This window comes from Colias eurytheme, chromosome 7, assembly GCF_061535395.1.
Source record: "Colias eurytheme isolate Ceu_HAF_F1 chromosome 7, ilColEury1 Martin Lab GWU primary, whole genome shotgun sequence".
Taxonomy (NCBI): Eukaryota; Metazoa; Arthropoda; class Insecta; order Lepidoptera; family Pieridae; genus Colias; species Colias eurytheme.
In genome coordinates this window covers 2,260,247-2,321,194 of record NC_142986.1, presented here as the reverse complement: position 1 = coordinate 2,321,194, position 60,948 = coordinate 2,260,247, and the positions used below count along the sequence as shown (strand labels likewise).

The following is a 60,948-nucleotide window of genomic DNA, read 5'->3' as shown; positions in this document are numbered from 1 at the left end:
ATAATGGACAGAGAACGAAGAAGACTTAGAAGAAGAAAAGAAAATGGGCATCCGAACGAATAGAATTAGGTGAAATCATACTGGAATATTCAGAAGATGTGATCACATTTCACTAACCATTTAGACATAGTCGAAACAAAGTAAATACCAAAATAATAGTGTGTTCTTTATTCATTTTAGTACTCATAGAATATAATATTGTATTGACGCACTGTGGACACCTTCTACCCCACATAGAGGTCATAGGACCTTAAGTCATAATATGCATTGTGAAGTAATTTAAATTATCAAATTTCATAAAATATATTTAAGAACAATTTAAGAACCATAAACATTCAAGAAAAACAAGAGTTGATTTTTTTTAATACTTCTAAAAGACACGTACTTAATCTAATTTATTTCACAATATAATTATGAATATATCCGCAATCTATTGTCTATGGATATTATATGTCAATTGTCAATTTGTCAAATCATCGCTGTTCTGCTAAAAATTGTTTCTGAAAATAAATTCAAGATCGAAGAAGAAATATTCAATAATGGCTTGCATTAAAGACGCTGCTACATTATATCAAAATTTGAAAACTGAATGGGCGAAGAAGCCACGTAAACTGGACAAATGCGGTGAACTTCTAAATAAAATTAAGGTGATGACTCTGCGATTCCGAATTGTTTACAGTGCATTGTTAAGGTTTTAAGACATTAAAATTCATCAATTATAAATATTATTTATTTATTTCAGATTGCGCTTACAAATCTCACATTTCTACCCAGTAACAACACAGCAGCAAATCAAAAGGAACTAATACTGGCCAGAGATGTTTTAGAAATCGGGGCCCAGTGGGCTGTAGCTGCTAAAGATGTCAAAGCTTTTGAGCGATTCATGTCTCAGTTGAAGTGCTATTATTTTGATTACAAGTAAGTAATGTAACTTGCATCATGGTTGCTATTGTTGTTGCATTCTTCACATGCTTTCTTTGTTTGCTTCTTACTGGGATATATAGGTTTGTATTTATTGTGCCCTTTACATATCATTTGGCTAATAAAAATGCAATTATAATATAAGACTGCAATCCCATTGATTTTCAAACTTAAGTTTCATACTTTAAAGTAGAATTGTCATATATCTAATATTATAATAAGAAGCTTTACAATTTACATATTTTTATTAGACAAAACACCTTTACATTAAAACATATTGTTGCAGAGATCATCTCCCAGAATCAGCCTTTATGTACCAGCTTCTTGGCTTGAACCTTCTGTTCTTATTGGCACAAAATCGCGTAGCGGAATTCCACACAGAGCTTGAGCGTCTCCCCGTTGATGTGATCAGAGCTGATCCATATGTGAAACATCCGCTAGCATTGGAGCAATATCTAATGGAAGGAAGCTATAATAAAATCTTTTTGGCTAAGGTTTGTTACATATTATGCAGTGTGTACTGATTTGATAGAATGTAAAATGTAACTGCATAATATGATATAATCTACCATAGAATAGGCCAAACTGATTTGAAGACTAAAATAGGTTTAAAAGTTTTTCTAGTTAATAATTATTATCTGAATACTTTCTAGATTCAATCAGTTTTACAATAAACCGATCATGTTTTTTCAACATTAAAATCTCACATCCACCTCTGTATATTTAGACTTATTCATTTCAATAATCTATTTAATCCTGATTCTCAATAAAATAACATTACTAAAGTCAAATCAGCCAACGTCTGAGCGACATACACGGACTGCTCGAGTGGTCGGTTGTTGACTGCTCAAGCTGTCACTACAAACCGCGCAGTTGACTGCTTGAAGCAGTCACGACGGCTTGAGCAGTCTGTGTACGGCAGTGAATGAATGTCCATAGTTCAGTGAGTGGTCGCGACTTCAACTGTTGTCTCAACTCGGTCTCAACTGATTGAAGCGGTCCATGTGTGGCCGCCCTTACATACACATTGCTAAAGCTTAAGTCTTTATTATTCTACTAGCTTTCCGCCCGCGGCTTGGCCCGCGTTTTCAGAGAAAAACCCGTTCCCGTAGGATTTTCGGGATAAAACCTATCCTATGTCCTTTCTCGGGTATCAAAATATCTCTATACCAAATTTCATGCAAATTGGTTCAGTAGTTCAGGCGTGATTGAGTAACAGACAGAGTTACTTTCGCATTTATAATATTAGTATGGATTCACAGGATAATGTACCAGCAGAGAGCTACACACTCTTCATGGACACACTCCTAGACACTGTTAGAGGTGAAATAGCAGCATGTATCGAGAAGGCCTATCAGAAGATACCCTGTGCGGAGGCTGCAAGGAGGTTGAACTTGTCTTCACAGCAGGCTGTGCTTGAATATGGCAAGAAGGTAAATTGAAGTAGGATTCAGAATTGAAATAAGAAACTATTCATTTTTATTTCAAAATAAATCATTCTGTAGAGTATTTTACTTTTGTTAATAATGCATTTTATTAATTTATATATTATATTGTAGTCTTGTCTGCCTTCCATTATATTGTAGGTTAAAGGCCGATTTTTCAATGCTTGGATAAAACTTATCCGTCCAATAATGTATAAAACTACCATTTTAAAAACGTATTCTAATTGCCCGTATTTGACAGTTTACGTGACATTTTAATATTACCGTGTAATACTTTATTGGACGGATAAGTCTTACCCAAGCATTGAAAAATCGGCCCTAAATAATACAATTAAAATATCCTATAATAAAAGTGCAAAATCTTAATTTTTAGCTAATCAATGTTTAAAAAAAATACATTGTTAACAACTTTTTCATTTTCAGCGTAACTGGGTGCTTGGTCCAGACAACAGTTACCACTTCAACACAATTGAAGAAACCTGTGCAGCGGCAGCTGGAGTGTTCCCATCGTCAGAACTTGCAGAACAAACCATTGAATATGCCAGACATCTTGAAATGATTGTGTAATCGAAATTATTAGTAATAAATTTGCTTTCTTTAAGAATGCTGTTTTATTTCTGAATTTTAGACCCCAAAAATACATATTTGTATGATGTATGTTAATAAACTAATTAAAAATAATGATATGCAAAGATTATGCCATGGAGGTTCATCGCCATTAAATATAACTTTTGATCATTGCTACTTTTGTGCTTTATTGTTTTAAATAATGTTGTACAAGCAAAAATTTTAATATTATCCAGTAACTTTATGAGTATTATTTTGACAGAATAGTGAGACTTTTAAATGGTTTAAAAATAAAATAACATAGGTAATCATTATATAATTTTAATTGGGTAAATGTTTTAAGACTAATTTACGGATAAATGTAACTTATATTATTATAGTTTTAAAAGTGCGATATTATCTAGCTTCAATAGCTTCATGAAGTAATCTAAAGCATTCTTTAAATCCCAATTCTTTTCTTCTAAGCACCTGAAAAAAAAATCACTATTAATGAGCAAATCATATTTTTGCTGTAAATAAGTTAATGAAAATAAATAACATCTTACCTTTTACTAGGTTTCCATTCTAACTCAGTTAATTTCATGAAAATATTAATAAGACTCTCTTTGGTTTCGTCATCAATGGGAGTATCAAAATTTAAACTAATTTTGTTTTGTACGGTCTGTAAAAATAATTAAGAATTAATACAATGTATAAATATTAATTCTGTAATAACTAAACTGGTATCATCCATTTTGTATCTGTAAGTTACGTAACTGTCACCCGCGTGAGTGACAACACGCTGTCAATTTGTCAAATTGTCAAACATTAATTCGCGACTAAAACGGCGTGGGGTTCATTAATATACCGTTTTAATTATATCTAAAAGGAACTAGCTTGTTATGATGAAGAAACATCAAACTAGACAAAAGACGTTCAGCGACCCTGTGATTGTTTCACGTGTTAAGAATTACCTAGCTGAAAATGTAGACAAAACATTTGTCGATGTAAGTCAAATGGCGCGTTCTCTGAAAGAGCGCTATCGTGAATACAATAATAGGAGTGACAACGCTTTCTGTCAGATGGTCGAAAGTGCTTACAAAGTAGTGTTACAAAGTTATGGATTAGATGGAGCATCGACGTCCGAGGGTTCCGAAGAAGAATCAGACTTAGAGTTATTAGACGAGAATAACAGCGCCTTGAACGATCGTTTGATGGTAATGTACGGAATGGATAAAAAGCGGCCGGCGGCCTCCCGCCGAGCGACAGACAAGTCCGGTGAGCCTATAGACATTATAAGTAGTGATGAAGAGGGCAGCGCCGCGCCAAAACTTCCAAAAATTAGTGATCAAATCACTATAACCCCACATATTCCGATTCGAAATACGAATAATTCAAATGATAACCCACCAAAACCTGCGCCCGTACAAAATGCGACAGATAAAAAGCGCAAACCAGATGTGAAAAGTGCACCTGGTAAGAAGAAATATGAGGTAGGGCCCAAAAATGTTAAAGTCAGTTTTGAAGATGTTGGTGGCATATCTGATATGATTACACAAATTTGCGACTTAATTCTACATATGAAACACCCAGAAGTGTATGAAAAATTAGGAATAAAAAGTCCCAGAGGTGCCTTATTACATGGTCCGCCAGGAACAGGGAAGACTTTGTTAGCACATGCCATTGCAGGGAAATTACAGCTGCCTTTTATAGCAGTTAGTGGTACTGAACTTGTAGGTGGTGTGTCTGGAGAATCAGAAGAGAGGATCAGAGAGCTCTTTGAAAGAGCAGTTATGGAAGCGCCATGTATTTTGTTCATAGATGAAATTGATGCTGTCTGTGGTAACCGAATACATGCTCAAAAAGATATGGAAAAGAGAATGGTCGCTCAGCTATTAGCAAGTTTAGACAGTTTAAGCGAGGAAAGTGCAACAGTTCTGGTTCTTGCAGCTACAAACAATCCTGATGCTTTAGATCCTGCTCTAAGACGGGCAGGCCGCCTTGAACAAGAAATTACTTTAGGCATTCCATCATTAAAAGCTAGAAAGGAAATTCTTTCTATTTTATGTAAAAAATTGTCTCTCAGTGAAGATATAGATATGAATGTGTTAGCTCAAATAACTCCAGGTTTTGTCGGAGCAGATTTACAGGCGTTAGTAAATAAAGCAAGTACTTATGCAGTCAAAAGAATATTCCGAGAAATTCGTAATATGGAAAAGGAACAGACAATTAAAGCTATTGAAAGTATTAAGCCACCAGAAGATACGGTTGCGATAATTCCAAATGGAGACAAAGAGAGTGAAGAACCGGTCAAAGAGACAGAAAATGATGCAGATACTGTTGCAGTTCAAACACAACCTGCAGAAAATCCTGAGGTACCTGAACCAGAAGTTACCACAGAAAATGTTATTGAAGCAACCAATGATACTATCACTCCTGAACTTTTAGAAGTAGATCCAATCATGGAAGTTATGGAATTGCTTGAGAACAGTACTGCTTATTCATTTGAGAAGGTACAAGGGCTTGCCATTCGACAAGAAGATTTTGTGAAAGCACTCAAAACAACAAAGCCTTGTTCAGTCAGGGAGGGTATTGTTACAGTTCCTGATGTTACATGGGATGACGTTGGCTCTTTAAGTCAAGTCAGGAAAGACTTGCAGTTAGCTGTATTAGCCCCTGTCAAGTACCCTGAGTTGATGAAAAAGTTGGGTTTAGCAGCACCAAGTGGTGTATTGCTCTGTGGACCACCAGGTTGCGGTAAAACCTTACTAGCTAAAGCAGTTGCAAATGAAGCTGGAGTGAACTTCATCTCAGTGAAGGGTCCAGAGTTGCTCAACATGTATGTCGGTGAGAGCGAAAGAGCAGTCCGTACATGTTTCCGACGGGCGCGTAATTCAGCGCCATGCGTTATATTCTTCGATGAATTTGATGCCTTGTGTCCGCGGCGTAGCTCACAAGATAACAACGGCGCAGCTAGAGTAGTCAATCAATTGTTGACTGAGATGGATGGTATTGAAAGTCGTGAAGGTGTGTTTGTACTGGCAGCGTCAAATCGACCGGATATAATAGATCCAGCTGTATTACGACCGGGTCGATTAGATCGCATTATGTACGTTGGCATGCCAGCGAGAGAAGACCGATACGACATATTACAGAAACTAACAAAAGGTGGCACAAGCCCTCAGCTGGGACCTGATGTGGATTTACAAGTTATTGCAGAATTAACACAAGGATACACGGGTGCTGATTTGTCTGGCTTAGTGCGATCCGCCGCTACAAATGCCTTAACTACACACATATCAAATGGGTCTATGGAAGGCGAGATATTCGTCACATTTGACGACTTTAGAGCAGCATTAGGAAAATGTAAGCCCTCTGTGTCATCCAAAGAGCAAGCGCATTATGAAAAGTTACGAGTTAAGTATGCAGGAGGTGTCGATGAGAAAGAAATGGAAATGGAAACTGAACCCATGAATGAGGAATCTATGGATACTGTTTAGCAGAGTGATCTGGTTTCATACATGCGCTACGTCCTGTATTTTTAATGATTAGATTTATAGTGCCAATATGTTATTTTTTAAGCTAAAAAAAGCATTACGGCGTCAATGTTTTACCTTAAGATTAAAGTTCAATAAAATTTGCCTTATATTGTACCAAAAGAAATATTGTTTCTATGCAGAATAAACAAATGCAGTGATTGTGTACACATGTAGGTTTAATGGTAATTTTAATTTGCATTATGAATAAACTATTTTAAATAACTATATTTTTAGTTTAACTCCCATTAACCCAAATAAGCTTTTCAAATGATATTTAATAACAGAATTCCGTAAGATTAAAATTAAAAATGTGATAGAAATCAGCAATAGTTTAATGGCTATTTTCTTTTTGTAATACATAGTATAGAAGTGTTTTATCTTATAAAAGAAACATGAAAATTATAAAACTTTATATAACAAGAATTAAGAAAGTAACTATTTAAAACTCAATCATGGATAACTATAAGAATATGCCTTGATAATATATGAAACTAGCGGTCCGCCCCGGCTTCGCCCGTGGTACATATTTCGCAATAAAAGGTAGCCTATGTTCTTTCTCAGGGTCTAAAGATTATCTGTGCCAAATTTCATCAAAATCGGTCCAGTAGTTTATGCGTGAAAACCATACATACATACATACATACAAACCGTTCCTCTTTATAATATTAGTATAGAAGTATAGATAAGTTATTTCTGAAGTCCAATTAACCAGGATAAGAAATACTAGGTATGTATAATATAATTATTATCTATTTAACTTCTGTGACAGAATAACACTTTTTGTAGAATATGTCATGACAATTTTTAAAGAAGTTACACTATATTTTAAATTCAGTTAAATGTAAGTTAATGTATTATGTAACAACATTTATCCAGGAAATAATTTAACCAGTTTAAATTTAATTTATATTAAAAGAGGAATAATAATACAATGAATGAAAATTATAAATGGATATTTTCAGGCACTTAATTTAAGACTTTTTCAAAAACAATGCAGCATCAAGAAGGATTTAATTAATTTTTTTTAGCTATTTATTTTTATTTTTTCACTGATATTGATAGGTCTGTGGTGTTGAAACTGACTTATTTGTTTAATTATATTTTTTCCATAGAATGTTATAACGCGAACGTTACAAATTGTTGGAATGTATGTATGTAAGCATGTATTTGATGTTTATTGTAGAGTCTATGACAAATTCCTGGATTCGCATTCATGCCCATTATTACATTTTAGAATTCATTACTACCTACTATATTCCTACTTTTTTTGCATATAAAGGTGGTATTTTTTTAAGTAAGTGTACTTATACAATTTATAAGTAGAATAATTTGTACATAACAAACATTTTTTCATTATAAAAATATAACTATAAAATAAACTATCAGAACGACGAAGTTATAAAAATATTGGATAAGAAAGTAAACACGCTGTACACATATTTAAATACCTAAATAAATAAAACAGTTTGTATTGACATAAAAAATTCCATTTATAAAGTTTTTAGGATAATTAATAAGAATGCTTAAATTAAGTCAATATTCACAAATTACATAAATAATATTATTTTTCTAAGAAATGTCATCTGTCTTTCAATCCAGTCTGTTATCATTATCACTTAAATTACAATAAAAATAACAAAAGGTATACTCACCAAAGCTTTCTTAAAAGCAGATCTTGCATATTCTTTAGTTGGCTCATCCCAATATACCATTTCGTGACCAATCTTATATTCTACATTATTTTTAACTAAAAGAACAGTTCTAGTGAACGCTATGAGATGTTCATCATCCGCCAACGAGGTAGATATTAATTTCAAAATACCCCCAATTTTTAGAAGAGTTGTGTTTTCCTAAAAAGTTATATAAGTAGATAGAAAGACTTTCTTTCAAAGAGAATGATAGCTAGCAAATGTATTTTTTAGTAGGTAGGTGCTATTAACAAGTTAATAAAAAAAAAATTGAGATAAGTATAATAAACAAATAACACAATTTACAGAAACATACAGCCAGTTCCACAACTATAATATGATAATAGGTTCTCTTTACCTTACTACTCAGTTAAATGACAAATAATGTTTGAAAAATAACGTCAAAATGTTTCAATAACGCTATCAGGAACATTATCAGCAGTAAAAACGGGTCTAAATATGATAATAATAATTCATTAAATACGTACATCATGTTGCAATACATCCAATGTAAATGACCTCGGGTCGTGCTGTATTTTGGGCCACTTCTTGTACAGTTTCACGATTTTATCCGGTCCCTCGATAATGTCTATTTTATCCTCTTCAAAAATACTTACTCTTAAGAATAGGTTGCGTATATCTTTGTAGTCTTGGTCGTAACCTGTTTTTAAATAAAATATAATTTTAATTTAATGCAAAGAAGATTTTATTTTATATTGGGTAGTTAAATAAATACAAAACTGATGATTTTTTTGAAGTTCTTGAGTATAGATTTTTCTTGCAAATGAAATACCTACCTATGTAGCTTTTTTAATTTCCTACAAATAAAAAAATGCTAGGTATTCTATTTCAAAAAAATATACTCACGTAATTTTCGCTTGCAAGTAATACTCAAAGCTGCATTTTTGTGATACAAATTCAGCAACTCCACTCTTTCTTCAGGATCTTTGTCCAATAATCTAAAGAAAACGTCTAGAAATCTTTCGGCTATTGGTTTCGCATCTTTTAGACAATAATTCTGCTTGAACTTAGGCATGTCGCCTTTTAGTGTTAACGGCACGCCGTCCTTTATAGATAATGATGAAAAATAAAATAATTAACTATGTATATCACTAACTATAAAGGAAAATACACCTAACATTATTTTAAACATTATTTTTGTGTGCAAAAAAATTTATACAATAGTTAATAATATGTATTTCGAAAAACGAAAATCTACTCCATATTTAGAAAATTGTGTCATCAATAAAAAATTAATCATGGTCTCAAACTAATGTAGAAAATTAGTTTATGAACAACACATGATTAAAATATTGAATTTGATAATATTAATTTTGATTTGGCAGCTTTGCCTATGAAATACTCGATTAAATATACTCAAAAATCGAACTCGATTTTTAAATCTATAAAAATAAGCATATAAATTACCAATTCCCTCAAACTCGGGAACATAGTCCTGGCGACTTTTATATAATAATCTCCGTCAATATAGTTCATACACAGAGGGTTTCCCTCCAAAACTAGAGATCGTAACATCAAACCACGACATGGCATTAAATCTTTTATGTTTTCAAAATAGTTAAAAGATAAATCTAGGTATTTAAGTCGAGGCGTGTTTTTTAGGAGATCGAAGCCTTCTATAGATCTGTAAAATGAAATAAAATGTTTTAAAAAGTTCACAAGCTATTTTTAGTTTTGTTATTTTAATCATTTGCAATAATTATTACGCTATTTTATGTGAATGGTGATGATCTATTCTTACGCGAAATTTAACAAATAGAAATTGCTTTAGTTATTCTTGATATGACATAGGTCCATAGTCTCATAGTACTCAAATTATCACAAATATATTTTAGACTATTGATATTCAAATAGTACAATTATTTGTGTGTTCTTTAATTAATTATATTCAAATTTACCTATAGAAATCACATAGGTATTATATTAGGACACGGTAAAAAATAAAATTAACAATACTCACGTTAATCGATTATACGAGAGGTCCAATTCTTGAAGATTATTCCAATCGTTATTCTGTAATAGCTCCATTAGTTCTCTTTGATTCGAAACACGGTTCAGCGGAAAATAAATAAAGTGGCTTACATCTGAAATTTAGTTTATAATTTAATTAATTTAATTCTATATCTTAAAATGAAATAACTGGTGTAACTGTTTTAAATATTTACAAATAATCTTGATTCTAGATACATTAATAAAATTTCCAGTAGTCTGGACTTCACAACGAGATATTTACTTATTTTATCACTAGATGGCGCTGTTGTAATCGTCTATGAATATATATTATCTATGCTTAAAATTAAAAAAAAAAAACTCTTACCATCACCCATAGTGAATTCTGACAGATTGGCTTTCTGCCCTTCAATGCACAAATCCAGTCTATTCCTCAAAACCAATCTAGGTATGAATCCCAATTGTTTAGTATTCAACATAGTCACAGTTATTCTGATCAAGAGTTCTACATCTCCTTTACGTATGGAAAAACCTAAATAGTGTAACGCGAGTAATGCCGGGCGACATCTGTTTACTAGAAATTTGCATTCTTCATGTGTGAACTGTGGAAACAGAAGGAATATTTATTAGAATTCAGTAATATAATGTTTCTAGGTATTTTTCCAACGTCCCGATATTCCAAAATTTCTTTTTACAATACGCAATTTTCATATTGTAAAAAGGCATGCCATATATGAAAAAAAAAAAAAAACAAATGAATATATTATATGAGGGTACTTAAATTATTATTCCTAATTCGATTCACGATTAAGTTTTTGTATAAACAATTTTACAAGAATTGATCAGACAACGAGCTAGAAAAAGGAGTGACTTGAGTATTGACCCCCATCCATTTTATTTTAGAATAAGACAATTTAAAGTAATGCAGTAAAGAAGTGAACAAGAAGCTATCTGCCCACTATTTAAAATTTTTAATTATTGAGATTTTCTTAAAAATACATACCTCTATAAAACATGGAATGAAACTGGATCCTTTTATGTTTTCTAGTAATGTGTCAATTACAGTTTCCTTTGTCCATGTTTGGGGGAATCCTGTTACCTATAAAATAAATAATAAGGTTGTATATTTTTTTAATTGCCAATAAAAAGAAAGTCATGTAAAATTTTATGTTGCCTATTAGTTCATAATATTAGTTGGTAAATTCGGCTTAAATAACTTAACTTTATTAAACTGATACAATTTTGAAAAACACAAATAAATTCAGTGTTAATATACTGTAAAATATGTTAACTATTCAGCGATTATTTATCTGTTATAGATAAAAAAACACTTACCGACACTATAAAAAAGTTGACATTGCTGCTATACTCCTCCTCTATCTGTTCCTTTTCCATCATCATTACAGTCTGAAATCAAGTAAAATTTAAAATCAATATTTTTTTTTAATTTCAATAACCACTAGAAACAAAACTTAACGTCCATAGACAAGTATAAAAAAGAGCGTGTGTGCCGAGCACACGTGTCAGAAGTGAAACTTCTTTCGCAAGATTCAAAGATACCAAAATCGTCGCCTTATTACATGATGTGACGGTATTGTCATGACGTGACCTTGAAATTTGACTCTCAACGCACGTAAGGAAGTTTAACTTCAAAAATCATCAAGTGCGAGTCAGACTCGTGACAATAAGGGTTCTGTACAAATAAACCTAAGAGTATCTGAAAAAATTGGTCACCCACACAATTTTTGACTGTATCAATCTTTACTTTAACTATATTTTTTTCACTATTTGTTGTTTATGTTAGGTAGGGAACCATAAAATGTTTTTTTAGGATTTTTTGAAGTGAAAACTTCTTTAGCGGCGTTGAGCACTTTTGCTGTCATTACAGCAGGTATAAAATCTTAAACTCGCGTCAGGACACTTGGCCTGATCGAAAAAGCGTAAGACGGATGTTTTTTTTTAGCCCTTATATTCCATGCGTAAGACGGATACCATTCCAAAATATCAAACATGCTGAACGTTAATAATCAAGTTTTCACTTCTGCCGGCACTCCCGGAGTGCAACCCGTCTTTTTTTTTACCTTAGAAGATCTAGCGGTGACACTCCGTTTTGTATGTACCACATTCTTCCAAGGCCACTGTGATCGAAACTTGACTACTGTAGCATCTGTACTATTAATAACTTCCTCTCTCTCATACACTGGTATGGACATGGTTTCTATAACCTCTCTGAAAGAACAAATATACCTTTTTATGTATAGTAAGTTTGTATTATAGACAAAGTGATATTAGATATAAGTATCTTGAATTATTATGGAAATGCAGATTTCCAGTGTGAAAAATTCTGTTGAGTTTTGTAAAATACAGTATACCGAATTTCTGCATTCTGGGTAATTCCTATAGGACATTATTAGTATTACACACTAGGGGGGCATTCTGGGCTAAAGGGAATTAAAAAAGACGTATGTTTAGATGATTTTTTATACTTAGTTCTACTCTATTATTTTTCACGTGAATCATATTATGTGTACCAATATGATTGCGCAGGGTAAAGTGTAATATAACATGACATATGTTTATTAAGCAGTATTTTGATATAAGTTGAAGATTATTATTAAAGAAAATGTTATAATTTTTTTATAAGCATAATTATAGCAGACACGTTTTTATCACAGCAAATAAGGAAGGAATGATTATTTAAAATAAAACAGAATTAAACCTATTATAATAAGCTAATTATTGTTATTGCAAAAATACGCTTACTATTAAAGTTATTAAAGCATATATTTTTTTTGTTTCATATGCAGTAAAAACAAAACTATAAATTTTGCATAACATTTTAACTACCTATTTGGACTAAAAACTGGTTCATTTTCCCTGATATCATACTTGTGTTATTTTACTAATAGTTTTTTATGTATATGCGAAGTGTAGTCAGTTTTATGAAAATAAATGTATGCGTACATAATTTTTACTTGTAGAATCAAGTATTGATTGTATTTTATAATTTTACGAAATAAACATTTGTCTATTATTAAATAGTTTATTAATGTGTATAACTTTGGATCCAGCTCGAAGGACCAATTATACCAGCAACAAATACTTTACCTTGTATCCTGATCCTTATTTAGAGATAAATTTATGGTCAATTTCGGTTTCTTCGGGTGCGTGTGTGGTCCCAACCTTTGAAATGCGCTCAAACGTTTTTGTTTGTTATCTAATGCATCTGGAGATTCTGAAGCCGGGTGCATTTCTGAAATGAAAATTTTTGTTACTATGTAGAGATAATTTGCTTTGCAAAAAGTGCAATATGCAAGAAAAATTGGGTAATTTGATTAGGTACCTCGCTTTTATGTATACTAACACGAATTGAGACATTTTATTTTCTCACTTACAGGCTTTTTGATAAGAAAAAAAAAAAGATTTATATAATTATCTACTACCACCACTACTACATTTTATGCATACCTTCATTCGCTTCATACGCTTCAGTTGGTGAATATCGCTCCGTTGGCGCATTGGTCTCATTCACATTTGCAAACATTTGGCCACTTTGATCATATGGAAATGGCTTCGATGGTGCACCTTGGTCATATACGTTGGTCATTGGATTGTATGGATTTTGATTCGGGATTTGCGGCATATAATGTGGCATTTCATTTTCTACTATAAATAAAAGTATTACAACAATTTTTGCACTATTTTTTGTTTTTTTTACTTGCGATATTGTTCTTTTGGGTTAGTAATCGGAATTTTTTTTAATAATAGTATAAGTAAAATGATGTACAGATAGGTTTTTAGCGCTCAGGCGAAATGTGGCTATGCATTTACTGACTCCAGTGGGTCATTAGTCTTTTTTCGCTCACTATAGTTCAATCACGCCATCTTACTTTCACGACTAATCGTGTGTGCATGAGCCGTTTTTAAATATCGAATTTTGTGTTGTTAACCTAGTTATCTATCTCACTAATATCTTTAATTAATAATAATAGCTGTGGCTTGATATGACTCTCATTTTCTAACTTACCTCTTTGTTGTGGTGTAATAGCTCCGAAATTTTGTTGACGAGCTAAAAATGTCAATGGTATACCTGAAAATATAAAAAAAGATTGTAACACCTATAGCGGTATAGCCCATAAAATTAACATATAATATCACTGTTATGTCATGTAAAAAGAAAAAAAAAGCTTTCGAATTTATAACAACATGAATTTATTGTAAGATATGTAATTTATGTATGTAGATAATATGTATACATAATATGTGAATGTGAAACAAATATCACCATATTCACTTACCTTTTGGTAATGGTTGACTCGGTTGAACTGTAAAATTAAATAAAAACACAATTGAAATTTAATATATCTATGAATGCATGCAATTAAAAGATACATAAAATACCTATTGACTCATCATAATATTATTTCTAAAATCGTTAAATATCTGCTGGAACCAGGTATTAAAGACTACAATGATTTTCGTCAATTACTTATTTCGTTCAAGCCTATGTAGTATAGTCTGAATGAAGACGCAATCATCCGCGCTACAAAGTATACACGATCAGTACGCAAAATCGTGTACATCGTGTAAATATATGTATATTGTAATCACAGACTTTAAAAAAACATTACAATATATACACAAGTAGTTTCCTACGGTTGCGTTCTGGCTATGTATAGAATGGAAAGACGCCTCACAGTCCATGAGAAGGAACAGAGCGGCGTTGTGTGCGTGCGTCAAGTTTGCGTACGTACATGACCGGGGGCGTGGCCAAATTCTCCGCATACAAATGGCGCGATGTACCTTTGTTCGAAGATAACTTACTTGTTCTCTTTATACATACTATGATATTACTTTTATGTTAGGATTGTTAGTAAATTTAAATCAAACATATAAATCAATTCACTTACTAGGTGTGACAAAATCAGAACTATAAATATCATCGATTAGTTCTGGATGTAGTAGTGCTGCAAAAAAAAAGAAAAAAGAAAATATAATAATTATTAACAGATTTATTAAGAAATAAGAATATATTAACTACTAATATATATAACTTAATTATTATTTATATCTCATAACATTAAAATAATTTTTTGTGCTGTATAGCATTGTGGTGCTTTGGCATGTCTGTAAGCCATATGTTCTGTAATTAAATAAATAAATTAGTTTTTGTTTGAGTTTTTTTTTATGTTAAAAACAATTCTAGGATTTTAGGAGGTGTTTGGCTTTATTAAATGTATATGAATATTATCAAAATAAATACCTCTTTGCTGTTTAGGTTGAGTCGTATTATCCAATATTGTATGAATGTTTCTGGAAGATTCCACAACTCTTTCTTTTTTCACTGGGTCACCCCTCCGTCCTACTCTGCAAATATAAAAAGATAATTATAAAATTTTATATAATGGTATTCCGACAATGTATGGCAGTGTTGGAATATTGAATTTGTCGGATTATAAGGGGCTGCTTAAAGATCTTCCCATAGGCTAGATGTTTTTACGGAGTACCTCGTAAAAATAAAAAGTTAAAGGTTGTACTTCAGAAGTAGGTACCAATCATGCTTCATTGTGTATATCAAATGATAGTATTTAAGCAGTTGAAATTAAAACAATTCTTTCAGTAAAGCACAATAGTAGTGACACATTTATTGTACTATTCAAAAATTCATGATCAATGCGTAGATTGACAAAAAAATAGGTAATCAATAATTATATATAGACATGTTTGATAACAAGGGGCAGCAGATAAGCCAGGAGCCGGTGTAATGCAGGTCTACTGTAGTTAATAAGTTAGTTATTTATGAACTTTTTTAATACAAGCAAATTTGTTTTAATTTAAACAGGAATTAGTTATAAATATTCATACACAGATGATCATGATGATTATGATGAAAAAGGAAGTAGATTTCAATCATACATCCATACTAATATTATAAATGCGAAAGTAACTCTGTCTGTCTGTTACTCAATCACGCTTAAAGTACTGAACCAATTTTCATGAAATTTGGTATGGAGATATTTTGATAAACGAGAAAGGACAACTACTTTTTATCCCGGGAAAATGACGCAATCCCGGAAATCCCACGGGAACGGGAACTATGCGGGTTTTTCTTTGACTGCACGGGCGAAGCCGCAGACGGCAACCTAGTAAAATATAAGCCAACCATACTAATATTGTCAACAATTAATTCTTACTGTATAGTATAATTTGATCCTTGGTCATTTTTCTGTGCCGCTACCATGTCAACATTTGGTTTTGCGTTCACATTTGCTACAGGATTGTTATTTATATTCATTTGGGCATTCATATTACTGCTATTAGGTTGCATCATCTTGCTAGTACTTGCAATATTTGTTTGAGGCCCAGCGTTATTGGACTGCATTTCATTAGATCCTGTGTTTGTAAGGAGGCTATCATTAGGAGGATCAGCTTTCTCTAAGTTTAGAAATGTAACACCAGGCACTTGAATGGTTTGATTGTTTTTTTTGAATGATTTGCGTTTGCGTGTCCTTTTTTTGACCTTGCCAGCTTTTCCCACAAGCCTGGAATTTTACAAATCGTATAAAGCAAACACGATCCGTAATATTATTTTTGCACCAAAACAACTACATATCAGTAGGAACCTATATGATGTTAATTTACGAGATTATAAAAATCCCATCATTCAAGAAAATGACAACAATTTCGTGGTAAAATATTGATGTATTGATATTATTAAGTTAGAATGATTTATGAAACGAGTGATGGGGTTAAAGAGTAAATTTATTATGAAATGAAAAAGAGTACTCACATTTTTACCTTATCTGGTTCATTCATAATCTTAGTAGTATCTTGATATAACGTAGGCAAATAGATGTATCCGTAAAATAAATAATTATAATATCAACTTTAGAATATTGGTAAACAAACTGAAACATCTATCGTTTGTTTGACAGTATTCTGACATAAGATCTGACAGTTGACATTGACTTAACTTTTATCGTTTAGAAATATATTATCCGAGTAAATGTAAAGAAAATATTTTGTGCATATGGTCGTCACGTCATCCTAATCAGTTGAACCGATTTTGATGACTATTTTGTGACTTGTAGTGTAGTTGCAATTACTTTCGGGTACTGCATCTGTAAATACCTAGCCTTGTTACAGTTTTGATGATAAACTGCGGCCCAGTGAACAGACGGCTGGAGCCTTGGGCGCAGCTTTTTGCTATGGTGACTTAGTGAGAAACAAAAGCAGTAAACCCGATGCATCGCCAAAGTAATGTGCTTGGCCGGACAATCCAATCTTCATAAATATTGTTAACACTACTCTAACAATCATTTTTGTCATACTTAAAATTAGGTTATATTTTATGGTGTAGATAGTCGATACCTATAAACAGTGTATTTTCTTATAGAACTGGGCCCCACCGCTTCCCTTCTGAACAAGTATACCTAGGTACACGGAAAAAACGGTTTTAGGGGCTCATTTCCTGTAAAGTCGCCTATATTCGATCTCTTCTATACTGAGAGATCAGCTATTTTTATTGCAAACTTCATTCAAATCAGTAGAAACTAACTAACTAACCCTGAACAAGACTTTAGTATTTAAATTAACAGTACGAAAGCTTTCCAGTCTCTAGTAGTTAATTATTATTGCGAGCTGTTCAGTTTTAGCAATGTTCAGTTACCCGGAATAAGACGATATAATTCTTGACGTAGATTATTATACAACAGGCTATCGTAAGATACGATACTTAAGCTGCAAGCTATATCTTTATACAAGCATGCACTCAGCGCTTTATGTACAGCGTACAAAATGCAATATTACTTGTTAAGCCCACTTGACCTGCGGGCCTTCGTTATACAGGATGCTTTGTAAGAACTGACTTCAATATATTTTTTTAAACTGCAACTGAACAGTGACTGTACTTTTTTATATAAACTGTATGTTTTATATTATTTATTTTTAAGATTAATAATACTCTACGTGTTGCCAAATCTTGTAGGATTATATTTCATATACGTGCCACCCTACTTAGTTATATTACCTACTTAGTTGATTCATAGGTAGGTTGTATGAACCAGAATTAGAACAAGGTCAAAGTGAAATTTTTATGTACCAGTAGGTACGTAATTGGTCTGCCCTGAATTTAGTTCAATTTACAAACTAGGAACGGCAATTAGCTCCGTATTTTCTCTTTCAGGTAGCTAAAGTTATATTTTGTAGCTAAGAGTTTTAGGATTCAATATAATGCTTAAAATATTTAAGGAACTAAATATTATAGAATAAGAAAACTAATGAATGTAATACATTTAAATAATCTTGTTTTTAATTCAAAAGAGTCTGGGTTGTTAAAAAATATCGATTAAATTGGATTCAATGTATCTACCTATAGCAGATTTTAAAGAAACAAATAGGTGCATTTGAATATAATATTATAATCAATGTTCACATTAGCAGATATTATATAAAAAGAAGGTAGAGAGGTAAACGAATTCTCGATTACGACCATTGAGATAATATTACTACGTATGGAGTAGACACCACGAACAAAATCTGTGCGCCATTTTTTTGCTCTAACTAAGTTTTAAAAATTATTATCTATTTATTTATTTTTATTTATTTATTCTTTATTGTACATTAGATTTAATCTTATTTTATAATATCTTAATGGATTTAAATGTACAAAAGGCGGCCTTATGGCTCTAAGCCATCTCTGCCAGGCAACCTTCAGGTAAAGGACAGAGCATAATATTATACCAAAGGCTAGGAAGCCAAATAACTAATAAATTTAAAATAATTAATTTGAAGAAAAAAAAAAATAATAATAATAAAATAAAAATAAAGCACAACGTCACCCATAATTTATAAATACAACATAAATTTATATATAAAAATTACTTATATTTATATTATTATATATAAATTACATATATTTATATCTAGTTAGGTACTTAACGATGAAAGTTATTCCTTTGCACTTTTCCGTATTATTTGTATTATTTGTGCAATATCGTAACACACACGAAGGCATGTTTGATGCGTTTCACTTTAAAACCATTAAAAAAATACCGCTCAACATACGTCACATGACGTATATTGAGTGGAACATAAGTGATGTAGGCGGTGTCATCTCCATATTAATATTATCTCAATGATTACGACCTATTGTTTTTTTACGTAGGTAAGTACTTGGAACATGTAGATTGAAAAAAAAGCGATATTTAAATCCCATCAACCTGTATAACATCGGTGACCTTTTTAAGGTCACGGTCCTAAATTAAGAGCCTATCGAATCTTCACGAGCATAATTAAATAATTTGCACTAACTCGATGTAACGTTAGTCTCAGTGGCACTTCTAATTCGCTCGGGCGCATTTAATAAATTCAGTGTTATTTTCCTTGTAGATAAGTCGCATTTATAATTACACTACCTAGACGTATGTCTGTCTAGAACCAATAACCTTAGACATTCATGACAAAGCTGAAAGCACCCTGTGTACGAAATTTTTCGCAATTTGGGCGCCATCTTGTTTTTATTTTTTTTTGTGTCGAAACGTCGGTAATCTTTCTCGTTTTTACTTACAACGTTTCATTCTTTTGTTCGAAATTTTAATTGCAAATTTAGCGTTATACGCAAGCATTTTGACCTGAATATAAAGGGGTAAGTAAATACCACGTATTACTTGATAAAAGCAATAAGTTTTGAAAGTTTTATGCGTCGTTATTTTGAAAGCGGCAAACTGGCTAAGTGCAGGTAGGTTTTTTTGTGCGACTTGTTCTGCCAGATTTGGATAGTTACTGACGTAAGTAGTTACATATTTATAAAGTTGTATGACTAAATAATTTCCTCTTTTAATTTCAGTATAATCATAATTAAAATTTGTTTAAGTAAATAAAAACGAACGTTGCAGCTGTATAATTACCTACCTATTTATTTTTTATTGAGAAAATTAATTCAAATTATGTGGGTAACATAATATAGACGAAAAACAAAGCGAAACATAATATTATTATTTATATAAAATAACACCATATATTATGTTTATTAGATTTTAATAATGAATCCTAATTTCACCGATCCAATTTACTTTAAATAAAAATATTGGACATAAAAATCATAAATTAAAATATTAAAATGCTCAAGTTAGATTTACTACTATCAGAATATATTGTAACGATTTTCAAGTTTTACGTTGATAGAGAGGTACCTCTCTATGCCTCAGAAGTAGGTACCTAAACAAAAGGAAAATTCTGGTTTTTAGCTTCAGTTAAGATAATAATATTATACCTATTCTTGCTGAATTGGACTAAGTGAAATTCCTATTTCCTAATGTAGATAAAATCTATACTAATGTACTTAATTCAAAATAATTTAAAAATATCATTTCCGCATTTGCGCTGCGGAATTGCACGACCTAATTCCGCCATCCCCGTTTTTCCATCGTTCGTCGAGGCGCACAGATTCTAGGCATCGCCACATGGTTGATGTTCCATGTACCCGGACAAAGCGGTTCGGATCGACATTCTTTATTCGAACCGCTAGGGACTGGAACATGCTTCCTGAATCTGTGTTCCCCGATGAGTACAATATGGAGGTCTTCAAGAGGAGAGTGAACAGGTACATTCTAGGGCAGCGCGCTCCATCTTAGGCCACATCTCAGCTTACCATCAGGCGAGATCGTGGCCAAGCGCTCCCCTATTGTACTGTAAAAAAAAAAAAAAAAAAATATCATTTAGACCTATCAATCTACTGTTAGTTATTTTCATACGTAAGGATCATATTATCTTTTATACAGGTAGTAAAGGAACAAATGTATCAAGAGTCTCAAAAACAATGTGCCTTCCGTGTGGATCTAATGTGTATTTGAAGCTGCTTCGAAGATTATTGTTCAGAAAAAGATTGAAGGCGCGGACGCAGAAAAAGTACAAAAAGTTCGGTGGTCGAGACAAGTTCAGAATAATATGGCGTCGGCAGCGGTAATTTGGTAATTATTTACTTTTTTTGTAATTATAATTACTATTAATGATGGAATAAGGTTGGTAGAAATGTAGAAATGAATGAGCGAATCAAAGATTGCGAAAGAGAGAAAGGACGACCGTTGAAAGATTAAAAAGGTACAATAAAATTCACTTTCACCTTTAATAATAATTCATTATGGAAACTTGCTAAATATTATTGATAGAATGAAGAATTTTACAAAATATGTTTGTTGTAAACCTCTTATCTTATTTATGGGCCGGGCCTATGCTATGAGCCAAAAATTGTGTCCCGCGTAAATACATTGGATAACACGCTCTGAAAAAAGAACGTTATTTATTTTATTTTGGCTAGAAATAAAAATCGTCTGTTATTACAGAATAATGTGAACTTACGTTTATCAAACGATTGTTTGATAAACGATATTTGAAAAATCAATAAGTATCTAGTCCTAATTTGATATCAAATGAATGTGACCCCTATCAACTATGGATTTAATACGTATTATTTAGTAACTTAAAATGAAATGCGAGTAACTTCTCATTGACGTTTTAACTCAACGCAGGCTGCGTGGTGCACAGTCGTTAATGTGGCTGTTAATATCAGGTGGGCACCTGCTCCTTGCTCTGCTATAAAAAAGTAAAACTAACATCAATCTTATACGACCTTATATCCTGTGCAAGTAGACTTGTAGTCGTGCAAAAAATCTATTTAATATAAGTAATTATAGGTATACCGTGGTATCAGGGCAGAAAGTAACATTTTTCCAGACCAAAATTCACGTACTAATTTCGTCAATTTCAGCGTCAAAGAAGAACAGATGCAAAACATATTCTGGCGTCAATAATTAAAGTGATATTAAGTATACCATTTAAATAGTCGTATCTACACTAATTACTAAAACAAGAATTCTATGAGAAATTATTCGCAATTGATTGCATACCTGGAGACAGAATAATCTTTGTAATCGCAATATTGTCCTCGGATGCCACACACGTTTGATGTTATGTGAAATGTGAATCATGCCAATCGCTTAGCCAATCGATTATGATAACAATATTCTAGTAGCTAGATCCAGGAACCAGTATAATATGACCCCGATATTTTATGGTAGTATGGATATTAGGGAAATCAATCTATTGGCCCTTACTGCATCTTTAAAGCTAGACACTATCGTATAGGAGCTACCAACGTTGACAAAAGAGAATTTTAGTATAGTTGGTTCTTTGATATACTGTTTCTCTTCCTATTTCGGTTAGAGTCCGGGCTGTCTGGCTGGCCGCAGTGGTTGCGTTTATTAGTGCGCATCTTATCTGCACAGGAAAATATCCGTAATTTAAAGTCATTTATTAACGCGTAATTTTTAATCTTATGCCTTTAGATAGATCCATCAGACATAATTTTTTTATTGCTAGACGTTTTTTTTGTTGTTTAATTATAAGTGCCAGACGCAATTTTTATTTCAAAATCAATAAAATTTCATCGAAATAAGTGAAATTCCATCAACATACACATTATGTTTCTCGTCACAATCCTTATCTCAATAAAGCCAGGATATGGCGAAGAAATATCTAGAAATATATTAGATCAAAAGCTAATTAGCTTTTGTGATTATTATGTACAAATATGTTTATCTGTAACCTATAAAATAAGCCGTTGAAAGTCTCGCTGAATATTATTTATTCCGAGCTCCGGTTTTGACCTTAACGGGTGAAGAAAATTCAATTTGTAGTCAATTTATGGAGCAAAGGTCTCGGGTATCAATAAGTCAATGTTTTGAATTATGTTTAACAAGAGGTTGTTTATTCTCTATACCAGTTTTTGGTGGTGTGATGGTATTAATTTAAGGCGTATGAACGACAGGAACGTATGGCACTCATATGAAATGAATATGCGTGAATAAAATTTTTCATAAATCTGTTCTTGATTACGTAATATAAGTATTATGGCATTGAACACAATAGGTTTGAAATTTTTAAGCAAAATGTTGAAGCGTATTTTATTAAGATAACAAAAATTACACCTTGTATCACAACACATTTTATACAAAATTAATTTTCTCAGAATATAAAAAACTTAATATCTTATTAATTTTAAAAATTCCGTGAAGTGTAGCTGAAAATTTTCAGAAAGGCTAACGTTGTGCACTGCTATGATGTTATTAATAAATAATCCTCGAGTACATGCTCTTAAAATGATCTAAAAATTTCGTAAAATAACACGTAATATAATATCTAAGCTTTAATAGGAATTATTTTGTTCACAAATCATCCTAAAGCGTGTGTAACGCCTTATTTATTTGACCTTTGTTATCCACAAAGAAAAGTATTGAGTAAACGCTACGTTCCTAAATATTATACAATGTTTTCATTCCTTTGATCTCTCACACAAAAGTTATTGAAGAAGGTTATTACAGGCTTACATTATGCACACTCATTGGATCCAGCGCTTCTTTTAACGGACCATACGAATACCATGGATATTGTACAGATATGTTCATAAATAGACTAAGCTTGCTACACAAACTGCAGAACTGTACTATAATACTTGGAAACTTGAAAATGACGTTATTGGAGAGGACGAATAGGAGCCATTTTAGGAATGTCAGCTTCCCAAACTTGAAGGAGGTTAGTAATTTTCTTATTTTCTTTGATATACGTAAAAGGTTAGATATTAGCAGCAGAGTTAATTTTAATACAAGTTATGTAATAAAAATATAATGGTAAAATTGCAGTATGGCATTGATTCTTTTCTGACTGACCAGTTGGCTTGGTTGGTAGTGGCCCTGCTTTCCAAGCCAGAGGTCGTGGGTTCGATTCCCATCCGGGGCAAATATTTGTATGTTTGCTCTGTGTCTAGGTGTTAATTATTATCTATATAAGTATTTTATCAGCCATCTGGCTTCCATAACACAAGCGAAAGCTTAGTATGGGATCAGATCGTGCCATGTGTGAAAATTGTCCTGAAAATATTTATTCTATATCGTAGAGATCTCGAGGGAGGAGTGCCGTGATCAGAAGGTACCTAAAGTAAAATTTGCAATAAAATGAAAATCCATTTAAATTAAATATTGTTGTAGTATACTTTATTTTGATATTGTGTTTGATGTGAGTGATATAAGAGAAGTTTAATTTAGTGAATATGATTAAAGGTAACCTAGATCGCTCGAAAATGTTTCAATTATCATCATTGGTGTAAGATTTTTGGATTTACATGGGTCCTAATAATAATAGTTTTGTTTACTTAAATACTGTACTTTATACTCGATATTTTTTTTAATTAGTATCTTAAGGAAATAAAATGTGACACGGAAATCTTATAGATAAATTAATCTACTCATACGTAAAACTCACATTTATTTTACGGCCCTTACCTTACTTTAATTAATTGATTTATTCGATGAATGTCGTTCTATTAGAAAAATTCTTGTATATTATATACGTAATTTATTACAATATTATGTTTACGTAAGTTATTTATAAAATGTATTAGCACAAATGCTATTGAAATGAAGCCAATCAGTACATATTGTTTGACACTAATTTTCAATGTGTTATTATCTTTTTTCCTCGTGCTTTTTTCCTATACTCATAATTTTGTATGAATTATATAATTTTGCCCCAATTTCAAGGATATTTACCAGGCAAGTTCCTCAAGTAATTCTGTTAGCATTATTGCTAGTACACTAAATGAATAAATTTCAATAAGAGTTCCATTGTAGGAATATATTGCGGTAAAGTATATTGTCGGTATTATTACTCGTGAGGTCGAAGATACGAGTATGGTAGGGAAGATGAATATTGTGGTAGATTTTAGTAATAAAATTGCACGCGTAGGTAACCAAACGTACGTATTACGCAACGTATTAATTTTAATACACTATGAATCGTACAACATTTGATACTCCTAAATTGAGAGATATATTCGGAAATGTTCTTGATTCTCAACAAAAAGAGAAGTTAGTACTAAATGTACACTTTCATTAAATAAAAACAAATAGTTCGAAAAAATATTTTTCAAAGCCACGAACGAATTTATTGAAGTTTCCCTTCCAATAGTTGAGCATTTTATTAAAAACGTACATGGAAATATTAAGACAGCTATAGGAAATTGTTATTTTAGGGATTAATCCGAAAATAAAACCGTTTGATCCCGATACGGGAACTTTCACCGATAAAAGGTGAACGATTTATCAAAGCTGAAGCGTTTAAATCGTTGATCCATTTAGTTTTATAAATCGTTTCCAATTCAAACGGAATGTGCATTGGAAATTCTAGTGAAGTTAAGTTTCTAGCGTCTAGGTTTCCTGATAGGTTTATTGTCGGATTTGAGCGGTGAATCGAAATACTTAGGGCTCAATGAATTGGAATTCGGTAGAAATTTGAAGTGTAATGTACGTGTACACTGTACGTGTTTGTACATATCCAGAACTAATAAATTCGCATTAGTTATGAGGATTTTCTTGCACAATGGCGGCGATGCTAAGAAAACTTCACGTAGTTTACCGTATCTGGGTCAACTGATTTTACCACATTCTCCCTTAATGGTACGAGTTTATAGTTCAATAGTGGAAGTTTAGATTCGACATCAATGGCGCCAGAAATGCCATGAATAGCTATGAGCTCAATAGTTACTAATTTTTATATTTTAGATGATTCACTTCAATGACTGTTAAAACTGGAGACTTAATTCAAGTATCGTTACGAGAGAGGGTATATACGTTTGTGTGGTAGTTGTATGTGCGACTTGCGAGCAATTATTTTGATTTATTACGTCCCCTTGTTTGTTACATTCAAAACAATGCGATGAAGAGCTCTCTCATTAGAAAATATAGCACTAGAAATTATTAATTAGCGCTGGTAATGCTTAAATGGAAACAAACGTATCTAACGTCTATTTCTTGTTAGCAATGGAGGAAGTTTTATATACCATGTGAATGTTTTATTCAATGAGCCGAGATCGTCGAGTCGGAGTTACATTTTTCCTTTTCCTTTTTTCTGAAGAGTGACAAAATATGTGTAAATGGATTGTAATATTTTAGCGATACTCGCCAACTATTTTGTAAGGTTTTAGCAATAGTCTGCCAAAAATATATTTACCCTTCGAATTTACATTGATTGGGTTTTGAGTTTATGTCAGGTGCAAACCTCGCTTTCAAAATCTTATTGAATACTTTATTATAGTAATCCATAATGCTACTCATGATATTTTCTGACTGGTATACGCATTTACAGGTCACAGGATTCGTAGTGATGTACAGAGTTTTTGGTTTGGAGTCTGTGGGAGAACTGTTTCCAAATCTCATGAGGATACGAGGCAACACGCTCATAACTGACTACGCGCTTATCATTAATGATATGCCCAAACTGAGAGAGGTAATATAAACAATTAACTAGATAACATTGTATAGCTATCCTATTGATTGGAAAACACACTGAAATTACTTTTTCTGATTTCGTAATACATTTTTTGCAAAACGAGATTTTATTCGGCTGCTCTCTCTGTGATACTAAGACAATGTTTTTAAAGGAATTCTTTAATATCTTTCTATTTCCAGATAGGTCTATCAAATCTACTCAAAATCGACAGAGGTGGAGTAATCATCTGGACTGGTCCGTTGACATGTTACGTAGATTCTGTCAACTGGGGCGTTATAGCACCAAACGCAAGGCATGTACTCAGTGCCATGGACCCGTATAATAGCTGCAAGACCATACCTTGTACGTGCTCTACTAATGCTTCTACGAACTATTGCTGGAATAACAGGTAATTTAGTATTGCAGATCCGTCCTTTAAAAAAAAATTAAATAAATAATTAATAGCCAGTTTCACAATGGCACATCATTTACAATTTTAATTTATTTTATTAGTTCATCCAAATCCAAATCCAAACAGTGTTGAAAGTCTTTATCAGTAAGTTGTGATTTGGCACTAGAAGTTTTAAAATAATAATTTACCAGCCATGAGCATAGGTTAGTTCAGTTATAATTTCATCTCTTTTCTTGAATTGATTAGAAAACTGTAAGTCGTGTATACGACAACAAAATTTAGCGCATTGGTTAATGAACCAGATTATTATGCCTTAGAAAAGGTGCGTTCGATCTACACGCCTGGAAAACAGGTGATGTATACCTAATATTATGAATGAATGAATGAATGAAAAATTCTTTATTGCACACACATACAGGATTACAACAGAAGAGCGATAAAAGTTTATCTTATTTATAAGATATTATGTTTTCGGAGTAAAAATAACTTATGAACAAAAAAATATATTTGCGAGGATATCAGTTTAGTCTATTTATCTTAATACACGTCTTGCTTAGCTTGTGACTAGAGAGCCTTGTGTGGAAAGTTTCAAAGTTAATTTTATTCTGACAAAAAATTATTTCCATCTTGTTTACCTTTTTGCATCTTTAAACATGCCATCTAGCTAGGATTTAGTAGTTTACTACAAAATAAAAGAAATATATTTACTTTCTCGGAGTTAAGGTAATCCATTAAAGCATTAATATTTATATTAGTAAGGATAATGTTGATAAGAGGCCGACCGAAGTAGAATGCTCAAGGGAAGCCCTTTTATCGTTGCACGTCGTTTGTCAAAATGGAGCCCTTATCACTTATTCTGCTGAATAAATTCAAGGATTAGGAACGTATAATATTTGACAATAGTAACTAAGGCAGAAAATTTTATCGATTTATTGATGATAAGTTTCTCCTTTTTTAATTATGTAAAGAAACAAAAGTTTCCGTGATCATTGACAGCTGTTTCACTAGTTTAAAATATATAAACACGATTATGATATTACAGGCTCCCCTATATTATTGAAATAATCCTATAAAATAAATAATAAATTTTATTATAATAATGTAATCAGCGCGTGGAAATTTATTCTTAGATAATAAAATAACATTTTTCATTTTCCAAATTCCAATACCACACTACATCGTCTCATCATCTTTTAGGAGCGTTTCTGAATCCTTTGATCCATTATATTTTCATTCAATTATTTGTCTACTGCACAACACACAGTATCATGAAACACAAGCCATACTTCAAACATAGATAAAGACATTCCCACCCGTTAACAGGAAATGTCAGCGTTTCCTCGAAGGACCCGAGGCGGAGCAGTGTAGCCCTGAATGTATCGGTTGCCGCAGAACCGACGCAAAGAATTGTTCCTTATGTCGATATTTCACATACAAAGGGATGTGTGTGCCAACGTGCCCGGATGGAACGTGAGTATTAATGTGTTTGTGTGTATGGTGTGACGACTCGTGATTTGTGTTCATGTAATATGTAATTGTCGCCTGTAAGAGGGTTATACAGGGTGTCCCAAAAAGTAGTGATATACTGAAGCTGGGAGGTAGAGGACTTAGAGGGCTATCCGAATCACCCCCATTTATGTTATGCGATTTTTCGTACTTTCGGAGTTATGACGTTTTTTTCAATTTTTCATCTATCGCCGAGTACGATGAGATTTTTATTTATGGTGACGTGAATTATTGCGCTAGATGCTTGATTTTTTTTGTGTGCTAAGCTGAAAGATAGGCCAATTCAGTATGGTAACATTTACTATCGTTAGATCTTCGAATAGAATAAAAAAAAGAATTAAATGCCAAGAAAGATAAAATTACCCAGTATGTTCATAACTTCAAGGGCTCATAAAAAAATAAAATCACATAAAAAAGGTTTTCCATTTGGCTTTTAAAAACTTGCTCTATCGATCAGACAGCTACCCTAAAAATTTCATTTTATTATTCAGAAGGCTTCAATCGAAAAATTGAAATCTAAATGTGGTAAGTGCAAAATTTTTATTAACATGATGATCATTAAAACCAATAAATAGGTGTTTAATTACCAGAATTTTTTTAAAATAGCCCCGCCGTTGCTCAATGCAAGTGCGACATCACCGTAAAAAGTTGTCTTTTAAATGTCTGAATGCTCTTTTATCATTTTTAATGGTTTCTTCTGCTACTATGAATTTCCGGGTTATTTCGTCCAAATTGTGGCAGTCTCTCGTCTTTGTAGTATCCCCACAGAAAAAAATCAATAGGGTTTATGTCCGGAGACCGTGGAGGCCAGGCTAAAGGGCAAAAATACCCTGAAAGATGGATTGGTCGTTGCAGCCTGCGCATGCGCCGGTGACGCCTGCTTTAAAGCCTGGCCTCCACGGTCCCTCGACCTAAACCCCATTGATTTGTTTCAATGGGGATACTAAAAAGACCTCGGCTACTTGAGAGAATGCCACAATTTGGACGAAATAACCCGGAAATTCATAGTATCAGAAGAAACCATTAGAAATGATAAAAGAGCATTTAGACATTAAAAAGACAACTTTTTACGGTGATTTCGCACTTGCATTGAGCAACAGCGGGGCTATTTTAAAAAAATTCTGGTAATTTAACACCTATTTATTGGTTTTAATGATCATCATGTTAATAAAAATTTTGCACTTACAACATTTAGATTTCAATTTTTCGATTGAAGCCTTCTGAATAATAAAATGAAATTTTTAGAGTAGCTACCTGATCGATAGAGCAAGTTTTTAAAAGCCAAATGGAAAACCTTTTTTATGTGATTTTATTTTTTTATGGGCTCTTGAAGTTATGAACATACTGGGTAATTTTATCTTTCTCGGCATTTAATTCTTTTTTTTATTCCATTCGAAGATCTAACGATAGTAAATGTTACCATACTGAATTGGCCTATCTTTCAGCTTAGCACACAAAAAAAATCAAGCATCTAGCGCAATAATTCACGTCACCATAAATAAAAATCGCATCGTACTCGGCGATAGATGAAAAATTGTAAAAAATGTAATAACTCCGAAAATACGAAAAATCGCATAACACACATGGGGGTGATTCGGATAGCCCTCTTGGTCCTCTACCTCCCAGCTTCCGTTCATCACTACTTTTTGGGACACCCTGTATAGGTTGGTTAATATGTTCGCAGCAATGCAAATGGTACGTGCTATAAGCCATAGGTTCTCATTGATTGTCTAATATTCTAGTGTATGGTAATTCAATAGCAAACCTAAATAGAAGTCGGTAACCATACAAAAGTGACTTTTAGGTCTTGCCTTGTGAATGCGTAATTAATATAATTTACAGCACAATCTAATTATAATAACCGACTGCAAAAAAGGAGGACGTTCTCAATTCGGCCGAAATAGTTGATTATTTACTTATTTCTAAAATTAATCCCATTCCGTATAAACTAAAGTTACAGTATCGCATATAATACATATAATCCTGAACATGTAAAACAAGTAACAAGAGAGATTTATTTTTGGTAAAAAGTTTATTTTAGGATACAATAAACATTTTAGCAAAAACAAATCTCTCCTATGTTAACTTAATTTGGCTTAACAATATTGGATGTCAGCGGCCGCAACTAGGTTAGTCCCGTATTACTTTGATCTCCAGGCTTTCAATGTTCCTATTTTTAACCATTTACTAAAAATATTTTAAAACAGGACTAAAATATTTATAAAATAAAAGCTTAATGGGATTGAATGATGTTCAATTGTGTAATTGTAGAAATTTTAATTGAAATACTAAAAACCTTCTCAATACGGTCATAATTCATGAATGTCATCCAATAAATCGCTTAAATCGAAACCGTTACTTGACTAAGGAAAAAATAAAACATGATCACGTACACCGAAAACAAGCAATTCTAAGTACCTCATTTAGAATCGATACAGAGCCATTATTCAGGATTTCACTTGGATATCGGATGTCGAATTCGAGGGAATTACGAATTTAGCTACAGATATAACGTCTCCGTTCAAAAACAAAGTATTTTAATTTGTTTTGCTTGTGTTTTGTTTGGATCGTTTTATCGCTCTCTGTTAATATTTGTTGTGAACGTTTTATTGGGAAATTATAAGATGTTTCGTTTAACATTTTTTTTAACTTCGAGTAAATACTAATTTGTGGTTGTTTAAATTCAATGTATTTCATTTTGAGTTTTAGATTTAAACATGTTTTAATTTTGGAGTTGCGTTTTTGATCTCACCGAAGGTGGACGTGTACAGTTCTTGCAAAAAATCAGTGACTCACCCATCCAACTCTAACCGCAACATCACAACTACCTGGCAAGTCGTCACTATTACTTATCTTTTAATCTTATTCACCGACGCATACTGTCATTTAACATGAATAACAACTGCGCCGCTTGTAACAAGTCACTAAAAACAACCTTTATTAAATGCTGCAAATGCGAACTTTCATACCATCCCATATGTGTTAATGTATCGAAAATATCTGAAGAAATTAAACAGCATTGGGCATGTCCTTCGTGCTTATGCAAGGAACCGAAGCGAGACAATACAAACACGCCGGTGCGCAATAATAATTTAAGTGACGAGCGCGACAACGTGACCATCCGTCCCAGCGGCCGCCGACCGATTGCTTCGTCGCAGAGCCCGTCGAATGAATCATCTGTCTTGTTATCGCTCGCAAACGATATTAAACTCCTTCGCTCGGACATGAGTGAATTAAAAGAACATATGAAAGCCGTTACTGATCATCTTTCCAATTGTAGCACTCGCCTCGACGACTACGAGACTCGAATTAAAATTCTAGAATGCCATAGCAATGAAATAATTAATTTAAACAAAACTATATCGAGTCTCCGTGAACAACTGGAGTCACAAAACCAAACATCGTTAAGAAACGAAATCGAGATCTCCGGCGTCAATGAATTCCCCAACGAAAGCCCGCTTCACATAGTTAAATTATTTGCCCGCAAAATAGGAGTTTCTTTGGAGGACAACGACATCGATTATTCTACAAGGGTGGGGCCCCGGCGGCGCTCGCCTAAGGATACCAGTGATACACCGCCGAGGCATCTCGTCGTCCGATTTCTGCGCCGGCTAAAACGCGACGAATTCCTCAAAGCAGCAAAAAGTAGACATGCACTATCGTCATCCGATATTGAAGTCCCTGGTGCGCCAAAGACACTGTACGTGAATGAACGGCTTACTAGTTCAAATCGCCAGTTATTTCGTATCGCAAAGCTTCGCTCAAAAGAACATGGGTATAAATACTGCTGGACAAAGAACGGCTCTATACTTCTGCGAAAACAAGAAGGAAATCCATCAATCCTCATTCGGACCATGCAAGACCTGGAATCGGCGCTCGGTTCCCCGACCTCCGAAAACCAATAACTGCAACTATGGAGCGTTCCAAGGCAACACCATAAAATTCCTCAAAATTCTTAATTATTATTATATAATAACAGCTAGCACTCCTAATTTGCATAAAACTTATGTTTTAATTAATTATCGCATGAATCTTCTTGTATTATTGTTACGTCATACCTTTAAAAGCACGCAGACACGCATCATATATCACACACAACACACTAACCACAACTCTCTATTTTACACAAATACCCAACTCACAAACACTCTTTATCGATATTGTTATCTAAGTAATACCTTCAAATTCACGCAGACACACATTCTATATTACACACTATACACACACTACAACTATTTACTTTATACATATTATACTCAACTCACAAACACTCTTAATCAATATTGTTACATAATATGCACTACCTTTAAGATCACGCAGACACACATCCTATTTTACACACTACACACAAACCATAACAACTTATTTTATACCAGTACTGAATTCTCAAAAAATCTTTATCAACATCTGCATCGTTACAAAGACATCCCAAAAACTAATTTTTCGTGTGCAAGAATTATTCATATACTTTTCTGCATTCCATCTTTTCTCGCACGTTGGCATTCCACAGCACTTCATATAAAGCAACTCCACATCGTTATACTTTCATTCGTTTTAATTCACATCTATGGCTGTAGTTAATATTATTGAAGATTTAGATAAATACTTACAGGTGGAATGCTTTACTTTTGAAAACACAGAAGATTGCAGAAAAAAGCTTTCCAACACACGACTTAACTTCAAATTATTAACGCTCAATGTAAGAAGTTATCAACGCAACTTTGATGATTTTGCAGTTACTTTAGTAAACCTCAACCTTAATTTTGACATTATCGTTCTAACCGAATGTTGGCTTTCTGATGGTACAATACTAGATGTTTTACCTGGATATACTGTAGCTAGGACAATTACACAGAACAACAAAAATGGCGGGATAATTATCTATCTGCGAGACATCTACACCAAGACCATTTTACAATCGAACATAACTGACTCCGATAGTCTCCTCATTCAAATTAACACAAATACCGTTATACTAGGGCTATATCGTTCTCCTTCTTACTCAAACATAGACAGGTTCTTATTCTCTCTAGACGAAAACTTGCGTATATTAAGCAGATACCAAACAGTAATGGTTGCAGGGGATATTAATATCGACATATGCAATCCGGCTCATAACAAACGAAACGACTACCTGAATGTCATGGCATCGCATGGGCTTGTTCCGGTAATAAACGCTCCGACTAGAGAGAATGCGTGCTTGGATCACATATTTATTAAATCACCCTTTGGGCAATCTGGTGCTGTATACAAAAGCTCTATAACAGACCACGACATCGCTATTGCTGCAACTACAATCAATCATAAAGAGAGCTCTACTCCTCGTATCCGATGGAAATTTTTTATCGACGACACAGCGGTTACTAATGACGTCAGTAATTTAACGTGGTCAAACGTACTTTCATGCAGCTATCTTAATACAGCAGTCACTATATTCACAACTTTAATACTAAACATCATTGATAAACACTCAAAAAAAGTTCACATAAGTCGTAATAAACTAAACATTAAACCCTGGATAACTCCGAATCTTATCAAATGCATAAAACGTAGAGATAAACTGCACAGTCTCACCAAAAAACATCCCTATGATGAAAATATGCGTCTCACTTACAAGAAATACAGAAATGTTTGTAACAAGCTTCTATTCACACTAAAGTCCGAGTACTATAGCAAGCAAATAGAGGACACCAAGCATAACCCAAAAAAACTCTGGAATACACTTAAATCTATCATACATCCTTCCGCACACAAAAATGACCCGATAAAACTAGCTAATGACACACACAACAACACACTAAATTCACTCAATCACTATTTCACGACAGTTGGCAAAAATCTCTCTAATACAATCTTAAACAGGCTCTCTGCAACAGAACAAACACTCACAAACAATCACTCACTGGCCACCCCGTCGATAAACTCTTTTTTCTTCCTCCCTACTGATGAATCCGAAGTCGACAAGTATCTCTCACAGATTAAATCTGATAGCTCGCCTGGACCTGACGGCATTACGGCACGTTTATTGAAAAAAATAAGGCCTTTTATTGCTAAACCTCTTTCCCACATATTTAACCTGAGTTTAAGTTCAGGCTCATTCCCTGATTGCTGGAAAATTGCAGCCGTAACCCCCATCCATAAAGGGGGGCCAGTCGACATCCCTGAAAACTTCAGACCCATCGCGCTATTAAACATTTTATCGAAACTTCTTGAGAAGATAGTTAACAGAAGACTACTTAACTACCTAGATAAACAAAATCTTATTAGTGACAGGCAATTCGGATTCAGAAAGGGTAAATCGACGGAAGACGCTGCCATGCTGCTAATTAACTCAGTGGCCTCGCATATACAAAATGGCGAACAAGCTTTGGCGGTATTCATCGACCTAGCCAAAGCGTTCGATACCATATCGCCGAGTCTGCTCATAAAAAAGTTAGAATCAGTCGGAATAAGGGGCCTTGCGCTTGACTGGTTCTCTAGCTATTTGACTAACCGCAAACAATATGTAAAAATAGACGGGATAGCGAGTGAGGTCTTACCAATTAAATTTGGCGTACCGCAGGGCAGCATACTCGGTCCTACCTTATTTACCCTGTACATAAACGAAATAGTAAACTTACCCCTAAATAGTGCTCAAATAATATCCTACGCAGACGACACAGCCATTATATTCCATTCTAATGGATGGGATGAGGTGTACAAACTCGCAGAATCTGGACTCCAAACTTTAGCTAAAGCTCTCGATAGAAATCTCCTAACTTTAAATATAAAAAAAACTAAATTAATTGCTTTTTCCAAAACACAGGCATCGAAACCAAATCAAAATCTCCAAGTTAAATTTCATACGTGCAATAATCCTGAATTAAACAACTGCGACCAAAACTGTACTATAGTGGAACGTGTAAAAACTATAAGATATCTCGGAATTATACTGGACGAAAACTTATCATTCAAATCTCACATTGAAACATTGTCTTCGCGAACTAGAAAACTCATTTATGTAATGAAAAAACTGCGAGATTGTACTACTCTTCCAATCCTCACCTCCGTATTTCACGCGCTCTGTCAATCTATTCTGCAATATGGCATATCTGTTTGGGGGGGTGCAGGAATAACTAACTTTATCACTGTGGAGAGAGCGCAAAGAGCCGTCATAAAGGTGATGCTGAGAAAACCCTTCCGCTTCCCAACAGCTGACCTGTATAGCGAGTTCGCAGTCCTAAGGGTCAGGCAGCTCTTCGTTCTCAAGGCTGTGTTAACTACTCACAGAACCTTAAAAATAAGAAAGGACTTTAAAAAACTCACCTCAAGGCGTACATTCTCACTGCCATGTCCTCGTGCATCCTCCCTTTTAGCTAAACGATGTCCAAAATTTTTGTTTCCTCGGATATACAATAGTGTCAACAAACATTGTAACATAACACTACTATCGAACTACACATGCAAGAAGGTCATAAAGAAATGGTTACATACGCTGTCTTTTGAAGAAACCGAACAATTACTTAAAGGACCACTGAGCTGACACACACTATAACAATATGCCTTCACTCACAAACAATGACACACACACACAAACACGCACTCACTCACGCACACACACACGTGAACACACACACACACACACGTAAACACACACACACTATCACGAACACGCGTGCTGCAAACCGCAAAATAATGTACTTTGTTTTTCTTTTATTTTTTTATTAATTGTATTAACTTCCATTACATTAGATTATTTACCTACTTGTTAACTTTCTACTGTCCATAACATATGTATATAACCAAGAAGCGCAACTCAGGGTCCCAAGACACAAGTATTTCACTTAGTTTGGGTCCCACTGTCGTACATTAATTGTAAATCATATAATGGACAAATAAATTTATTTCATTTCATTTCATTTCATTTCATTTCATTTCATTTCATTTCATTTATTTCAATTAGGTTTTAAGACCTGAGCATGATGTGAAGATCTTCAGAAATTTTGGGTGCCGAAAGTATCTAACTATGTACATTGTTGTTATCAAGTTACATTGTATCCAACAGTAGGTAGTAGTAAATGAAAAAAAGTAGTGTGTCTAGTAGTGATATCACATTAGCACATTATAAAGATACGCCAGTGCATGCAAAGTAGGTAGCCATTAACAAAAAATAGGTACTTACAATATTTCTTTTTTGGAGTTTATTCTGTCACAGATTGTTTTCAAACCTACATTTTACCTATTTTATATTATAAAAATACTGCTAATAAGTTAAGCAGCAGTTAATTTCATAGCCGTAAAGTTTGAAGTCGGTTCGTTACGTTGTTAAAAAGTTTCCTCGTTACCTTTCATTTTTATTTTTATGCATTTAGTTCTAGGTGTATAGTTGTATTGGCGTTTATAAGAAATAGTACCTTTTTTCAATTTATATTAGAAATAAATCATCAGCCAAGCATTCAGGAACTATAATTTAATAACTAATCGATTTGTCCTATTTTTTACTTAACTAAAATTATGTATTGTAACTATATCCAATCTTCCAGGTTACTGGTATGAGTCTATGAGACAATTTATATAAATTAAAATCATAAAAAAATAAGGACAAAATTACAAAATTATTGTCCCCTCTCAATTATCTTCAATACACTGAGTAGTTAATCAGTTTATTCGTGCAAAAAATTAAGACCAGCCTGGACAAAAGTTAATTATAACGTTCATTTCAGGATTGTCCTAACAGACAGTAATTACTGTGTGACAATAGATGAATGTAGACATTTGGACCGCTGGCCGTGGAACAATACATGTGTTTCCGATTGTCCAGAAAACTACGTCAGATTTACTAATTCGGGATTGGTGACCTGCGAACCATGTGACAACTGCCATAAGGTAATTATACTAACGGTATTAACACATCCCTAGTAAACACACTCAAATCTTGCGGTATATTTTCATTATTTTCAAGGAATATTTTATTTATGTGGCCAAAAGATCAAATGCTTTTACCTAATGGTTACCGACACTGAGTTTTGGAATCTTTTTGCACGTCTTTGATGTTTTAATTCATTTTAGAATATGAAAGGACCACGTTTGAATCGTTGTTATACCAATATTATGTTTGATCATTGTGCGAATAATGGTATGGTTGTTAAAATTTCTCAGAGTATTGTAGAGTAGAGTATTGATTTATAAATATTCCGTCCTCAAATATTCCGTCTTGTAAAATCTTTAGGAAATATTCTTAACATCTTCTTTATAGTCTAAAAATAACTTTCTTTCCAGACTTGTTACAACTTAACGGTACAGACTTTAGCGTCGATCCAAGCAGCTGCTAAATGCGTCTTCGTAAAAGGCTCTTTAACTATTCACATAAGAGCTTTACCAGAGGCGATGAACGAGCTCAGATATTATTTGAGGAGCATCCAAGAAGTATCGGACTATATAGAGATACGGGGCTCGATTGTTGTAACGTCTTTAGAGTTCCTTCCATCTTTAAAGCGTATTCGTGGAGATAATCTGTATAACGATAAATATAGTTTGGTAGTTCACGATATGCAAAATCTGCAAACTTTATTTCTTCCAAATGTAACAGAAAATTTAAAAGTAGATAAAGGTACCATGTCGTTTTATAGAAATCAGATGCTCTGTATGAATCAAATTGAAAAACTTATCCATGCGTTTCCCAAAACGCCTAGTTTATTGGACATACCTCAAGGATTAAACGGTTATAGTGGTAGTTGTGATGAGGTTTCTCTAAATTTGACAATAAAAGTAAAAAATGAAACTGCTGCCTTAGCCAAATTTTACCCACAGGCTGGAGCAAATGTTCACTATACAATTTTATACGTAAAAGTTCCTCATGGCTTACACAGTATAGCCGTCCCTGAAGCATGTAGTGAGTCAGACTGGAATGCTGTCAGTATACATACACCAGTTGATTATGTAGTGGAATTGGAATTGACATCACTTGATCCAGCCACAACATATGCTATTTGTATTGAAAAATACGACCCCACACACCGACACTTGGCAAGGAGTTCGGTAGAGAAATTTACAACATCAGTAGGAAAACCTAAATCACCTTTTATTATTGAATTAGCCGCTTCATCTTCTGACGTCGTCGTCATCCGATGGGTAGATCATTTAGACTATCTTCCATACATTGTTAGATATGAATTAGATGTAATGTTGATTGATATACACAATGCTGACGTTAATTCACTAGATCATTGCTCAAATAATATTTACGATTGGGAAGAAGATTATTCAGTACACGCCAGAGTGATGAGACCTCCAAATAATTATGATAAGAGCTGTGAATCTATGTGTGGGATGTTATCAATGGTTACTATTGGTGCGATGGTAGATGAATATTTTGATGTGTGTCATATACTTCGTGATTGCGACTTTGAAAGCGAGAGACCAATGAACACCTCAGTGGGCTCGTATGTTAAGAGTTTAGCTTTAAATTTAAATGGCACAAGAAAAGATTTCCAAATAGGAGGATTGGCGCCGTACAGGGATTATCGTTTTCATTTGAGAGCGTGTACGAAGAATAAGTGCAGCCAATCTGCCCGGAGCGTTGTTAAAACTTTGAAGTCGATGAATGCTGATATTCCCACGATCACATTTCTCAGTGCAAATGAACTCGGCTATGTTTCTGTAAAATGGAACCCACCTAGTGCTATAAATGGTATAGTATTGTCTTACACAGTTGAAGTTTCCCCAGCGATTAAATTTAATGATTATAGTTCTCTCCTTCCACATGCCGTCTGCGTTCCTGGAAACATAACAAGTTTGATAATTAAGTCGCAAATTGCTAATAAATATATTGTGCGACTGTGCACTAAAACTCTCGCAAATAGTTACTCGTGTGATGAAAAGAAGAAAGTAGTTGTACAAACGTTAGTCACGGTGACCTGGTGGCTATCAGGCGTTTTGTTCGGAATCTTAATAAATGTGTTTTCTTTTATAATTGGTTGGCGATGGAAAGCCAGAACTAATGTAACAGATGATGTTCCACTGGTGGATGCCACGTCTATGTATCGTAATGAAAGTGAACCGCCTGCTATTATGATGTCAGACTTTGCACCCATTTATAGTATACCCCTAAGAGAGACTCGATTTGATTAAAGTGATGTGTACCAAATGGTATTTAATAATAAGATAATTCAATTATGATAAGAATTAGGTTAAGGATTGCAATGATAATGATGTAATTACTAGTCTTAACTGTCGATATTAAATAAATTGACTGTATTTATATACCAGTATTTTTTATTCACACAAATCAATATATATGAATAAAGGTAAGTATACTATGGTTTAAGCATGAAAAATAAACTTAATTGACTCTCTTTTTAATTTTTTAATTTTTAATACTTCACCCGTTAAATAACTTGATTTGCTCATTCAGTTATTTAGCACATGAAAATAAAACTGTATAAAGCGACTGTAACTAAATAATGTAGAAAAAAATAACTGAAAATTTAAAACGACTTGGCCGTCGTTATTCTCATCTGCGAGCATCATGTTAAAAAATATTTATCCAATAAATTTTATATTCAATAAAAGCAGGCATTCAATTTCCTTGATGAAAAATTGGCCGTAATAAACAAGTTGATGTGAAACAAAAAGGATTCCGGTCGAGTGGACAATCCCGCGGAGTTTCATCTCGTCTAATGGAAGGAGAGTAAATGTTTTCCAAAATATCCTTGCCATAACTTATTACTTTCGTAATTAAAAGTGGGCTGGAGTTTGCTTGTTAATAATGCCAAGTTCTGGAAAGGTATACTAAGTGTTCGAGACTTTAAATGGCGTTAATCATCATAATGCTTTTGGACGCTCATGACTTATACATTAATAATGTTGGAATTTATTACGTTACATTATTATTTTGAGTACTATTTAGCTTTGTCCGTCCATTATTAATTAATACAGCTGAAATTATTGTTGAGAGAAATACTTGGAACCTTTTGAATTACAGTAATAGATACGAGATAATGCTGAATGACAGTTGAATAAACTTGAAAACAATTTGCTTTCTTATGCATAGTCTGCCTGTCTTACGAGAGACCTAATAAGTAGAAAATTAGTTAATTTAAATAAAGTTAAACTCAATAACTTCGCATTCGAATTTTAAAGTGGATTTGTTTTTTCACTATGTCAGATTCTTGTGTAAACAGGCGCAGAGCATTCCTTCGTTGTTCTTAGTGCGTTCGAAAAGATTCTATGCAATGTTCTAACTAAATACAAGTTTTCGTTTACACTAAGATCACGATAAAATGCTCTTGTTCTAGCTCTAGCTCTATGTTTGTTATCTAAATGCACCGTTAGGTATATGTTGAAAAATCGTTATATGTATTATAGCATCTTAAATAAGGAAACCTCCATGGTTGATATAAAATGTGTAGAGAATAATTTCTCATTAAAAAAACATTGCAAGTTAAACAAACTTAAAATTATTTACAAGTTATAAAGATGTTAAAGTTTATTTTGCCTCCCTTACGTTTGCTACACCGCAAACAATTTTAATATTTAACTAGTACATAGTAGTAACCAAGACTTAGTCAGTTTATTATATTATTACCAAGAAAGTTAGATGTGGTTCTTGCAATTTTAGTAGATATTACTCAGAAGGCCGAGTATGTATTCAAAGGAAGTCACCTTACGACTGGGTAAATCTGGCGTCTGACACTCATATTATAAGGGAATATTTTAACTTTAATGTCTGATCTGATTCCCGCAAACAGAATTCAGGATTAAAATTCGAATGAAAATAAAATCATTTAAATATGGCCTGTCGCTTTGTCTCCAATCATAATCTCGTGTCAGCTTGTAGGAAGAAAATGTATGGAATCATTAATAAATATATAAAAAAAACACACGCTTAAACTCATAAAATTATTGTATTCTCACCGATATTTAAATAAATAAATCTTTATTTGCTTAAATGTGGTTCACAAGTTATTACCACAGTATTACCATTATTTCCTACAGTAAGGAATCGCCTTTGATGTCGCGCGATGCCGCCGCCAGCGTAGGTAATGACGCTGCCACACGAAAATACGCTAGGGTTGCAACAAATGGGAAATAAAACAATTGTGATTATTAATATTATGATGAAATCTTTATTCATATGTACATTCAAAATAATTGCGATTATTAAATCTGATGTAATTATTTGTTCATAAATATATAATTACAGATATTGCACTGCTAAATATTATTTACGTGGACACATTTTTGGATGTTCTATTGTATATTATAACATTTAACTAAGTAATGCATTCGCATTGGGATGTACAATCTGATTAGAAAATAATGAGGACAACATATATACATAGCTTTGATTTTAATTCAACAGATACAATTAATACAATCTTTCTGAAATATTGTTTCCTTCTGGGATTTCAATGTAGATTTACATCCGTAAACCGAACAGTTTGTGCGCGCCATAATAGAATATGTAAGTACCTATGTATAATAAAATTATTACACAAAAAATACGACTGCGTCATCCTTTCGCGCTAGGTAAAGCAAACTAAGCGTGTTTGCTTTACGCGGCCCGCGTCGCCCGACCCCCGCAAGTTCCCCTCCGTTTCTCTGCACAAGTACATTCGTCGCACTACTGTAGGAAATAATGGTAATACTGTGTTATTACTTAAGATAGATATATTTTGATAAGTGTACAAAGTTTAGATTAAATCTGACCGTTTAAAGTGAGTTAAAATTGAGCCTAAGAGTCGGTTACATACAAATGTACAGGAGCAGCTAATAAAAGGTACAAAAATAAACAAACTAGCAAGTAGTGACATCGATTAAATTTATTACACACACATTTTTTCAGTGTACCCGCAAATATTTATTTATTTATTAAGCTATTGCATAGCTTCTATCGCGGGCCTTGAGCGCGGGGACCGAATCGAGAAATTCCGTAACGAAAAAACCTCACGCTCCCCACTCCGACGGGCGGAGGTATGGCTTGAAGGCATAGCATGCAATAGCTTTACCGCGGCAGTCCCCGAGTGCCACACGTTTTTATTTATTTATTCATTCTTCATTGTACAAAACAATGTAGGAAATGTGGCAAATAAGTGAATATAAATAAAACGTTAATTCAAATTTCATTCTTCACTAATCTAATTCCATTTAATTATCTTTTATTTTACCCTTAAACATCAAATACAGTACATTCATTACAGTTTTCCAGATCCACTCATATAATTGTAATCTATCCGTAATCCACTATCAATTGAAATTCAGTCAAGCATACTCCCGTTCGACAGTGAACCGTAAAATCAGTGTTTATCCATTCCCCATCTGATCTTCCTGGGATAATTAAGCCTTGGAGCGTTTTGGAAATTTAAATAACGGACCCTAGTTAGGCCTTTGTAAGACTGAATGTAAAACTATTCGGTGGATCGGGGAATATCGATTTATTAATCCCATATCTGCGGGGCTGCCTTTAAATTTCGGGAAGGTCATAGCTCTACCTAACCCATTCTTTATTATGATTGGAAAATTATATGAAAAGATAATAATGTTTTATTAAACATTAACTACATATTATTATTATAAACTTTTTACATTTAACACCTCTGCTAATTTTTGACAATTATTATTAAAAACTCGTAAAATCTGTTCAGCCGTTCTGAACACGGCCCTCGCAATACAGAACAGGGACGACAAAAAAAACACGGAACAGAGATAACGAGCAACACGCAGCATAACGCAGCAACAGCTACCAAGAAGATAGGTTTCAAGTAATTATGGTAAAGTCATTGTTTTCTAAATTAAGCAGGTAGTAAATAAGCTTCACAAAACATATCCAAAAGTGGCGACACCAGCTTTTATTTTAAAGTAATCATATCAGAGTAAGTACATAAAAGGGTCATTAGTTTTATGAAAATAATCGAGTCAGGCGATTGACGTCTTCCAGTACCATAAATAAGTGCATTCTACACATAATCTACATTACTTATCAGCGGTCATTCAAAATCATTACCATCTAGAATCTAGATGCCCCAATAAATCTATAAACCATTACTAAGAAACCACACACTTCTTGCAATATAAATGACAATCGACTTCGCCTGGATGCTTTATATATCTAATTACAGTTGGAAGATTTAGCAGACGCCGATAACGTCTCTCGTAATTACGAGCATTCGTTGTGCTTGCGGTTCTGCAAAATGTGCACTATCTGGTCTTTTATGATGCTGGAGTGACTGTGACTTGTCCTAATGATCCTGTACGGTCATTAGAAGAGGTATATTTTGACTGAAATGCAACTGCGAAGTCATAGTTTTATGTAATGTAAGTAATTAATAATTAGGTAGGTAATATGTGAAAATTTTTGTTATAATTAATGAGGGTAATTTATTGTTAGAAGAATAATAGAGCTTATAAATAGTTGAATCATGTTTGAAAATAAACCTATTTTAGGTAAAATTAACGTACTTTCTACGAGCAGATAACTTAAAAGCTCAATAGATAACTTTACATAAAATGTAATAATACTATTCACGACGTTAGACACGCAAATTACATAAAACTTCCAAAAACAATATTTTCAATTCGAAAATTCTTCAGTTAAATATCGTCCATTCTTCGAAAAGCTACGAAAACTTTCCACCGGCCCGCGCATGTATATAACTTGTTCACTATTTGTCTTCAAACTTGAAATTTCGCCAATAAAGTTCATATGTGACTTCGAGTAGCATATTTGAGTTCAGTAAATACATTTTTCCCGTAACTCCTTGACTGTCCTATATTATAAATTGTTCGCGCAGGAAATTTTGAAATACAGAGACCAATGAACAAACTTCAAAATATAGATCTTTGTGATATAGTGATGTATAACACTGTAACATTTGGAATCATAAAACCTTCCGGATCCACAAAGAGCGAACAGCTTCGCAAAATTGAAATGAATATTTTGAGTCCTTCAATGATCATATATAACTGGATCTCTATTGCTAGATTTTATCTGTACAGAAATAAGTCAGTTATAGAAGAACATATATAGAGAAACATATTATAATTCACTAGTCTTGTAATACTGCAAATATTCAATGAAAATTTCGTGTCTATCAAAATAACCAAACTTCTACACTTAGACATATTGTAAAGCATAGTGTTTGAAGAACCTTCTCGTTTCGTAAGGAAATTAATTTTCATGTTCTTGAAAAACTTCATCTCATAATGTTTGCATATAAGTCATAAGAACTATTTAAATAATGCTATCAAATAGATAAAATAACTAAGGGATCCGGAATTTGCTTGTGATAAAAGCAAGTAATTGCAATACCTACTCGTAAGTAGTAAGTGTAATTTTTTTAGTAATATGTTAATGTCTATTAACAATCAATTAAAGGAAACTTTTGCGCATATTTATTGCACTTTTATATTAACTAACTCGACCTTTTGTTGTTACTGTACAACTAACTTTCTTTCAAAACTTCTTAATGAACGAGTCTTGATTTCTAAGAATTTAAACTTCTTTTTATAAATTGTCCAAAGTATTATAGCTGTGGAAATACTGTTCACATAAAATTGAAAAACGTAGCGCGTGGTATGGACATTTCTAGAAATTCTGCTTTGCTAGCACCATTCGTTCCCTGCTTTTCTTCAAACAAAATCAACATACAGTCCACTTCATCACATATTGTTTTCCTTGAAACCAAAGAACTAGCTCGTGACTTAAAACCTTTCTATTTTATTAAAATTTAAAAAAAGTAAGAAGTAATAAGCTTAGTCTTTAAATTTAGAAAAAAAAAACTCAACGGAAAGATGAGAAAGGAAATCATAGATATCAATTTTTCTAATATCATCTACTTTATTTATAAAATATGCGTTAAGATTGATAGATGCTGTTTATCATTTAGAAAATGTCTCTTCGAAACATTTTAACGACAGCATCAGCAAATCCTTATTACATATAAGATGAAACCTATAATCGTTTGAAGTATTTTGTAACATCCGCATTTGGATCCGCAGGATTCAGGTAAAGCGGATTCAATTTTAAATTATAGAAATCGCGCTCTTAAAAACAAACATTCTATAATTTTACATCAATGAAACGACTGTCGATAAATAAGCTTTTGATGCTGCTCTGGTCGATTAACTTAGACTTTTGCTCGACTGACCATTTCATCTGAAAATAAACAGCATAGCGATTCGTTCGCAGCAAGAATACATCAAAATAATTTATCAATTTGCTTATCCGACGTTTCAGCTTATTACAACGAATAGCCGAAATCAATTTAACTTATAAACCACATCACAAACTGAAATTGTACCTGCCAGTATTTGAAACTTTTTGCCAACGTAGACTTCCGTACATACGTATTACTCTAAAAGATTCTTGGGCGATTGCCAGAGCGTCTTTGAATAAGCTGAACTCTTTAAGCGATATCGCTTATGTAACCCTATCATTTATTGGGTAGGATCAACAGATTCTTAAACGTGCTCGGTTTCGGCTCTGCGTGTAATTAAATGCATTTGCTTTATTGAACTAAATTGGCTGGAACGAGAAAGCGCTTTGCATGAAGGTTTGCATTTTGTATAAGTTGTGGTTCTATTCGATTGGATGATTTCTAATAGTAGTAGTAGTAAAAAAAGTATGTATTTTATTTGTAAATCTAAAAATAAACCTAGTAATACTTATGTCAAATCTCTATTAAATTATAGAGTCCAATAACAAGCCAATAATCCTATCAAGACTCTATCATAATATAATATTATTCAATACAAAAACATAAAACTACTCATCCATAACATTCTAGTAAAGCGCTAAAGCTAATCGAGTATCATAGAGACGAATTATCCACTCCAATACTCCATTAAACACAAACAAAGATGTCACCGCAAACTTTTTGCATTATCCACCAGCCATTTCGACTGCTCAATTTTGTGCAGATCTCATTACAACTTCCTATAGTTTAATTGGCTAGACCGACGTTCACAGAATGGCAACAACGTGTCCAATTTAAATGTAACCCTCCGTTTTATTATCTAGTAATATTATCTCAGATTTTAGTGCAGGTGCTGCGAAATATGTAGGTCTTAGTATGATGGTTTTTGACGCAACATTGTCGCGTTAGTTGTATAACTGAAATTGTTGTTTTCAGTGCTTTGAACGCATGAAATTGCATGAATGTATCTTATGCACGGTTTTGTTGTGGTGTTTACTAGTTCAGCTTTCATGTTACATCCTCATTTGTAGTCGAAATATCGTTTGCAACATTGATGTTTATTAGTTTAAGTGCTTAAAATTTAACGTGTTTAAGTACTTCTGAAGGAAACTAGTTTCTTCGTGAACTAATGGACCCAGGATTTAATGCATTTTGTACAGTAGAAATACTTTAAAACTATGGAATAGACGCTGCTTGAACTCTGCTTTATTTAAAAAAAAATCCTTAAAATTATACAGTCTGCACACTTATGAAAATCTATTATATAAAAAAAAAATTCGTGTCCATTGACAGAATTTAATAATGTTCAAAACTCAAAGCTTTGATTCAAATCCGCACTTTATTTCCATTCTACGATTACAGTTTTCAGAGGATTATAAAAAGAGAAGCGAAACCTTTCAATATCGACGTTAGTACTTGTGAAACTAACAAAGAAACATTGGCTTATTTTGCATTTTCAACGGAATATTAAATCGCAGTCTTTGTTCTTTAAACTTTTATATTTCAGGAGCAGTGTGCGAGTTAAAATGCGAAGTTGGTTGGTGTGCTGTGAACTATGGAAAACAAGTATAATCATTGGAAGTGACATTTTGTAATGTTGTAATAATAATGTGAGACATATACTAATGGAAATAAAATGGATAAAATTTATTTAAAGAATATGCTCTACATATTAAAGAGAGTAACGAATGCTTTTTTGTATAAAATATTTCGTGAATCGTGAAAATATCTCATGATACCTTAATGTTAAAAAAGTACAATACGAATGATCTTATTACTCAATAGTTTCGCTTTTTATTATAAACTAAAACAGTTGTTCTAACCCGAATCATTTAACCCAAGTCGAGTAGCATAATGTATTCAATCAATAGGTTACACCAACAACGTTCAACCAAACCTATATTTGTGTTTAAAACTTTGTTTACGAAGCGTTTAATTCACAACCGACTCACAAGTAGTCAATTATCATGCTCATAGTGAATTAGTGTAATCCAATTACTAACTTTATCCCGTCTGCAAAGTTGTGTATTAGTGCAAATGTTTAAACAGGAATGTGTATAATTCAAACAGTTCACGCAAAATGCAATTCCACTGTGAGTTAATTGTTATATTCGTATGTTCGACTGTTGAAATACCTTTTTGATGTTAGAATTTAGGAATGGTAATAAAGCTAGAGTGCTTGAATAATGTTGGATTAATAAAATGCGTGAAGTTTCGTGAATATTATTAAATATTTGATTCAATTACCAAACTAATCATTTAACAAATTCGATGATATCGAAAAAGACTAAATAAAAAAAAGATATAAAAATCATTTATTAACTTCAATAAATCAAGATGAAAAGTGTCCTCGTCTAACTAGGCTAAATACCAAATAGTACAAGAAAGGACCAAAACAGCAACGAATATTCCGCGCCAAAACTTACTTTCTTGATGCGAGCGTGACCTAATTCATTCTGAAGCATGCTCCCAACAATAAAGATATACTCCCAAGTAAACTAGAAGTACAATGTTATTTCATTTTTCATATAAAATTTTGTTCCACCTTTTGTAACAAGCAGCTTAAGAATGTCTCGACACGCTCTTGCCGGATCGGGGTCAATGCTTTCCAGGAATGCGTCGCGGAAACTCTTTCTGTTTTTGTTTCCAAGGAAATAGGGTTGATTTTTCAAAAGGCTGCATAATATAGGCTATGAACGCCTTATAGCAGCTGCTATTTTAGGATTGCGCTAGAAATTATTTTCCGTTGTAGAGGTTTTTATGCTATAATTAGAGAGGCATGTCGCTACCAGGGTGAACCTTCAGTTCACCCACGCGTCCGCGTTAAAATGTAGAAGCCCTTCTGGCTAACATTGAGAATCACCACACAATATAATTAGAGAGACAAAAATATTAAGCAATCAAATCGAAAGGTTTTATTTGAAATTCGTATTTGTACCTGCATATTGTTTATCCCTTTATTAGTTATACCATATTTTTCCTTTAACCCTTGCGCCCAGTAAGCTATTATTTCTCGCACATTCGCTTCCAATATCAAGCTACAAAGAAAAACCAATTCGGAGGTCCTCATAGTTGGAAAGAGCGATCGTTTTCTAGTTTCAAAGTCAATTGACCACTGCTCGCTTGCGCTGGAGGGCCCTTGAGTTCGAGCCGGCTCCACACTGTACACGTAACAATATATTTATCACCTCATTATATGGCATAATAGTGCTCGATACAGAACGCTAATGGCGTAATAATGTGTTGAGACTTGTTGCTGCGTAATATGTAGTGTTAAACTGGGTATAGACCCTTTAATAAGTAAATTCTACACTCAGATTCTACATTTATATTCTACACTCATATTCTACATATAATATGATACTGGTTCAAGAAAAGAACGTGTATGACATTTAAAGACCAGCAAAGCACCTGTAACACGATCAGTCAAGTGATTATGGGCGATGGTTGCGACCTTTGCTTGCTCTACAAATCATCAAAGTTATAATTTATTAAAAGAAAACTAAGATTTAAGTTACGATTGCTTCCAAGTTATGAATGATTCCATATCTTACCAATTTAAAAGAATAAAACACGATTACCCTATATAACTTAATTAATTAAACCGCTACTAAAGAAAAGTACGTCTAGTGCGTACATTTTTGTAATTAAAAACATGATTTATGCCGCGCTTCAAAGAGTTTAACAAAACCTTTCTCAGAGACAAACATTCGTGTAATCTGTAGCCGCTATTCATCATGTAATCTGAAAGGTTCGACGTACACTGGGCTAATATATCGCTCCGTCGTTTCTCAGTCGCAGTGATTTGTGGTTTAGCCATATCCATAGCTGGTTGGTTAGAGTGCAGGAGAAGTTTTAATTGCAACGATAGGATTCGTTTATGAAAGTTGTGGATTTTTAAAGATAAGGAAAGTTTTTGTTATATTTATCAGTATTTAAATGTGACGATATTGTCTAATTTGACAAAGGTATATTTAATATTTATTATATGTACCTATTCTTAGATAAGACGTATTTGATTTAATAATTAATACTTAATAAAATCAAATTACTCATATAAAACTTAATAAAAACACAAAGTTACAACTGAAAACATACCGTCCTATATCTGTTATTTTGTACCTACTCGTTGAAATAGTTTAATACGGCTACTGTCTGACTAAAAAGATATAGCATTATGTATAATATTATTAGTAGGTATTTACGTTTTAGTCTCCCACTGTGCGTAGTAGATATGGTGCATTCATCAGTGTCGGCGCGGTATTGTGTGCATTTTCTTCTCTTTGCACCCACTCATTATGGCGTCCTGGTAGACATATGGCGCAAACCTAAGATTAAACTACAAAACACTGACCAAACATTTGTCAAGATTATTTCAGTACTGCTGCTTCTGTTTCTTTACTTGCAAACTTTTACTCGCCGTTTAAACTTTGCGGAATAAACTGAAGTTACTCGGCCGCTTTAAACGCAATTGTAACAATAGGTTTGTTATTGTTTTCTAAATTCCGCAAGATTAAACAAAGGAAGACTTCAAGGTAGTTACTTTTTAGAAATATGTGGTTTAAAGTTAAGGACACTTATTCCCATTTAGATACAAATCTGGTACAATTCCAATAATTAATTAATTACTTGAATTATGTTTAAACTTGTCACTATTTCGGCACCAAAAATATACGCACAGAGTAAACGTATATCACGATTCACGACATAATGTTTGTAACAAGATAGATACCTATTAACACATCACTAATGAAATCACATTTGCAAATACGACATCCAGTATATTCATAATAATTCAACAACTTAGAGAATATCAAGCCTATAAATAGATTTTATCTCTTCTAAATATAATCTTCCGAAATATAGTTAATATTAAACAATAATTCCCTTGTCGAATTGATGTCTACAAACGATTGGATTTGGTACTGGGAATCGTTTCGAGCAATCAAATCAGACACACGATGTTACAATGCTTCCACCTGACTGACCTGTATACGCCTTACGATTCAATCTTGACTTAAGTTGAAACGTACAGAGTAATGTGATGTAGAGCCAAAAATAATTTTGGTGAATACATTTCTTTTGTTACGTTTTCTGAGTGTAGTATTTGTTATGTTACTGTACAATTCAAACAAGAGCCATTTTCACCACTGGCTGATATCACTAGTCATTTGAACGGTAAAAATTTTCACACAACGGAAAATAATGCAATTTAATTGACTGATATCTAAGCTTAGCACACTACACAACACACCCAAAAGCTGTTATATTTAAAATACCTCAGTCGGTAGTTCAATAAAAAAGCTTGAGCGATGTCAAGGGACATCCGGATGGAACGAAGTATGTATTAAGTTAGAGAGAGACAGACAGAGAACCACGCGCACGCCGCACGGCTTACAACTCTAGCAAAAAGTGTCGTGACGACTTTTCGTAAGAATTTTTTCCGTCTAGCCCCCTTTCACAACGCGCGATAAGGAACTTCGTTCCAAAAAATACGGCTGTATCAGATAACACTATAACACTTTTAACATTAGATAGGTGTTTTTATGGCGGTTTCGCGGCCAATTATTTTATAGTGCAGTCTGTTCAAAACTACTCTGTATGAAATTCAGTAGTGTTGAAATGTGTTTAGTCATCACACCCAAATGGTAAGATTGTCTTAACAGCATTAGCTTTCGTACCTTGTAATATCAAATATTATTTCATTAAATGGCAACTTCGTCTCAAAATAACATCAGAAATTCTAAATGCTTATATTATGCGAAGTTGGAATATACATAATATATTCAGTATAATAGAGTAAAATATTGTTAAATATTTTCTTATCTCCAGAAATTAGACCATTATAAAACAGCTGAAAGTAAAACATTTATACATCATTTCTTCAAATAAACCGAAGAGAAAAGGATAGTAATATGGAAATAAATTCTAGTTCTAATATAGATGAAATTTACGTTATGTTTCGCATTATCACTCGACGCCGTGGTATTTTGAAGAAAAGAAACTCTTTCATTACCGTCCTTACACATTCGCGATATATTCCACTGAATATATGATACATAAAGTACCTAATACGAAAATTTATATTTCCGTTCGCGTACCGATAAAATTGATTCCAATAAAGGCAACGTACACAAAAGCAACCTACCATAATTTCCAGTTATTGAAGTCCAAATTATTATTGGAACGCTGCCATAACTTTTCCGTAACACAGTGAGAAAGCCTAGTAAGGTATCGGAGATAAGGTGGGCTCCAAAGTTGGTTTGAGTTCCAAGATAGTCTATTATAATGTTCTCGATTTCTATCTGCACGCAATAACAGGCCGGTTTTCGGATCAATGTTCATTGTTCATTCTGTTGGATGAATGGTATCAAGTTGCGATCGTCGTTGTACTAATGGTCGTTTTAGGGACTTATCCGAATTGGCCACTCAACGCTGAATCCTGATATTTGTCGAGACTGATCTGTTTGTACTTGGGATATGGTAATTCATCTTTGATTTCGAATATGCTAATGATGGAGATTTTCTTGAAGCTTTTTATTCAGTTAAATATTGACTTTATATTATAATTATAATTGGCGGAAGTTTAATTAGTAAGTCAAAGATGTGAAAATACTTACCTAGGCAAAGTGATATCAGTTTAAAAAAAACACAAAATTACTTTTGCTAAACCCTTACGTACACAAAATATAGAAATTGGTTTAGTTTAAAATGGCATTTCGAGGATTATAAGTGATATTTAAAACGGCGTCTCAAATTTAGGTAATTAATAATTAAGTTACGCGCAGACTAATCCTTATCTATAATTAGATGAAACTTGCGTAACTAAACTGATTGCTACAAATTGACATATCAAGCAAGAGATATCTCAGGCAGGTAATGTCTGAGAAGTGCCAACAGCATTGACAAGGGTCGAGTGATCGAATATATGCTGATTACATTTGGGCAGGTTGGTCTTACCGCAGTTCAGTTTTAAGATAATCGTATGGATTTAATAATCACAATGATGGATCGACGAAATCTCTTGTTCGCCTTTGTTATAGATATCCACTGTTGAAATATTGATTAACGCGCCTTGAAATGGAGTTCGCTGTAATTAATGAGCTTATAACTATATAATAGTAGGAAGTCCAAAATTGCAATAACAAAAGCATCAAACTTGCTCTTCTTTTTAAGTTTCTTTTTTGGTACGAAATAGAAATGAAGTTTCACTTATTTTTGGTCTAATTTTTTAACTGTATTTGTGGAATTATCTGAGCAACTCAATATGGGACGTTTTTCTGATGTAATAATATATTATGTACAATAAATTATTTATAGGTAAACCTATACACGAGTTCTAGACACAAAATGATGTAAACAACAATCACACTTGAACTGCCCTTTAATTTAATGCGCTTATAATTTGACACGACTCACAATGCAATTTATAACGCCTATATTACTCAAATAACGGCGAACCACGTTTTTGCCTTATAATTTTTATAAGGAGCTTATAATAAAGCAATAATGACGGACACAATAAACACACTTTATATTCCAGTGTTAGTACGCTCTTAGCATTTTCTATATAAACCAAAGCACTAAAGCATGAAACTCACTCCGAAACACTCTCTACATTATGGAACACTTAAAGCAATATCCAGACGAATTCATAAAACCACTGCTATTGAGTTTCGACATCATGAGTCGATTCAACGTACACTTTTTCACTAAAAGTGCTACATTTTTGAAAACAGATTGGCACTTTTTCTACTTAATACCGATGTTATTAATCCACTACCTGGCCATTATATTGTACACGATACGGATATTTAAAGAAGGCAGCACGGTTTCTGAACTTGCATTCACTGTGCCTATATTTTTTATTATAATTCAAGGTAGGTCTTTTAGGCAAGTTGCCAACCTTTTTGTTCAGACCATTTCATCTGTAGTGAGTCAACGATTATGTGACGACCGGGCTATAAAAGTTAGGCGCTTTTGGGGCGTATCTTTTTTCTCATAATTTGTTTTGATGCCTCGGCTCCTGAACACTTGATATTTTTATTGGTGATCATAACTCGATAACATTTTTGCGTATTTAGACTGTAGTAACTGTATATTGCCATGAATTTATTTGAGAAAAACGAGACTTTGTTCTTGTGAATAAATAATTAATAAACAATGTGTTTTATTCTATTCTATTAATATATAAGACATCTATTTATAAAAAAAACAACAAGTGAAGATGATTTTGAATAATTCGATCTTCTAGCATTTTTTAAAGCAGCGATCGTGATTCCAAAGAAAGAGCATATTGTCCAACTTATACACGGTCTCGGCAAGAATTGGAGAAATGTAAATTTAAATGAAAGGCAGAAGAAGAAAAAAGATACCGATTTGAAGAAATTGAACTTACTCCTCAAAGGTAATATTTTAAGTAAATAATTTTAAATCCAGTTGAAAATAACATAAATTCACAAAAATTAATCAAATTAAAATAAAATAATTGACGCATATTAACTATTCCTGGTGTACATTTAAGGCCGTTATAGCTACGTACCTTTCATCATTATACTATTTTTTTTTGAAGTGAAAACTTCTTTAGCGGCGTTGAGCACTTTTTCTGTAATGGGTATAAAATCTTAAACTCGCGTCAGGACACGTGACCTGATCGAAAAAGCGTAAGACGGATACCATTCCAAAATATCAAACATGCTCAACGTTAATAATCAAGTTTTCACTTGTGCCGGCACTCCCGGAGTGCAACCTGTCTTTTTTTTAGTTTTCTATTTGGGTAGTATGACAGCATCATGGCAGATAATGCTGACGCCAGCGTTTCTGAGTCTAGTGAAATTTTGCATTGGTCAGGACTTACAGTACATTCTGCCTTTCGGATATATTTGTTTCTTTGATCCTGTTCAGAATGGATTGATTTTTATTGGAATGTATGCTTTTCAAGTTTATACAAGTGAGTATAAAAAAAAATATCGTTTTTATATAATATTAGTAAGTATATAAACTAATACGTACGTATATATCTGTCAACTGTGCTAATACTTAGCTGAGTTTGTTTGTCTGCCCGAAAGCGTTAATCTCGGAACCACGGGACCGGATTTGAAAAATTATACGCAACTATGTATTCTCTCCAGAGCAACGTTAATATTTGTAGTAGAATGATTTATAATTCTATAGATAACAGCAGCCCTGGCAGTCGTTCTTTTTCGTCTTTTTTTTCAAGAATCAAAGCCTTAGAATTCCGAAAAAATATTACTATTTTTTATTTACGGTAATTTGCAGCTTTACTACGTTTAATAGTACGTACTTATTTTAATTAAAAGTTTCTAAATTGTAATTGAAATGTTATTTTCGATAAAAGTAATCATTGTTCATTGTACTGTAACTTTGTGGAATGTTATACATTTTATTTAAGCTAAGCTAAGCCTTAATATTTGAAAAAATAATTTGTATAAATCTGTACCGATCTTTTTTATTTGAAATCTTCTATTATTCAACTTGTGAAGACCTATTAAATTGTTTACCTTTACCTTACGATGCATTTACATCAAACGAACATAGATCTAGAGTTAGAACAAGAGCATTCTTTCGTGATCTTTTAGTGTAAACGAAAACTCGTATTCAGTGTTGCCCAGTATTAGAACAGTCAATAGAATATTTTCGAACGCACTAAGACGAAAGAATACTCTACGACTGTTTACGCTAAATATAGTGGGGTTAGAATGAGCATTCACTCGTTTGATGTAAATGCACCATTACATGTTGCAGTGCTAAAAGTCATCTATGTCTATATAGGCACAGAAATTCTTATGGTGACATTCTGTGCTCTTCTTAGCATAGAATTTGCGATGTTACGGGAAGAATTTTGTCACGTGGTTCCAAAGCGGGGGAAATATTTTAGTTCTAATGAAGATAGAACACACTCGATTGAAGAGTTGATTCAAAAGCATCAGAAACTACTCAAGTAATGATTGTAATTTTTTATATATTGTTTATGGAGGCTATATTGAGAGCTTAAAGGTTAAAGAGTTAATTCTACTTTAAACTATAAAATGTTATCTGCCTTTTTATGATTGTATTTTTAATATAACGCAACTGAATTGTACCAATAATTTAAATTTCACTTTTAACTTTGATAATAATACACGAAATTATGCCTCACTTCAATTTATTCATAATATTTGACTACTTTCAGGTTAGCTAAAGAATTGGATTATATTTTCAACAGAGTGGTGTTTGTCGACTTATTATTTGTTACTGTTATTATGTGTTTCTTTGGATTTGGTATAACTGTAAGTGTAAACATTTTTTTTTATCAATTAAAACCAAAAAACTCAGTAAAAAAAAAACAGTCGCCTTTTAGACGCTAGAAACAAGCTGTAAAAAGAACGTGTGTGCCGAGCACACGTGTCAGAAGTGGCACTTCTTGGCAAGATTCAAATGTACCAAAATCGTCGCCTTACTCCATGACGTGACGGCTTGTCATGACGCGACCTTTTTAAATGGAATTTTACTCTTATCGCGCTTAAAGAAGTTTCACGTCAAAAATATTAAAATCAGCTTTTGGGAACAGCTTTAAATAAACTTAAAATTCAATGTAACACCTCAAAAATGCTTGAAACTTGAATATATTTCAGGTGGCTCGTGGTATATTGGACGTGGTAAACAATTTTATAGCTGTTCTCGCGTTACTGCTTCCCACTCTCGTATTTTCGTATTATGGCGAACAACAAAAGGAAGAGGTGATCATTTAATTCAATTAGCTCGTATAGTTGGATGAATTTACACACGTGGTTAAGTGTTTAGATATAAGAATAAGATCAGGTAAATAGTAAGTTATCACATATAAATATAGTAATTTATCACATAGAAACAGTAAAATAGTTTGTTTAACACACGAATCGATTAAGAAAAATTACCCGGTAAAAAATGTGACGACCACTGCTTTGAACTGCTATCCACATTAATATAATATAAAAAAAATACATTTAGTATACACTCTTTAAATACACTTATAACTTACAACTCCTTTCATATCTCAAATATTACATACAAAACAGAAAACTTACAAGCGTTCGAAAAATACCTCTTTTACCTTCAAGGTGACGGATTTCCGTTGCCAGCTCTACGCTCCTTCCTTCGTTGAATGTCAACGATCGTACGGTTCAATTTAAGTCAAACATTTTTACATTATGGAAAAGTTCACACTACATTTGAGACTTCAGAGGTCTGTAACTGAGTTACTCAGATGTTGAAACAATGCAGTAAAGCGTTCAACTTCTAAAAATTATTAAAGTAAAGCAAAGGTTTTCATTCATAAGAGCTATTACGCACTGTCGGCGACTGGACTTACTCCTGGACGACTGACGACTAAGTGCGCAAGCCCCTATTTAAACTATAGTAAGTCACAGTCGCCGGCGACTGAGTCGCCAGCGGCTGGTCGACAGTGCGTAATAGCTAGACGGGAAAATAAAATATCCAATACAAATTGTCATAATATCATAAAAAAAGACGTGTGGCACTCGGGAACTGCCGCGGTAAAGATATCGCATGCTATGCCTTCAAGCCACACCTCCGTGTCCGTCGGAGTAGGGAGCGTGGGGTTTTTTCGTTACGGAATTTGCGGTCCCCGCGCTCAAGGCCCGCGATAGAAGCTATACAATAGCTTGATAATAATCGTCATCATACTTATTCTTCAGTTTCTATAACACTATATAAGTACAAAGGGAGTCTCAATTCATAAATTGTTTTAGTTTTTTTTAAGAAAAAAAAAACATACTAACAACTATTTTTTTTAATATAGAGTGCAGGTATAGCTGATTCAGTTTACAATAGTAATTGGTATTGTGGAAATGCAAGTTATCAGAAAATTATATACTTCGTTATTAAAAGGTAAGTTTTATAAAACATAATATAATATTTTATCACATTAGCATATTATGTATGAGTAATTAGTACGAAGTTTCGTAATATTATTCCTGAAATTATTTAAAAGTTAATTATTTTAAAACAATAGGTACACAGCTTTCCCTGCATTTTAACAGAATTAAACAGTAATTTTATATATACTTAATCGACAATTAATTAAAATGGATGCTGAAATTTAACACAACTCTTGTTAATATATTTATTGGTAATTCGACTTTTAAATAAAATTTCATTGTAATATTATATTATAAACAACATAAATTCAATTATAACTAATGGAAAGCTGATAAAATAAACGTTTTAACATATTTTTCCATGAAATATAGGAATAATATTTCTACAATATCATTTTCAGAGCCCAAAAACCGTGTTGTTTGACATCACTTAAGCATGCTCCTATAACCCTTCATACTTTCTCTAAGGTACGTTATATTTCAAGCAATGTATTATGTATATATTAATCGTTACAAACTTCAGATATACCGCATTCAATTTTTTTTTCTATATAATATAAGTGTGTGATAGTCTGTGGGACACTAATGTTGAGAATCTGATTACCACAGTAAAATTTATTTCTTTTTCTTTTCATTATTATATTAAAGTTAAACAGAGAAATGGAAAATCAAATGAATGTTCAAATTGTTACTGGAATTTGGAAATATGAATAAACATGAGTGGTTTAGCATAAAACGTTTCATATTGAGTAAGATTTCATACTGAGTGATTGTAATTTTTTTCGTGTTTTATCCACGTTGTTTCATAAATAACGAAATGTTCTCATTTATAAAGCGTTTTATTCTTAATAATTAGTAATTAAACTGAAAATACTTATAAATTACGTTTAATTTTCAGGTAGTAAGTACGACGTGGTCGTATTTTTCGTTAATTACCAGCGTTTATGGCAAGGATTAAGTTACTTTCATACATAATGTACGTAAATTATGAAGCTTTATGGAATGTAGTAAATCTAAAAATAAAAGTATGAGAAATATGTATAATATCTTATTTCTAATATATTTAAATTTTATTCAATACGAAAAAACCCTATATTATAAAAATATTAAAATTTTCAAGCATATTATGAATTGTTTTGTTAAGAAATTAATGTAAACAGAAATCCTGATATTTAATAATCAAACATTTTGATAACTCTACAAAATTTTATTAACCATAATATTATGCTAACTTTATTTAAAAAAATAGGCTCGAACAGAAATAATCTTACATTAAAATGAAAGAGACGCGTTTCGCTCACATAGTTATGTAAATGTATGATAATAAATACATACATAATTATGGAATCATGAAAATCACATTCAAATGAGGTCTTTTCAATATGAGAAAAAAACACGGCATATTCAATGCCCAATAAAAAATAATGTATGTTTAATGAACATTTTGGGGTTCATTGTAGTTAGTTTTCCTGTTGTATAAGGAGAGTTCTTTAACTCTTATTTTATGATTATTGTTTGAGAATTAACTGAAAATTTGCCTTAAGTTTGGTATATATTTTTCCACGGATTAAACTGTTGTTTACGCACTTTATCGAAGATGCGAAGAGATAATTTTTGTGTTGCTTCTAATTAGTGATTTTACATTTAACTCACTCATAATGTATACAGTATACATATATATACATCATAATGTAAAATTTCAACAACCTTAACATAATATTACCACTTCAATCTCAAACCATATTCATTAAATCTCAGCACCGAATCACGTCACATTCGCAGAAAATATAAACTAATAGTATGTTTCTCTCCAAACGTTAAACCATACTAAATATTCAAAACACGAGTACATTCACGATTTCAACTCTATCGTTTTGCACTTCCATGAATTGAATTCAGCCAATCGAGACTTGCATCTCCTCTCACCAACTTTAAAACATGATTATGAATTTTTACTTCCAAAACCGTGTAATATTTCTAGGGAGATTTAAGTGTATTGGATGATTCGTGTAAATATTAATACCGAATGTATTTGTGGAGTCAATACCCACGTTGTTTATGGTTTTGTTTGCGTTTTCTGAATTAGACAAATGTAGTTGAGCTTCGCTATATTTGTGTTTTATTCGTAGCTGAAATGGAACGCCCTTTCTAGGTGTAATAAATGTTTATCTTTTAATAATAATGTTTCACTGCTTCGTTTATTTTAAATTCTAATCCATTTACTGTTAACCAAATTTATTGAAATAACATTACTTAATCGATATTCTTCATAGAAATTACCCAGCAGCACAGAGTCGTCTACGAAAGATTTATCTACAAGAGCTTCTTAAGTCAACTGACAGTCAAATAAAAAAAAAGTGTCAAAAACAACCATTTAAGTGAAATTTTGTTCACATTTTAACTTCTATAAATTCTCCACAACATAAATCAAACTAAACTTGCGAGCTACGAACTTGTGACTCAATAAAGTACAACATTTTCAATACTGATTACATAATAATGAAATTTGTTTCCAGAAACAGCATACCGTGGTCGGACCACAATTTAATTATCCCCAAATATATACAAAATACTTGTACATAAATAGGTACTCTGTGCCCTCAACGTAATAGGTATAAAGCTCTTATAAAAGATGTCTGCGTGAACCAAGTAACGCATTGATCTCACAAATTGATGTAGGTTTGCATAGAGCACTCAAATTGTATAGAGACTGTGAATATAATAAAATTGAATTATTTTCAAACGACTGACTGCTGAAAGGTATTTACTGAAATTTAATAAAAGCACATAATTACTCAATATAAGTTACTGATCTGTTAAAAAAACGTTTTTTCATCATTATTCATAAATAAATTTAAATATTATTGTTTTAAGTTTGTTACACCTCAAAAAGCATTGAACGAGTTGGTATTTTTTTATCTAGACTTATTCGTAATGATACAGTTCGTTATAATTCTGTCTAGCATAATTACGGAGAGATAGTTCAAATTTATTTATGGTTTAATTAATTTTATTATAAGTTCTCCTCTTATGATAGAATAGCTAATTTATTAGTACGTTGAGCTAACCGAACGGAATAGAGATTCATGATATCATACATTTTTTGATCACATATAGGTATCATTATTTTCTTAAGCACATGTACTACAATTGGCTATAATTGTAAAAATATTATTGTAAAAAAAAGAAAATTACCTGTTGTTCACTGCTCTGTACACGAAACATTATTCAAATATAGGACCAATAAACAGACGCCACTTCCACGTAGCGTTGGCAAAATCGAATGAGCTGTAATGATAAATGGTTACCTGGTTACGATCTCTCATTTGTGAGCCTCGTTGGTACACATCATGAGCTGCTTTAACAACTATATATGATACGGATGGTACAAATGATCTGGCTCTGTTGTATAGTTATACTATGTTTTGTTTATAATCCACCCTCAATAATGTGGTTATAGTAGTTTTTTGAAGTGAAACTTCTTTATAGGGGTTGGACAAAAATTTAGTGTTTTTGCGTTACGCCGTACGCGTGACATTTTTGCGTT

The 60,948-nt window shown here is 32.9% G+C and overlaps 5 protein-coding genes across 5 annotated transcripts; 4 read left to right on the top strand and 1 right to left on the bottom strand.

The window, feature by feature from the left end:
- Positions 1-460: 460 nt before the first annotated feature.
- Positions 461-2,970, top strand: Rpn12 (regulatory particle non-ATPase 12). The gene is made up of 5 exons (XM_090103717.1): positions 461-647; positions 743-918; positions 1,208-1,415; positions 2,184-2,354; positions 2,790-2,970. The coding sequence occupies exons 1-5, from the start codon at positions 540-542 to the stop codon at positions 2,931-2,933; spliced, it is 807 nt and encodes a 268-aa protein (XP_089959843.1). The 5' UTR covers positions 461-539; the 3' UTR covers positions 2,934-2,970.
- Positions 2,971-3,241: 271 nt separating this feature from the next.
- On the bottom strand, positions 3,242-17,036 carry LOC149906906 (uncharacterized). Its single transcript, XM_090103954.1, has 19 exons — positions 16,901-17,036; positions 16,305-16,652; positions 15,374-15,477; positions 15,021-15,077; positions 14,409-14,435; positions 14,138-14,200; positions 13,579-13,776; positions 13,219-13,363; positions 12,192-12,339; positions 11,446-11,517; positions 11,114-11,209; positions 10,478-10,712; positions 10,121-10,244; positions 9,568-9,784; positions 9,007-9,205; positions 8,628-8,800; positions 8,104-8,301; positions 3,479-3,594; positions 3,242-3,401 (listed from the first exon to the last, which is right to left on the bottom strand). The coding sequence occupies exons 1-19, from the start codon at positions 16,924-16,926 to the stop codon at positions 3,308-3,310; spliced, it is 2,640 nt and encodes an 879-aa protein (XP_089960080.1). The 5' UTR covers positions 16,927-17,036; the 3' UTR covers positions 3,242-3,307.
- smid (nuclear valosin-containing protein-like smid) lies at positions 3,717-6,673 on the top strand. Its single transcript, XM_090103952.1, has one exon. It carries the CDS (start codon positions 3,815-3,817, stop codon positions 6,410-6,412), a length of 2,598 nt encoding a protein of 865 aa, XP_089960078.1. The 5' UTR covers positions 3,717-3,814; the 3' UTR covers positions 6,413-6,673.
- A 2,391-nt stretch (positions 17,037-19,427) lies between the features above and the next one.
- LOC149906905 (insulin-like growth factor 1 receptor) lies at positions 19,428-39,580 on the top strand. Its single transcript, XM_090103951.1, has 8 exons — positions 19,428-19,756; positions 20,892-21,080; positions 23,490-23,700; positions 26,308-26,448; positions 26,631-26,839; positions 28,166-28,312; positions 37,051-37,213; positions 37,607-39,580. The coding sequence occupies exons 2-8, from the start codon at positions 21,058-21,060 to the stop codon at positions 39,455-39,457; spliced, it is 2,745 nt and encodes a 914-aa protein (XP_089960077.1). The 5' UTR covers positions 19,428-19,756; positions 20,892-21,057; the 3' UTR covers positions 39,458-39,580.
- Positions 39,581-53,143: 13,563 nt separating this feature from the next.
- On the top strand, positions 53,144-58,433 carry LOC149906904 (odorant receptor 4-like). The gene is made up of 9 exons (XM_090103847.1): positions 53,144-53,402; positions 53,777-53,929; positions 54,287-54,472; positions 55,288-55,483; positions 55,715-55,811; positions 56,157-56,261; positions 57,323-57,411; positions 57,803-57,869; positions 58,300-58,433. Exons 1-9 carry the CDS (start codon positions 53,144-53,146, stop codon positions 58,357-58,359), a joined length of 1,212 nt encoding a protein of 403 aa, XP_089959973.1. The 3' UTR covers positions 58,360-58,433.
- The last annotated feature ends 2,515 nt before the right edge of the window (positions 58,434-60,948 follow it).

Excerpts from the sequence above, each read along its gene's own strand:
- Rpn12 (XM_090103717.1), top strand. The coding sequence starts at position 540 with ATGGCTTGCATTAAAGACGCTGCTACATTATATCAAAATTTGAAAACT. Across the intron at positions 648-742 it reads AACTTCTAAATAAAATTAAG|ATTGCGCTTACAAATCTCAC; the intron begins GTGATGACTCTG and ends TATTTATTTCAG. Across the intron at positions 2,355-2,789 it reads TGCTTGAATATGGCAAGAAG|CGTAACTGGGTGCTTGGTCC; the intron begins GTAAATTGAAGT and ends TTTCATTTTCAG.
- smid (XM_090103952.1), top strand. The coding sequence starts at position 3,815 with ATGATGAAGAAACATCAAACTAGACAAAAGACGTTCAGCGACCCTGTG.
- LOC149906906 (XM_090103954.1), bottom strand. The coding sequence starts at position 16,926 with ATGAATGAACCAGATAAGGTAAAAAT. Across the intron at positions 10,713-11,113 it reads TCATTCCATGTTTTATAGAG|TTCACACATGAAGAATGCAA; the intron begins GTATGTATTTTT and ends CTGTTTCCACAG. Across the intron at positions 8,302-8,627 it reads TGGATGTATTGCAACATGAT|GAAAACACAACTCTTCTAAA; the intron begins GTACGTATTTAA and ends ATAACTTTTTAG.
- LOC149906905 (XM_090103951.1), top strand. The coding sequence starts at position 21,058 with ATGGCGTCGGCAGCGGTAATTTG. Across the intron at positions 26,840-28,165 it reads AACTATTGCTGGAATAACAG|GAAATGTCAGCGTTTCCTCG; the intron begins GTAATTTAGTAT and ends ACCCGTTAACAG. Across the intron at positions 28,313-37,050 it reads CCAACGTGCCCGGATGGAAC|GATTGTCCTAACAGACAGTA; the intron begins GTGAGTATTAAT and ends CGTTCATTTCAG.
- LOC149906904 (XM_090103847.1), top strand. The coding sequence starts at position 53,144 with ATGGAACACTTAAAGCAATATCCAGACGAATTCATAAAACCACTGCTA. Across the intron at positions 55,812-56,156 it reads TCTTTGGATTTGGTATAACT|GTGGCTCGTGGTATATTGGA; the intron begins GTAAGTGTAAAC and ends AATATATTTCAG. Across the intron at positions 56,262-57,322 it reads GCGAACAACAAAAGGAAGAG|AGTGCAGGTATAGCTGATTC; the intron begins GTGATCATTTAA and ends TTTTTAATATAG.